Below are 71,675 nucleotides of genomic sequence, written 5' to 3'. Positions count from 1 at the left end.
AAATAGTGAACAACATGTTCTAGATATGGTTTTGTTATTATTCTGCCTCTTGTCCTTACCAACCTAATTCTGAGGTATGTTGCAGGGGGACACACCAAAGGCTACCTTGACAATAAGCAGTGGGTCACATGCCAAGGTCAGGGTTTACTCACAGTCTGCCTCATCAGATCTGTCGGGGCAATCGAGGTGACGATCGCAGACTTGCTCCGTTGTAATGCATTTGCTGTTATCCTCACAAGCTCGAAGAGGTGGCACACACATCACCGCTTCAACGCATATGGTGCTGCGTTGTAGGTTATATCCACTCGTGCACCTACAGCTCCTGCCTCCCGGAATCGGTAAGCAGATTTGGCTGCATCTGCCATTCTTTTCCGAACAGCCGTTGCTACCTGCAAGCAAATGGAAGAAATGCTACCTGCTTCAGATCCATCACCATTTCTCAAACTGGCAGGGAAATGGAAACGTATGCCTACTTGACTGCCTGAGCCGTGCTTCAGAATCACTGCTACAGCAAATCTAAAGAGATGTCCAGAATTTCCAAAGCCTGCTCAAACTGGACAGTGTTGGCAAGGCTCAAAGGGTCCCCTCAAAGGGTGCAGTCACCAGCAAGGCTGGCGCCAACATACCCTGAGGTGTGGCAACTGCCAGGGCCTGGGGTTTCAGATGAGGCTGAGAGCCCCCCAACCACATGTTCCCAGGAAAGGACCTGTAGGTGATGTGAAATAGCAGCACTTCTGGCAGGCACAGTGGTGGTTTTTCCCATGGCTTTTTTTGTAGCAGGACCTCCTTTGCATATTAGGCCACATAACACAGATGTAGCCAATCCTTTTGGAGCTTACAGTAGGCCCTGTAAGCTCCAGGAGGATTGGCTACATCGGGGATTTACCCTAATATGCAAAGGAGGTCCTGCTACAAAAAAAAGCCTTGGGTTTTCCTTTCTGCATATGCCACCCACCACATTGGAGAAAGGATATACAATTGGAAAGAAGGAACACAAACAAGGAGAAGGAAGGTATAAGTGGAGGGTGGGGCTAGTGGTGGCCAGAGGACAAGAAAGGGCTCCTTGGCACTCTGCCCAGGGGCCCCCAAAACCTGGAAATGGTCCTAGGCACCAACACAAACCTGCCAGGCACTCAAGTCCTCGGCTAATATAACCCTGGCCTTCCTATGTCAAGATTACAACACAAGGCCTTTACCTTGTTGGCTCAAGTGGCTGTAAATCTTCACGTCCACAAGGCTCTGCTCTAGTTGAAACCACTGTAGCTCTGTATTCTGTTCCAGTTTGCTGTACCATATCCTGGCAGAGTCTAGGAGGGAAAGATTAGTCGCAATGAAGGAGCCCTGACAATGTGTATACCCATCTATACATACAGCACTTCCACCATTTTACATCTGGATTTCTTTTTTGCCGTCAAGCCGCAGATGACTTATAGCAGGGGTGACCAAACTATGGCTCAGGAGCCACATGTGGCTTTTCCATCTAGCATATTGTGTGGCTCTTAGAGCCTCCACCACACTGTTGGCTGGCTTGGAGAAGGCAATGTCTCTTTAAATCACTTCTCCAAGCCAAGCCAGCTGGCAGCTTGGAGAATGCATTTAAAGTTACTTTCTTTCCACCTCATCTCCCCCATCTATTTGCTGTCCTTCCTTGCGGTTCTCAAACATCTGGCATTTATTCCATGTGGCTCTTACTTTAAGCAAGTTTGGCCACCCCTGACTTATAGTGACTCCACAGGGTTTTCACAGCAAGAGGCGTTGACAGGTGGTTTGCCATTGCCTACCTCTGTGCAGCAACCCCAGACTTCCTTGATGGTCTCCCATCCAAATGCTAACCAGGGCCAACCCTGCTTAATTTCCAAGGACTGACAAGGGAGTCTATGGTGCCCTGACGTGGATTGCCCAGGCTAGCCTGATCTCAGCTCCTCTGGAATAGCTTGAACCGAGGCAGTCCAGGAACTATGATAGCTTAAGCATCACAGAGGCACTCAACTAAACGTCACTTAAACCTTCCCATAAAGGTGACCCTTAAAGATGAGTTCTTTGAGATATCAAATTAAAATCTTTCCTAGACTATCTGGCTCCCCTGTTCTTTCATCATGACATGTAGAGAATGGTGTCGAGAAACAGGCAGCTAAGGAGCAGAGGTCCATCAGTGGCTATTAGCCATAGCGTATTGTTGGAAGTATGTGTCTGGGGCAGTGATGCTCTGTATTCTTGGTGATTAGGAGGCTTCTAGTGTCCTGGCCCCACTGATGGACCTTTTGAAGGCACAAGGGTTTTTTTTGGCCACTGTGTGACACAGAGTGTTGGACTGGATGAGCCGTTGGCCTGATCCAGCATGGCTTATGTTCTTAGGACCCCTCTTCTACTCTCCAACATCTAGTTGTGTATTTGTCCAGATCTACAGGCCTAGACTTGGGGAAGTTTGCCTCCTAGTCCCTTCCGCATAACCCTGAGGGTAAGCAATGCAACATTATCAGTATAGGCCAGGGGTGGGGAACATCTGTCCTGAGGGCCCTCAAGACCACTTGGTCTGGCCCTCAGGGATTGCTGGGCTGACCTGAACCACATGGTGGCCTCCCTGAGGCCCAGCTTGTCAGTGAGGATTGTGAGGCACAGCCGCACTGTGCAGCGGCTCCCCAAGGGCCAGCTGGCCAGGATTGCTGTGGAGCCTGGAAAAGTCACTGTCACAGTTCAGGTAAGTTTTCCCTCCATTTCTTTATTTCCCTTTATTCTCCTTTCTTCCCCCCTTTCTTTATTTCCCTTTATTCTCTTTTCTTCCCCCCTTTCTTTATTTTCATTTTTCATTTATTATATTTTCATTTATTACCCAGCTACCACCAGTTCAATTTACACCTGCTTATTCAAGATGGAGTAGCCTAATATGCAAATGAATGTATGACCTAATATGCTAATATTGGGGGATGTGGTCTAATATGACGTGGACTATTGCACCCTTCTTAAATCTTCGTTCGCGAAGCCAAGCCGAGAGAGCGAGAGAGAGGTCTAATATGCTAATAAGTTCCTGCCAGGCTTTTTCAACCAAAAAAGCCCTGGGCCTAGGCATTTGCCTAGGACTGTGGGTCAGGTGTGTGTGCCAAATTAGGCTCTCCCCACATGACTTCAAATAGAAAAACAATTATTTGCATTAATTTTGCTGGCCTGAATCATTCTCCCTCGACAGAGCACTGTTTTTTAAGCTGATAATTTTGTATGGCCAGCAAATGATGTTATAAATATCCAAATGGACCTTGGAGGAAAAAAGGTTCCTCACCCCTGGTATAGGCCTTCTTATCACTTGCTGTACATTTATTTTGAAACCAATCGACAAAGTTGATGTTTAGAGCCTGCTTACTGTTTCGTGGTTCTGTTGTCCAGATCATCATTCCCCCTCCAGCTGCAAAGAGCTTAATGCCACGCGGACTTCCCCGAACTACTCGGAACCGAGTGCCGTCCAGCCGTATCCGTTCCACAACGTCTTTGGCTGCAGCAAAGACAATTTGAGTCTTGATGTGCATAGTTTACTGCATGAGAACCATCCCCTCCCTTCTTAGAAAGCAGTTAAGTCACCCGTTAAATTTCAGCATGTTTTAGTGAGATAAAGGCCTTAAATTTGCACAATCCTTGGGCCTCTGAATGAAGTGTACATTGGGAGCTTGGCTGGAGGGTTAACGCTTCCCTGGAGAAGAAGCAGGGTGGATCCTACCTCTGTCCTACCACTCGACTGAGCAAAGTTCACGTAACTACACCTAACCTATTATTTTGGCTCAAGTGTGAAACCTTCTGCCAACCTGAGAGTCTCTTCCTGCCCCACACCAGCAGGAACTAGGAATAACCTTCTACTGGCTGTCAACACTCTGGTATGGGTTAGTCGGGGCGGGGTGCAGAGCACCCATCCAACCCCTTTGTCATCCTTCTTTGCAAACCCTTTTATCTGTGACTGAAGAGTCATGAGGACCCAGGCAGTATAAACAACAATAAGTTTATTATATGCTCAAGAAGAAACAAGTGAGTTGTAAAAACTTTTAGGCAACAGTGAATATGGAAAAACAGTAAAGGCTGGCACAAAGAAATAAAAGCCCTGACACAAGTTCTATTTAGACTTCCCTTCTTCTAATACCAAGAGACTCACCACGCTTGAATGAGGGCACTCTCCTGCTGCAGCCTTTCCAGAGATAACACTCCTCCATCTGCAGCCTCTCCAGAGAGAACACTTCCCTGTCTCTAGCCAGGTCTATTTATTTTTTCTTCTTAGGTCCCACCCCCTGGGCAAGTTTTCCCTCCTAAATTTCTGCCACCCAATCAGAGGGGCAGCAGGAATCCTGGGGAATATAGGCCCACTAGCAACTTCAGGTAGGCTTCTCCCTCTAGGCCTAGGGAATGACACTTCCATTTGAAAAACAGCTTAATTTGGATGAAGGCTCTTTAAAGAAGGGTTGGATCCATCTCAGTCTGCCTCGACTTCCTAAATAGCAGCACTTTTTCAAGCACTTGCATGGCACAGCATGATTGATTAAAATGTGGAATTCATTGACAGAGGCTGAAGTGATGGCCACATGAATAGACAACTTTAAAGGGGGGTAGACAGATTCGTAGAGGATAGGTCTATGGAGGAGAGGCCTTGGTGACTGCGGGGAATTTCCATGTTCAGAGGCAATCTCCTTCCCTTTCTCTCCCCACAACAGACACCCTTGTGATGTAGATGGGTCTGAGAGAGCACTGAGAGAACTGCTCTTGAGAGTACAGCTCTGAGAGAACTGTGACTAACTCAGGGTCACCCAGTTGCTTGTAGGTGGAGGACTGGGGAATCACATCCAGTTCTCCAGATTAGAGTCAGCCACTCATAACCCTACACCATATTGGCTCTCTGGATGCTGGACTAGATGGACCACTGGTCAGACCCAGCATGGATCTTATGATGGGACAGTCCTGTTTTTGTATACCCCTTCCTTGCTACGCTGTTTTCCATACAGCTGGCTGAGTACTTTTTGCCCCAAACAGTACACCGTGAACGTTTGCTACTTACCCTGATCAGCCCAGTACAGCCAAGTGCCTGAGTCTACTATGGATAAACCAATAGGCGTGTGGGCTCTCCTCCAGAGAACTCTCCTCCTGGTCCCATCCATGAAGGCACATTCTATTTTGGAATCCGACGAACGGCCCCCAGAATCCAAGTCAACGAAGCACATCATTGCACTCGGGGGATGCAGTGCCAGAAAAGCTGGGAGACGAAGGTCCTCACCAATCACCACCAGCGGATATCGGCTGTCTGACGTTGCTACATTAATGGAAGGGCGTCTATCAATCCAATAGATGTTGCCGCTCAGCCAGTCCAGAGCTAGGGAGATCACAGCACCTTCTACCGGTAGGATTTTCTCCAAGGAGGATCTTCCGGCATCTTTAATCATCAGCGTCTTGATGAATCTGCCCTCCCGTTCAGCAAAATAAAGAGCTGAGCGGTGTACAGAGTAGTCTGTGACCGTCAGGGGGGCCGTGTTGATCAGGGGGATACTCGTGTGATCAGGAAGAGCCACCTGTCCTGCTCGGGAGGGGAACTTCCTCAAATAGATCTAGGAGGAGACACTTCATCAGGACCGAGTTTCTAAGTTCCAAACTTCTAACATCACATAGCCCATTGTTTAAGTCTGACAGGCTCACACACCAGCTCAAGATCAAGATGGGTGGCCATGGGAGTCTGTCCGCAGCAGAAGAAAAGAGTAAGAGTGTGGTAGCACTTTCAAATCTAACAAAATTTGTCGCAGGGTAGCAGCTTTCATGAGTTACTGCCAGGGCTAGGGTTTTATAAGTTGAGGGGCTTTTCTAAAAGTCAGGGGGGTGCTGCTTCTCAGAGACTTTCTGAGGTAAGGGCAAAAGCTGGAGGCTCTGAAAGTGGCCAAGTCGAGGCAGCCAACCCTAAAACGTTGGAATCATGAAGGGACTGCCCTTTGTGTGCGGGCAGGAGGGGTTTCCTTCCACCTCCCTCTCCCCCACTCTGGCACTTTGCAGCCAACAGCTCCATCTGTCCCCCCCATCCCCGGCCTATTCCACACAGTCTCTTCCACCTCCTGCTTTTGCTGCTGCAGTGCCCTGTGCAGCTCTCCTGGCTCTAGCTGCCACTGATGACAGTCTGACAGCTCAGTCATAGCAAAAAAAGAGAAATAGACTGCTCCTCCCCACTGGGGGGTCCCCTGGAAATTGGGGAGCCTGCCTGGAAGTCAGGGACAGTGCCCCACAACTCCCCCCCGGGTGGCTACAGGCCTGGTCACTGCTCTCTATCACAGATTTTGTTAGTCTTGAAGGTGCTACTGGACTCTTTTCTAAAGCAACACAAGACACTGTTATCCAAAGCAGCATCACCTCAGATCACAACTCAAGGTACAAGACCCAATGAAGATGATGGACAACAGATTCAGGACAGGCAAAGGGAAATCCTTCTTTACACAGAGGATGATTGGGATGTGGAAATGGTCGCTGGAGGATATAGTGACGGCCAAAGGATTAAACAGCTTTAAAGAGGGATTAGATAGATGCAAGGAGAATAGGTCTGTACCATGGTGACTGAGGGGAACCATTGTGTTCAGAGGCAATCAGCCTCTGAATCCCAGTGGCACAAAGCAACATCATCAGGGTAAGGCCTCAGCTGGCCACACAGTGTCAACACAGGATGTTGGACTAATGGACCACTGGTCTGACCCAGCAGGGCTCTTCCTGTGTTCTTAAAGTATTTCAAAAGGTGCAAACTTATGTATTAACTTCATTTATTACCTGCCTTGCTTGCTGAAACTCAAGGCAAATTACAGAATTTTTAACACAACACACGAAGCTGCCTTACACTGAATCAGTCTATTGGTCCATCAAGGTCAGTATTGTCCACTCAGACTGACAGTGGATCTCTAGGGCAGGGGTGGCCAAATTTTGGCATGAGAGCCACATTTGGCTCCTTCACACATATTGTGTGGCTCTCAAAGCCCCCATCACCCATCAGCCAGCTTGGAGAAGCCATTTCTCTATAAATCACTTCTTCAGGCCAAGCCAGATGGCAGCTTGGAGAATACATTTAAAGCTGAAGTTGCTTTCTTTCCCCCTCTCCCCTCCCCTATCTTCCTTCCTTCTGGCTCTCAAACATCTGATGCTATGTCTTGCAGCTCTCAAACATCTGATGTTTAATTCTATGTGGCTCTTACATTACATAAGAGAAGCCATGTTGGATCAGGCCAATGGCCCATCCAGTCCAACACTGTGTCACACAGTGGCCAATTTTTTTTTTAATATATATATACACACACACACACACACACAGTGGCTAATATCCACTGATGGACCTCTGCTCCATATATTTATCTAACCCCCTCTTGAAGCTGTCTATGCTTGTAGCCGCCACCACCTCTTGTGGCAGTGAATTCCACATGTTAATCACCCTTTGAGTGAAGAAGTACTTCCTTTTATCCGTTTTAACCTGACTGCTCAGCAATTTCATTGAGTGCCCACGAGTTCTTGCATTGTGAGAAAGGGAGAAAAGTACTTCTTTCTCTACTTTCTCCATCCCATGCATTATCTTGTAAACCTCTATCATGTCACCCCGCAGTCAACGTTTCTCCAAGCTAAAGAGCCCCAAGCGCTTTAACCTTTCTTCATAGGGAAAGTGTTCCAAACCTTTAATCATTCTAGTTGCCCTTTTCTGGACTTTTTCCAATGCTATAATATCCTTTTTGAGGTGCAGTGACCAGAATTGTACACAGTATTTCAAATGAGACCACACCATCGATTTATACAGGGGCATTATGATACTGGCTGATTTGTTTTCAGTTCCCTTCCTAATAATTCCCAGCATGGCGTTAGCCTTTTTTATTGCAATCGCATACTGTCTTGACATTTTCAGTGAGTTATCTACCACGACCCCAAGATCTCTCTCTTGGTTAGTCTCTGCCAGTTCACACCCCATCAACTTGTATTTGTAGCTGGGATTCTTGGCCCCAATGTGCATTACTTTGCACTTGGTCACATTAAACCTTATCTGCCACGTTGACACCCACTCACCCAGCCTTAACAGATCCCTTTGGAGTTCCTCACAATCCTCTCTGGTTCTCACCACCCTGAACAATTTAGTGTCATCCGCAAACTTGGCCACTTCACTGCTCACTCCCAACTCCAAATCATTTATGATTAATCAATTAGTAAGTCTGGCCACCCCTGCTCTAGTGTGTCCAGGCAGAAGTCTTTCACACGACCTACTGCCTGGTCCTTTGAAGCAGCCTGAGATTAAACCTGGAACCATCTACATGCAATGCAGATTCTCTGGCACTGATCTATAGCCCCTGCTGGAGCACAGTACATTGAAGAGGAGTATGACACAAGCAATATGGTAAAACTGGATAGAATTTTTTGAGGAATTAAAACACAATGGGCGTTTTCGCACTCACGTTCAGCCGGCGCGACCCCCCTCTTCACCGCGCAGGATCTGCGCGGATTTCACATTAAATGCCGTGGAGCAGCCGGAAGAGCCAGAAACTCCCGTCGCAAAAGCCGCGCAAATGGAAACTGCTTTTTGGCGGTTTACGTTTGAGCGGCTTTTGCGCCGGGAGTTTCCGGCGCAAAATCCGCGCAGATCCTGCGTGGTGAAGAGGGGGGTCGCGCCGGCTGAAGGTGAGTGCGAAAACGCCCAATGTAACTGACAACGCAGTAAAAGTGAGGAGAAAGAAAGCTTCTGTTCTTAAGCTTCTTAAAAAGAAGTCAGGGCAGACAAATATATTGTTGTTTAAAACAGTGGCAATGTTATAACTGTGATGAAAGCTTTCATGCAAGTACAAGCATCCTTTACTGCAATCAAGATGAATCTGGGGGTCTGAAATGTAGAAAATGTCAGCCATGAAGTGAAGCAGCTTTGAACAACAACAAAAACAACCCGGCAATGCTTACGTAGGACTGGGGAGGGGGGCAACCTAGGAGCCCAGATGGAGGTCTAGATCTGGACAAGTCGAATCCAAGCTCACTCCCTTCTTAGCCAAGTCTATGTAGGAACCCATTTAAACCAGTACCTGTGTAATCACTGTGGGTGAAACCAGAAACAAGAACGCCGACTGCTCTAGAGGGATGCATGTTCTCATGTCATCAGAAAGCACGAGGTCACGTGGGCAAAAACAGCTTCCTCTTCCATAGGATTTTAACAGGCACAGATGCGAACAGCCTCTTGATTCGCAGGGGTTAGGTGCCCTTGGCTGGAGATTTTGATGCATTACCTGTGGGGTCATAAACAGTTTGCTGGTTTTAATGTTTTCTTTTACTTGGGAGTTGATTGTAAATTACGGAGCTCTCTAGTACTCTGGATAGACAAGCCCTACGGTAATGCCAATGTTCATGTTGTGCTAAAGCAAAGGGAACTCAGTGTAAGATAAGAAACAAGAGAAATTCACCAAGAAATGTATTAAAGTTGATGGTGAGACAACCAACCACAATTAGAGTTCATCTTTATGCTATGAACTCCATGTCTGAATGTAATGTCTTTGAAACTGGGTTCCAACTGGATACAGAAAACAGACTGAAGACAACGCACTGAAATGCCTTTGGAATTTATGTAGAATGGGCATTTGAGGCTGAAGGAATTTGTCAAGTATCCCTCTATCTCATCTTTTGAGAATATACAGGACTTTCTATTTATGGGCCAAATTCATAGAGGGCAACTGGAAAAGCATTTTACTTTTGTACTCAAGTTTCTGTTAATGTGTTTATGAGCATAATTGTGTACATGGACAGAGTTTGATTTGCAATTGTGATTGGTTGTCTCACCACCAACTTTAATACATTTCTTGGTATAAAGTATGAAATGAAATAGAAACTGCTATATGTAATTTTAGTGATTTAGTGGATTTCTCTTGTGCCCAATTTTCATGTTGTGGCATGGGGAAAATTCTTCACTAACTAGTTAGTTCTCTATACAGCTATCAAACCCACAACTCCAGGGTAACTTTTGCTTCCATAAATTAGGCATTTTGAAAAAGAAGAACTTGAAGAATATTTTAAGAAGGCATTCTTAATGGAATTCTATTCATAAAGGATCTTGAAGAGGGAGATCATAGGATGGGACTTCATGTTAGGCTACATATCTTAATAGAAACAGCTCTTCGGCTGCCCTGAATGGTATTTTTTATTATTCTAAGCCAAGTTTTTATTTAGCCAACCTTGAATTTTAGGAAAATTGGAGGTTTGTTCTGTACCAGGCATTGATCTGAAAGAACTTGCATTTATTCTTCAATCTCACTGCTATGCTAAGAGGATATGCCCTTTTGTTCCAAAGACTACCCCCTTTACACTGTAAGGACAGTTGAAATGTTGACCATACCTTAAGCCCATATGGCTGCCCATGGCGTTTAATGAGGACTTCTCTGTTCTTGCCCGTCTTTTTGTGTACCTTTTGCACAGTCCTCGTTTTCATCTCGGACCAAAAGACGTAATCCTCAAAGACCGCCACAGAGAAGGGACTATGAATTTGATCCAGCTGGAATACCTAAGAGAGAAAGAGAGAAAATGTGTGAAGAGGTCCCAAGTCAATCAGGCAGTGAGGAATTTTAGAAACCAGCAGTGATTTGAGGTGCATCACTTCAGTGATGGATGGGCTGAGGTCCCTTTGTGTCAGTTACCAGTTCCCTGCATGCCTGTTATCATGTGTTAACAATGTCTATCAAGACATTAATACAGCAGTTAATGTCTTGCTAAGACTCCCAAGAAGGCTGAAGGAGCCAGATGGGGAGGGAGGGGGAAAGATAAGAAAAAATCTGCTACGTTGTCAACTCAGCCTGTGCCTTCAGACAGATAGTAAAGTTCTTGTCTCAGAGCCTGGTTTTGGCCAAAGAAAGTCCTTGTCTCAGGAGAGTGTGTTGCCTCAGAGCCTGGTTTTTGGCGAAAACAGACAGATACCAGTGAATACTTTGAAGAGGAGCTATTGTCGCAAAAGCTCAGTCAGTCAGTCAGTACCTGTATTGGCACAATTAGGCTAGTTTCCGTGGAAGAAACTGGAATTTGTAGAGGCAGCTCACACTTATGAAATTTAAGGTTGGTGAAAGGCTAAAGGTGTACCACAAGAATAAAAGCTTGGTTCACAACTGTTTTCTGCACCCAGTTACTGCAATGAAACCGTAACTGTACGAGCCCAGCAAATGCTGTGTGTTGACACTTGTATATAGTATCAAGCCTCTATATCCTTTCCTTGTGTTAGTTTCCTTGACCAAGGGTCTCAAGCTCAACATAAAACAAGACAAAGTTACACAGCAGAATACAGAAATAATTTGAAATCAAAGTAGATTAACTAAAGAGAAAAAAAGCCAGTAATCATGATCACAAGACAATAACCCCCAAAATAGCTAATGTTAATACAAAATCTCATAAATCCCATTAACAGTATAAATCAGATTTTAAAATCTAACAGCACGACAGATAGAGGCGTTTTAGAGCAAGCCTCTGCATGTATATAGCTGTACATAGTTTTAAGCCTCAATCTTTTTTCATCCAAGAAAACTAACGAAGGTGGGACTTTCCCCTCTGTTTCACACCTCATCTGAAACACCTGCATTTAGAAGCCACTATGACTCAGACTGTCAGGTGGAAGTTAGGATACAGCCCACACTAGTCAAACATCACATCATGTTACCAGCATGGCGTAGTGGTTAAAAGCATCAGACTCTAATCTGGAAAGCCGGGTTTGATTCCCTGCTCCTCCTCCACATAAGCCTGCTGGGTGTGACCTTAGGCCAGTCACAGTTCTCTCAGAACTCTCACAACCCCACCTACCTTACAAGGTGCCTGTTGTGGAGAGAGGAAGGGAAGGAGATTGTTAGCCGCTTTGAAACTCCTTCTGGTAGAGCAAAGTAAGGCATAAAAACCTACTCTTCTATTCAAGTGTTGTTAGCCTGACAGCCCAGCCTAGCTTGATGTCATCAGGGTTTGGAAGCTCTGCAGGGATGACCATGAAAGACTGGAGTTGCTAGTAAGAGGAAGGCAATGACAAGCCATCTCCACTAACCTCTTTTCTATTAAAACTCATTGGTCCTGGGGCCACAGTGAGTCAGTTACTATTATTTTTATATTCTAATGCCATTTTAAGAGCCTGACCTGCAGAGGTGTAGACCAGAGGTGTCAAATATGTGGCCTAGGGGCCAAATCAAGCCCCCAGAGGGCTCCTATTGGCTGCTGCCTGCTTCCTTCTGCATCACAGCTTGCTTTGCCAGACTTGCTCAATCACACAGGAGCTACAGAGCAAAGCCTCTATTTTCTCCACTGGTTGAGGCTCCTCCCTTGGGGAGGGAGAGCTTGCTTGACCAGGCTTTCTCAACCACACAGCAGAGCTACTGAGTCAAGCCTCTCTTCCTTCTATTGGCTGAGGCTCCTCCCCCTCCTGGTCCCCTGGGGAAGGAAGGAAAGAGCTAGAGCTTCCTTTGCCCAGTTCCCTGGATCTCATGGGAGAGATACAAAGAAAGCACCATTAAGACCAACAGGAGCTAAAGTTTTCAGCATGTTTTAAGTTTTTAAAAAAATCTTTAATAGGTGTTTGTCTGTGTCCTTTTTAAAGTTTATATCTCTGCTACCTGGCATTACTTTTTATGACACACATGGCCCAGCCTGACAAGGCCTCATTTACGTCAGATCCAGCCCTCATAACAAATGAGTTCAACACCCCTGACATAGACTCCTTTGCTGCCCATCTTCAACAGAATTGTTTTAAAACCAAACCCTGCCAAGTCTTTCAACAACCCAGTAAACTGTTCAAACTATGCACCATAAGCAAGATTCCTGGTTTCATCTATTTTCCACCAAAGCTTGGAGATATGCAAGTTCATCAGAGTGCTGTACCTTCACGTCTGAACCATCCAAGTCGGCTGAGCCAAAGCAGTGAAGTTTGTCATCCACCCAGAAGATTCTCCAGCCCAAGAGGTCAATGGTTATGCTGGTGGGCCAACCGAGTCCTGTGTTAATCAGTACTCTTCTACTGCTTCCATCCATGCTGGCTTGCTCTATTTGGGGCTCACTCCCAATTTCGGACCAATACATCAGTCTAGGGGATGCAATGATGTAAGCACACTGCTGTGAGAGCAAATTCGGTCATTAATAGCTTGCATCATCTCTAGGAGAATTCACTGTATGAATCCTGAGCATTTTGCATGCTTCCTATCCAGTCTACAGCTATACAAGAATCCTGGAACTACAGACAGAAAGAAGCCCAGAGTTTGAGATACACAAGTCAAGGTGCAGAATGCTATTACTAGCTTTCCCCAAAAAGATTCCTGGACATTTGCGTGCAAGGGTCATGACCAGTGAAGTACAGACCAAGCTTGGGGAGATACTATAGACTTGAGATGATGGATAACTTCAAGAGTAACTCCATGATATGGCCAATACATGTTGGGTCACAGGTATGCAACCATATGGTCAGAGGTAAACTGGAGAAACTGTCCTTTAAAAGTGCTCATTTACTTAGTGTTGTGAAAAGGAGAAAAGCTTTTAGTTGCCCTCCAACCCTACTTTTGCCAATGGAAAGTTTATAGGGATTGTCTCCAAGGAAGCAAATAGCTTTTATTCTCTAGGAAGGAAACTAGGAAGGCATGTACAGCTTTGGAGGACATTAGATTCTCATAAGCTATTCCAGCAACACGCACAGGTGTTTTTAAAAGCAACAGCTGCAGGTCCTGGCATCAAAACCTTACCCATCCAGAGGATGGAGAGCCAGTGACCGAGGCTGATCCAGGTCTTCGTCAAGAACCACGGCATATCCTGGCTTTTCTCTCCAAGTACCATTCAGCTGCGTTGCCAAGATTTGCCCTGCTGTCCCATCAGTCCAGTACAGATTTCTTCCTATCCAGTCTACAGCTATACAATCAGATTTTATTCCTGAAACAAAAGTGAAATGTCAAGGGTTTATGCATTATTGTTCAAAAGTTTATGCATTTTTATTTATTTATAATCTACCTTTCTCACTGGGACTCGAGGCAGATTACACAGAATAAATCAGTACAATCAACGGAGTGGGACATCTAAAATACAATACAATAGATAGGAATTTACTTGTAGAGATCTGGAAACCCAACAGAGGTGAAGCACGGTACACTTTACATTAAGCAAAAGCAAAAATTACATAGCGGCTACCTACTTACAGCAACAGATGCGACAAACTATACACCATGACAAAGTCTATAGTCCCTAATCCTTTACCTCAAGCTTCTTTCTGAACTGTATTGTTACACTGAAGCCCTGTTTCCTGTGCAAAACATGAGTAAACCATGTGCTCACTGCAGTTATTTTCATTGTGTTCTAGGACATGTGAAGATTTTAGTGCTTTTGGCTGCTAGGATATTGCACCAGCTATTAGAGCACTCTTTTTGAAGTTCTGCCATTGCATGCAAATTTTGTAGGCCTCCTGTATTGGCAGTTAAATGCTACTTTTTAATCTCATGACAGGAAGTCTGGCTTCCCAAATTCAGACCAAATAAAACATGAAGGCAAGCTTTAGACCACTTTAGTTGCCTTTTTTACAGGATGCAGGGATTATTTTCAGCCGGTATTATGCAGGAATGTCCATTTTATTTGTTTATTATTACTGTATTTGATTTAATTTCTATCCTGCCTTTCCCACAAGTGGGCTCAGGCAGGTCATATGGAAAAACTAACAACAAAATTTATTTAATTTAATTTTTAGATTTATATTCTGCCCTATCCCGCAAGCGGGCTCAGGGTGGCTTACAACACCAACTATAAAATTATAAAAGATCATTAACCCCAAAAACCAAGATGGCATTCTAGAAAATCATTTCACAGTGGCCCAGCACAATATAGCTGAAGAGAAAAAAAGAGGCCAGAGCCCATAACAACTTTCCAGATGCTAAAATTCACTGCTTATCAGATAGACCAGAGCAGATTACAGCAGCAGTATAGTGGCTAGCATTTCCATAGCATCAACCATTTTGAGCCTGTGGGTACCTTTTGGATTCTGAAACATGATGGTGGGCACAACTACAAAATGGCTACTGCAGGAGACAAAGCCTGTCACAAAATGGCTGCCATAGCATACATTTCAGTCATGCAGTGAAGATCCTTGTGCCAGCTTTTGCCAAAGCAATGGTTTTAAAATGCACTGTTAATCAAGCCTCCAATGGCCAATCAGAAGCCTTGCTGTGCAAAAGCCCAACCAGGCTACACGCATTGTCTAACTACACTTGACATGCATAAACATGCCCACGGGCACCATGTTGGAGAACACTGGTCTAAAGCACCTGATAGGCTTGGATACTCAGCTTCAACACCTCTCAGGAAAAGCACTTAAATAGCAAAAGAAGTTCAACATGTTTATGCCCATCTTGAAACTGTATTTGCTTGCTAGCTACCTCTTAGTCTTAAGGTATTAGAGGAAATATGTTTGGCTTCTAGGGAGACCTTTTTTTTTGTAGCATCTCCTAAACTGATGTACAGTTCTCTTACTCTGTCTTCTCAACCATCTTCTAAAATTCACGTGGCCAGTTGCATGTCAGTGCTTTCAGCCTAGCCTAGGAAACATCATACTCTAGGAAACAGAAACTAGATGGCCATCTGACAGCAAGGCTGATTCTGTGAACTTAAGCAGATCTTGAGAAGGAAGGCTGGAAGGGCTGCAGCAGTGCTTTGTTCTCATGGCCCTTTCTTACACACCCAGGTGAATGCCGATTGTCACTTTGGGCTCAAGAATTTTTCTCCAGGCCAGTATGCCCAGGGATCCTGGAGGGTTTTTGCCATTTTCTGGGCATGGACAGGGCCGATGCATGGGAATAGGCAAAATAGGCAGTCCCCTAGGGTACCACCTGGCCTAGGTGGCGCCCCCTTCCTAACGCATGACTCTGGCTCCTGAGCACTGTCCCCTTGTCCTCTCCCATCACCAAGCCACCCCCCTTTCCCCCATGTGTGACTTGGCCTCCCACCTCATCCTGTCCTGCCACCCTCCTTCCTGACATGGCCAGCAAGCACATATTCTCACAATTTTTTTTAACATCATTTTTTTAAAAAAAAATTAAAATTAAAAATCAGTAAATTAAAAATGTGAAAAGGTTCAAGTTTGGCGCTCTTCAATTTCCCTATATTTTTTAATAATGGGGGGGGGGCGCTAGTGGGTGATTTGCCTAGGGCACCAGAAAGCCTACCATCGGCCCTGGGCATGGAGGAGCGGGTCACTGGTTGTGTGGGGGGGCAGGTATTTGTAAATTTCTTGCATCGTGCAGGGGGCTGGACTAAATGACCCTGGAGGTACCTTCCAACTCTGATTCTATGATTCTAAGTAGCAATTTAGAGTCAGATTAAGTTCCAATCTATATGGATTTGATGGGCTTTTATCAAGTCTGCAGTCAAACGTGCTGTCTTAACATTAAAAAAAAAAGACCCACCTTTTATTAAACTCCCCTTTTCATTGGTTTGTGTGTTCATCCACTTAATACTTTCTGCATTAAGATCCATCCAGAATATTTTTGGGTCCAGAAAGTCATAGTCAATGGAAAAAATGATGAAGTCTTTCTCAGTAGTCAAGATAACAGTCTCCTCCATGCTCCTCAGTCCATAGAGGATCAAGGTAGACTGGACTGCAACTAGCAGCATTGGTTCAAAGCCTACAGCACAGACAAAAATAGATTTTGAGTTTGCACTGGCATTCTTTGCTCCTTTCCATCACCAGTTTAATACCTCCACATACCTGTAAGTCACCTGAGTAGGCTTTGTTGGATCTCTACCTTCAGATTACAGTAAATATTCTGCAATCTTCATCCTTTAGCCAGTTGCTAGAACAAGAAATAGCTTACTACAGGTATAATTTCCCTATTCAAATACATTCTGTAGTTCTATATTGTTGGCATCATAATTAACACAGCAATGGTGCACAACCTGATTAAAGAGTAAATAAAGATAATTAATCTTTATTTATTCTTTAATCAGATTATGTACCGTTGTGTTAATTACTCTGCCAACAACGGAAGTAACATACTTGATAGGAAAGAGGAGAGAAAGATATAGGTTTTAAACTACATCTCTAGCTGAAAGAGAGGGGAAGACTTGAGTATGGCACTTCTGAGGAAGTGGGAAATTGTCCTAAGAGTAGCAATCTGGAGACAGACAAGGAATGACAACAGGAGAAAGGGTGCTGACCTCACTATCCTGTCTAATTGTCTTCTTGTTGCCCCCTGGAGGGTCTTCTTTTTGTACACCCGACATTGCCTTTTCCAACATAAATTTAGAGTAATATCCAGACTAACACTTTTGTAGGTTGGGGTGCCAATTCTGGCTTGGGGATGGTGCCTGGACAGGTGGCACAGTAAAAGAGCTCAATAGGGATATAATGTCATACTCTGTCCTATGAAGTCACCATTTCCTCCAAGGCAATGGATTTGTTGTCTGGAGATCAGTTGTAATTCCAGGAAAACTCCAGAGCCCTCCTTGAAGTTGATAACTATTTGTAGACAAGCCTTATCATTAGGGCTTTTTTTGCAGAAAAAGCCCAGCAGGGACACGTTTGCACATTAGGCCACACCCCTTGACACTAAGCCAGCCAGAACTGTGTTCCTGTGCATTCCTGCTCAAAAAACCCCATGCTTATCGTAATACAGATTCAAGAGATTAACATGCCTTTATTCTGTATGTCATTTATGGCCAAATAGTTCATAGTGATCCTCAGCAAATGCTGGATTTTTCCCATTTGTCAGTACTGGGAACTCTAGTGGTAAAGGATACTTTTAAGGGCAGACAACTCCAGGGATGCAGGGCAGAAGTTATGGGCCAATTAACAGCTTTCAGGCTGCTCAGTGCAACTTCCCGCTACCAGTTCAACCAACATTCAGCTAGCAAATTAGAGGCAGTTCTTGCATTTCTAGGACTTCCTTCCCAGACACCTATGGTTGCATGCAACTCAAGCGAATCAGCAATCAGAGCCAGGAACATCAAAGCATTTTGTTTCACCTTCCTAATTCCAAATGGCCTTGGTCTATATTTTAAGCCATGGCAGAAGAGCCAAACTATGCTGATGAGACTCTTACCGGCTGCTTTGCATGTCTGGCCATCTGGTTCCAGGAAGTACCCAGGATGGCAAGTGCAACTGTAGGCACCATTTTTATTGACACATGTCTGGCTGCATTTCTCCTCATATTTCAGATCTTTGCATTCGTTTATATCTCTGCAAGAGTGTCCATCGCTGCTTAGCCGGAACCCCGCATTACAAGCACATTTCTGAAAGCAAGAACACACGTCAAAAGCTTCAAGTTTTACTAACATCCGCTGAAGCTCTAGCAGAAGTCTTACACCGCAGCCATAATAAGATGCTGGAACCTTCATTCTCAACAGCATCACAGTTAGGAAAGGCAGCAACAACAGTACAGTAAGTTTTACCCATTTGAAGAATCTAACTAGAACAAGAAGGTATAGTGTGCCCTAGGCACAGAGGCAGAAAGCTAAGGAACCTAAGAACTGGAAGCCTCTATCAGAAGACTCCTGCTGGTGGAGCTCTTAGCATCCCAATGTGCCATCTTCTGCGCCGTATGCATGAAGTGCCACCAATTCACAACCAACATGGTGGACCTGCACGGTTTTCAAGGCAAGAGATGAACAGAAGTAGCTTGCCATTGCCTGTCTCTGCAAAGCAACCCTGGTATTCCTTGGTGGTCTCCCATCCAGGTATTAACCAGGGCTGACTCTGCTTAGCTTCCAAGATCTGATGAGATCAGGCTAGCCTAGGCCAGCCAGATCAGGGAATCTTCTGTGCTACAGAGGTCCAAAGAAGCCCTGCCTTCCTCCTACATCTATTCATCCCAAGCAAGTGAAAGAGTGAATGCTCTTAAGATAAAACCCTCCTTTCTAGTGGATGGTCTACACTTTCCATTTAAAGTTATTTTAAATATTCAATGCCATTAAACTTACAGGTCCAGCAGGTGTCCTGTAACAAAATTGGGAACAAGATCTCTGACATGGCAGGACACACAGCCAACCTTCATCTGATCCATCCGCACAGTCGTGGATGTCATTGCAGACATGAGTGAAATTGATACAGGTTGGGCCACACCGGAATTCGTACGCTCTGCATGCCCTGGACCCACCTATGGTGGAAGGAGACATTTAACAAGAAGACTGTTGTGCAGGAATGATTTGGCATGCCCCTCCAAATTCTTCACGCTTGAACTCTGCCTCTTACAGCACTGAAGCAGATTTGCATTTAAAGACCTGATTTGGATCACGTCACGGTTGCAGGGATGTTTTTGGATAAGCAATAGTCCTCCATACTTTATTTCAAAGGATGCACAAAGCAAAAGGGTTAGGAAGACATTCTTAGAGGGACTTGAACTGCAGTACAATGGAAGGGCTCAGGAGGTTGCTTTTATAAGGCAATAAGAGCATAGTCTGCTGCAGCGTTCCCCAACCTTTTTGGAACCAAGACAAATTTTTGGAAGACAATTTTTCCAGGGGCCGGGGTGGGGGGAGGACATGTTTCTGGGATGATACAATTGTGCACTTTTATTTCTGTTAGTATGACATAGTGGTTAAGTGTGCAGACTCTTATCTGGGAGAATTGGGTTTGATTCTCCACCCTTCCACTTGCAGCTGCTGGAATGGCCTTGGGTCAGCCATAGCTCTCACAGAGTTGTCCTTGAAAGGGCAGCTTCTGGGGTGTCTGTTGTGGGAGAGGAAGGTAAAGGAGATTGTGAGCCACTATGAGACTCTGAAATTCAGAGTGGAGGGCAGGTATAAATCCAATGTCGTCGTCTTATTATTATTACTACATTGTAATATATAATGAAATAATTATACAACTCACGACCTGGTTGCTAACAGGCCACGGAGCAGTACTGGTCCACAGCCCAGGGGTTGGGGACCCCTGGTCTACTGCTATGTTTATTTTTTTATTTGTATTGTCTTCCATCTCTTAAAACCCAATTTCTGCATTATAATTTGCTATGCCTTAGGCTAGTATCTTGTAAATTTATATTGCTTTCCAATTCCATAATCCTAGTCCTGCTACAAACCTTATGCTGTCTCAATGTTTTTATATTTTGTAGTCCTCCTTGAATTGTTTACATTTTGTAATCTGCCTTGAGCTTCCATGAGGAAAGTAGGCAGGGTTGCCAACAACCAGGTGAGGGCTGGAGATCCTCCAGAACTACAAATTATCCCCAGACTGTATCAATAGCTATTTATTTAGGTAAACCATTTATTCTGCTATTCTGGGACAAAGTGGCTGTTTTGGATGGTGGACTGTATGGCATTATACCCTACTGAGGTCCCTCCCCTCTGAGACTCCACCCTCAAATCTCCAAGTATTTCTGAATCCAAAGTTAGATGGCAGCCCTAGCTATAAGAAATAAAAGAAAATTCTTATTCAGAGTTTCTAAAAGTCAGTGGGCAGCAGAAATACCTGAGGCAATCAATAATGGCAAAAATAGAGAGGAGTTTACCAGCACAGACTATAAGTCTGCAGGAATAACAGAACAAAAGAGAAGCCATGTTGAATCAGGCCATTGGCCCATCCAGTCCAACACTCTGTGTCACGCAGTGGCCAAAAGCCAGGTGCCATCAGGAGGTCCACCAGAAGGGCCAGAACTCCAGAAGCCCTCCCACTGTTGCCCCTCAAGTACCAAGAATACAGAGCATCAGAGCATCACTGCCCCAGAGAGTTCCATCTATACCTTGTGGCTAATAGCCACTGATGGACCTCTGCTCCATATGTTTACTCAATCCCCTCTTGAAACCATCTATGCTTGTAGCCTCCACCACTTCCTGCAGCAGTGAATGTCATGTGTTAAGTACTCTTTGGATGAAGAAGCACTTCCTTTTGTGTTCTAAGTCTACTGCTCACTAGAGTACCCACGTACTCTCATATTGTAAGAAAGGGAGAAAAGCACTTGTTTCTCTACCTTCTCTATCCCATGCATAATTTTGTGGACATCTGCTGTAGCCTGCTGTGTTCAATTTGAGGACATTTGCCTTTTGTTTTTTGTATTGTGTACGCACCTACTGGGGCTTGAATATTCAGAGAGGTGGCTTGCTATTGCTTGCCTCTGCATCCCAGCCCTGGTATTCCTTGGAGGTTTACCATTCATGTACTTGCCAGGATCAGCTCTGCTTAGTTTCCAAGAGACATGTGCCTTTAATTTCCCTTCATTACAGGTTTTGCTTGGATTCCAAGAAGTTTCCCCCTTTTATGGTTGAAAAGGGTCAAGTGCAGCTCAGAAGCAATTGCTGGGCACCTGCCAGAGACCCTGCCATGAAGAAGGGTGGCTGGGGGATGGATGTACTCACATGCCATCTCATCACTTCCATCTCTGCAGTCTTTTTCCCCATCACACAACCAAAGGTAAGGAATGCATTCCCTGCTGTGGCACTGCCACTGCTTGTCGGAACAGTTCTGTCCTCCAGATACACAGTCCTGCAAGGAAACAACATTCAGCAGGAGACAGGCTTACGCTTGAATAGTACAGGAAAAGGAGGGAGAGGTTGCTATTCTGACTACCTACAGCAGCGCCCTGGTAACCTTAGCTCTCATTTAAGCAAGTCTCTCGCAATCATGGCTGGACAGATATGCTTTGAGAAGGTAGGCAGTGTGCTTCATCTCAGAAGGTCAACTTTAGTAAACAAGAAACCCTAGTATCTTGTGATTCATCTTGTTGCCAATCTTGACCAGAGTTGGTGAAATGCCAGTTAGTGAATGAAAAACTGGAAATTATATACTGAATTACAAATCCTCACAGAGGTCCCACTAGAAAGAAATTAAATACAAAACAAATTCTTAGTCGACTCCTTGTTTGGGATACTTTTTTGAGGGGGTCTTGGTACCCTAAAGAGTGAAGACTAAAGTTTACTGGACATTGGGATTTCTTCCTCTTTGGGTGGCATCTGTGTTTATACTGGAATAGAGACTTTTGGAGCATATTGGCTTCTGCTGTAACTTTGTAAGACATACAATTCACATATATAGAAAGTCTAGATAAGTAGTGTATTGAGGCTAATAATAACAGTTTTTGCAGTTTGGATATTTCGTTATTTGGGGCTATGATACTAATGGCATTGCTCCTGTGCTCTCTTGCATAGCCCTCTCCCTCGTGCTTGCATCCTTAGACAGCAAAATTATATGGAGAGAGCAACATTCGAACCCACTAGCACCTCATAGAACAGGTGAACCAGGTGCCTGAGGGCAACACCTTTTCTGGCAACTGCCAAGTGTTTTTAAAAAGCAGATGGGGCCAAAATGGGCTTTTTGCCTAGGAAGGTTTCTGATTGACTGTTCTGATTTTTAAAATGTTGCTTTGGCATCTTCTTGGCATTACTGAAGTTAAGCTGTGGCAGCCATTTTGTGGCTGGCTCCACCTCTTGCAGCAGTCATTTTGTGGCAGCCATTTTTGTTGCTGTGTATTCAGGCTTAAAAGAGTTGAGGACCTGTTACAGACCAACAGCTTATACTGTGGAGATCTTGTTGGCCTTTATGAGATTTTAGGAGATGCAAATCTTGCTCTTCTACTTGCAGAGGAATGCAGCTATCCAGCTGAAATTGTATACAGCCACTGGCATAACCCTGAACGGAGTACACAGTCTGTGACTGGAAACATAGCAGTGTATGCCCTTGTAAAGTGCCTTCAGTGGGTTCTCTGGAGGAGCAGCACAGCAGCCTCCTAAATACTAGCAGCTTCCTAAATACTAGCATGTCCTTCAAAAATCCAAAGCAACGCTTCCCCCAGTTTTGCATTTAAATCTTACAGCTTCACACCTCTAGACTCAGTGCTATGAGATGCTACCACTCTTATGTTCAGTTGAGCCTAATCACCTCAAAATGTGTACCTGTACAATGTGTATCTTTTTCTGCTGGCAGGAAACATTGCCAAGGAAGCATTACTAAGACCTACCCCACCCTTAGTCTCGGTGAGAAAAGTTCAGTTTTATAGTATGTTCATTGGACTTGCTCTCTTGCTTTCACTAAATGGTTTCCTACTTCTGCAATTCCATGTTCTGCTTTGTTTGACATCCTCATGTCCAACAGATTTACTGCACTGTTTTGCTTTGTTTCTTGTTCTGTAATTGCAGTCCTGACGACATTGCTTATTAGATGTCCTGATGCTTAAAAACCATTGCTTCAGAAAAGGAATACAGCTTCCTATCACCCTGTCTCTAACATTCCCTTTCTGGGTAAAATAAATTGGGAGGGTTGGTGGCAGGCCAACCCCCAGCTGTTTTGAATAACTCATTCTAATGCAGTAGAAAAAAGCAGCAGTAACACCTTAAAAACTAACAAAATTTGTGGCAGGGTAGGAGCTTTTGTGAGTCACTGCTTTTTTGTGAGGTACTGCTCACTTCTTCAGATATCTGAAGCTACATGAGTGCATGACTGGCTCAAAGTCCCCCGGTGCACTTCTAACACTAACTGCACTAGAGATACCTGCTCATCAGATCCATCGCTGCAGTCTACGTCCCCGTCACACCTCCAGGCCTCTAGGATGCATTCCGTGGTTCTAAGGCACCTGAGTTCATCTGAACGGCACTGGTGGAAAGGAGGGATGATGCAACCTTTTTCATCTGAGTGGTCCTTGCAGTCATAGTCGCCATCGCAGCGGAAGGTGGAAGATATGCATTGCCTGTTTTCACACTGGAATTGCAGTTCGGTGCACTTCTCCCAAACTGAAACCAAACACAATGTTTAGCCCTCCATTACTTCCTGGGAAAGGACTGGGATAGGTCTTATTGGAGGTCTTTTGACTCTCAAATACCAGATCAACATACGGTATGTGGTTAGACAAAGGCAGACAAGACAGGAGCTTAGGTTATTAGGAGGATGGGATATAAACTATACAGGAGTTATATGGGGCCTGTAGGACTCTCCCCAGCGTTAATCACTCCAATATCATGAACCTTCCTACGTTGTTCAAAAATACTGACAAAATAGTGAACATATTTTAACTTCTGCTTACCTCCGGGACTGCCTTTCCCCACCTGTGCCCCAGAAAGCACTGCATTCAGGAACTCAGAATCTGTTAATGATCCTCAGGCTGAAGGAAGACCAATTAACTACATCCAGGACCAGGGCTTTCTCTGAAACAGCTCCCACATGGTGGAACGCCCTCCCTGAGAACATCAAAGCCCTGCAGGACCTACCACAGTTCCACAGGGCTTGCAAGAAAACTTTTTTGTATGGCATTTAACAACTAAAAGGGAAACAGATGCAAAGCCTAAGGACTTATAATATCAGCTGACACCACTGCACCAGAATTATGAGTGCCACGACCACCGAAGAGTTGTTCAGATTTGTAATTTATTGATTTTATTGAATATTATTGTTTTAATATTTTATATCTTGTTTTTATTGGTTGTTAGCTGCCCTGTGCCTGTAATGGGGAGGGCGGGATATAAATCAAACCAGTCAACAAGTAAATATTTCCTTTTGCCAGCTGCAATCAGTATTTAAGCAGTTCTGATGCTCTTTAAGAGTTCACTACAATGATTAAGTATTGCCAAGTCTCAGCCAATCCATTGCAGCCCCTCCAAGGGGTTTGCAAGCAAGGCAGAAGATAAGCAGAGGTAGTTTGCCATTGCTTTCCTCTGCATAGCTACCCCCTTCTTCCTTGGTGACCTCCCATCCAAGTACTAACCATGGCCAACCCTGCTTTGCTCCAGAATTTGGACTAGCCTGAGCTACTCAGGCTGCTAAGAGTTCACTACATTAAATTTTCCTTAGTTGCTTTCACTGGAGTTCAACTGTAATTGCTTTCAAGGAAATGACAGTAGAAAGAGGTTGCAATACCATGCACTGACCCCTTTAATCTAGAAGCAAGGAGAAGGGCTGCCTTACCTTTGCATGCAAGCATTTTGGAGGTGAAAAGCATGGCCCTAGTTAAGCTGCTTCTCCACTCCTCCAGCTTGGAGAGCATGACCCTAACCCAGCAATTCCCTGCTGCAAAGGCGTGACTCCCTTTCCCATCCCAATCCATGCTCTGAATGCTGCTTAAATGCAAAGTCATGCTAACTAGTTCAGGTAATGCAATCCAGCTTCTGTAGCTAGGAACAGGTTCCCTGTGCAGGCTCAGGTACAAAACTACAGCAACAAGACTGTTAAATCAAGACAGGATAGGAAGCCAGCCTCATCAGGACACACAGGCATCATTAAGGGAAAGCTACAGTTTGCCCAAACTATAATTTGTAAAGATGGCCAAGCCTTCTATATGAATGTGGCAAGCTACCCAGAAACAGTTTACCCTTGGGCCCAGCATCAAGACTCACCTGGGTAAAGCAGGGTAGACAAGAAAATAGAGCTGCGCCAGTCACAGGAGATAAAAATAGTATCAGGGCTGATGGGGCAAAACTGAATAAAAATATACTTTACTACTAAATTAAATTCCCAAAAAATCCCAAAGCATTTCACCAACGGGCTTTGTCGTGGACTCCGTTCATCTTGCAGTAGTGGTAAAGCTGCAGTACTGCGGTCAGAGCTTTCTGCTCATGACCTGAGTTCAGGTAGCCGGCTCAAGGTTGACTCAGCCTTCCATCCTTACGAGGTCGGTAAAATGAGTACCCAGCTTGCTGGGGGGGAAAGTGTAGATGACTGGGGAAGGCAATGGCAAACCACCCCGTTAAAAGTCTGCCATGAAAACGTGAAAGCAACGTCACCCCAGAGTTGGAAACGACTGGTGCTTGCACAGGGGACTACCTTTACCTTTAAGATGAACAGGTTCCCCTGATGAAACCTGCTGGCAAAACGCGTAGGGAATTTTTTGAAATTGAGTGATAAAGTACATTTGCACCTGTTCTTGCACCATCGGCCTTGGTCCTATTTTTATCTTCTAGTGCAGGGTGGAACCAAGGGTAGAAAGGTGCAGTAGCCTCAGCCACAGGGCAGCTGTTGCAATCTGGCCCAGAGATGCTCTCATCATGGGGAGAGCAGCAGCTCTCTGGGCCCAGGTGTTTTGAGGCAGCGCAGGGAACAGAGAAGAAGAAGGCAGAGTTTAGCTCAAGAAGACACTGAAGAAGACGACACTGGATTTATATCCACCCTCCACTCAAGAGTCAGAATGGCTCACAATCTCCTTTATCTTCTCCCCCCACAACAGACACATTGTGAGGTAGGTGGGGCTTAGAGAGCTCTCACAGCAGCTGCCCTTTCAAGGACAGCCTCTGCCAGAGCTATGGCTGACCCAAGACCATTTCAGCAGGTGCAGGTGGAGGAGTGGGGAATCAAACCCAGTTCTCCCAGATAAGAGTTCCTGCACTTAACCACTACACCAAAATGGCTCTCTCAAGGGGCAGGTGTGATGCTGGGGCTATAAAAAGGGAGGAATGGGAAATGAGAGGAGAAAATGGCAGAAGTAGGAGGAAGGCTGCAGTGTCATGGCTCTCCTCCAAAGAAAAACAGTGTAACCCTGGGGTGGGAAGAATGAACAGCATCTTCTGGGGTCTGGGCTGATAAAGGAACCTGCAGAAGGAAACTGACTTGGCTTGTGATCTCAAGACCCCCATGGAATCCAGGCATGATGTTATCCTGCCTCCAGAGGGCTCTAGAATGAGCTATGCACCAGATGTTCCCATTTAGGGACCCACACGCCAGCTAGAGGCAAATACCCCAAGGTCTCCTTACCACAGTTCTGTTCATCAGTTTTATCACCACAGTCCGGAGTTCCATCACACAGCCAGCTCTCAGGCACGCAGCGTGAAGCATTGTCACAACGCAAGGCACACTCCACTGTCGGCACCCAGCAGTTGGACTCATCGGACCCATCCGGACAGTGGGGAAAGCCGTCGCAATGGTACCGCTCTTCGATGCATTTGTCGCCGCTCTCGCACTCAAACATTTCTTTAAGAGACCAAGTATTAAATGTATTAAGGCTTCCCGGGTTAAAAAAAAAAAGAGATAGGAGAGTAACTACTGAAAAGAACTACTGCTCTGTGGAAAAGAGCAAGAGTCCAGTAGCACCATAAAGGCTAATAAAATTTGTGGTAGGGGATGAGCTTTTGAGAGTCACTGGTCCCTTCTTCAACTCATACCCTACCCACAAATTTTGTTAGTCCTTAAGGCGCTACTGGACTCTTACTCTTTTCTACTGCTACAAACAGACTAACATGGTTACCCATCTTGATTTAACTCAGGGGAGGCCAAACTGCAGCTCAGGAGTCACATGTGGTTCTTTCATCCATATTGTGCGGCTCTCAAAGCCCCCACAACCCTATCAGCTGGCTTGGAGAAGACATTTCTCTCTTTAAGTTACTTCTCAAGCCAGCTGGCGGCATAGACAATGCATTTAAAGTTGCTTTCTTTGTACCTCTACCTCTCCCATCTATTTGTTTTCCTTCGTTGTCGCTCTCAAACAGCTGACATTAATGTCTTGCAGCTCTCAAACATCTGAAGTTTATTCTATGTGGCTCTTACATTAAAAGCAAGTTTGGCCACCCCTGATCTATCTAATGGGTTGCCAGATAAAAGGGAAGAAATAGCCTAACATTGATGCTACAGGTAGCTTTTGCATGGCCAGGGTGCCGGTAAGGGGAATCTTAGGGTAGGGGACAGAGGAGGAATGAAACAGGCATGACAAAAGTCCAGCACCCTCACTGACATTACTTTGAGCAACACTTTAAATCCTTCCATTACAAAATACAAATGTATTGCATTAGATGATGTTCTGGAAAAGTCTTCAAGACTATGGTTTTTGCAAGTCTTATTTATTCAAACCAAGCTATTATGGTATTTATTGGGCAAATCTAAATAGAATGCCGCTTTTCAGTTAGAACAGCATTGCTATTTTAGTCTGGTTGGCCACTTGTTTCAATGAAAAGCAACCCCACCTGACCTGTTCTCTTTCCCCTAGTTCATGCCCCAGCATAAAAGGATTTCATGATCTTGACCGAGTGCTGACTTTGGAACACAATCAGTTTTGTTTTAACTCTTGTTCTGTCAGTTGCTTTCATCATCAGGGTTTATGTAAATAACTATTTAACCAAAAAAACCCTTTATTTGCATAACAATAACTTAAAGTTATGTAAATAACTGCTATATTACTGTCTATATTATTGTGTAGCTTTAATTCAGGGCAGGGATTTTTTTTTAGCAGGAATACACAGGAACGCAGTTCCGGCTGGCTTGGCATCAGGGGGTGTGGCCTACAAAAAGCCCTGTGCAAAACAATGGTGACATCAGGGGTGTGGCCTAATATGCAAAGGAATTCCTGCTTGGCTTTTTCTACCAAAAAAGCCCTGATTATGGGGGTTTTTTCATGAAAAACTTTGTAGTATTTTATCTATGCTGGTCTTTGACCATATAATAAATTAAACTAACTCTTGTTCTTCTTTCAATATGAGTGAGACCCTTTTACAAAATGGAGTCGCCCTGTGTTAGCTGAAGCATTTAGTCAGCTCTACACATGCCTCTCTGAGGAACCTAGATCCCTGAGGTTAGCAGTTGAGCCAGGTTCCCTGTTTCACTGGGGAAAGAAGTCCTCCTTTGGTTCAAGGAGGCCAGATTCTCTACATCCCTGGAGAAAGAAGTCCTCTGGTTCAAATGCACCGTACAGGTCCAGGCATGATGGAACCTGGCCAGGAAATCCCTTCCTCTGAACTTAACTAACTTCAGCTGACCAAAAACAGTGAAGGAGGTGAGATGCCAGCATCAGGCCAGGGCTTGGTACCTTGGTCGTTACAGAACTGGGAACAGTTCTCTTCATCAGACCCATCTGCACAGTCATTCTCTCCATCACAGATGTATTCATGCCGGACGCATTCTGCCCCATTCCGGCAAAGAAATTCAAAAAGTCGACACCGCAGAGGAGCTGGGGTCGTAGCCTGCGTTGTCGTTGTTGTCTTTGGGACAGTCGCTGGTAGGACCGCTGCTTTGGTATTACTTGTAGTGGTAGTAGTGGTGCTAGCTGTAGCGGTAGTAGTGGTGCTAGCTGTAGTGGTAGTAGTGGTGCTCGCTGTTGTAGTGCTAGCCATTGTTGTAGTAGTGCTAGCTGTTGTCATCACCAATGCACCTGCACAAGAAGATCCTGCAACAGCAGCATCTCTTGCTGCAAGGAGAAAAATGTGAATGTTAGCTGGAGTTTTGATCTCTTGCTTTATGTAGTATTGTCTGCAATTTATGTTAAGCTACTGGGCTGTATCCTGGCTAGCTTCTCCACTGGCACAGCTCCTGAACCTTTCTGAGGGTTCCCCCTCCTCTTCCCCACCTACCTTGTCCACTGAATAGTAGGTGCAGCTGCTTAACAATCCCTGGATTAGGAGAGCAGGCAGCCAGCCAGCCATCAGGGGCTTTGCCACATCCCCAGCAATTCTCATGAACCCCTGGAGAAGCCCGCACCACCCTTTCTCTATTTCTTATGTGATTTTAGGTAGCAAGTGGCTTGCTGGCCTTTTGACTGGGGTGGTGGTGCCAAGGAGAGCAGGTGAGTGAGGCCTGCTTGGGATGGCTGGATCTCTAGCCAGCCTGGGCAGGCTTCACTCGCCTGGGGCTCTCCTGTCTTGCATTGGGTTGCTTTTGGCTGGGGGGGCAGCATATGCTAATGAGTTATGCTAATGAGCTCCACCACCTATTTTTCTGCAAAACGACCCCTGTATATGCGTACTGACAAAAGCCAAATGGGATGGGAAAACCAGGAAAGTACCCAGCCCATTTATCCCCTGCCTTTCCCAATAATTTTTTATCAGAATGCCATCTTTATTATTGTTGGTTGTGATTTTAATTGACGTTTTAGAAAATGCCATCTTTATTACTGTTCATTTTGATTTTAATTGACATTTTTAGCAGTCTAATGTGAACATTGTTATAACTTTTGTGTTGTAACCCACCCTGAGCCCGTTAGAGGGGAGGGCGGGATAGAAATCAAATAAATAATCCATGGTGGCTGAAGGTAAGTGAGCCCCTCTACCCGGGCCATCCATACACCAAAGAGAAAAACTGGCTGATTACAAAGAAACAGTATGTTGGTGAAGGCCAAGTCGGGGCCTGGCTCTCCCAGGCTAGCTTGATCTCAGAAGCTAAACAGGGTATGACCTGGAAAGAATTTGGATGGGAGATCTCCAAGGATCTCCACTGCACTGCAGTTTCGCAGGGCCTGTAAAACAGAGATGTTTCATCAGGCCTATCGCGGAGGCAGCAGAGTTCTTAAGTTTAAGTTTATTTCAATTTATATCCCGCCCTTCCCACCGAAGTGGCTCAGGGCGGCTCACAGCACATAAAATCTAACATAAAATTATTGAATTTAAAACATTTTACACAGTTAAAACAGTAAAAAACATTTAACAGTGGTCTATTAAAACTACACAGTTTCCAATGCCAGTTAGTTATAAGCCAGCCGGAAGAGGGCTGTCTTACAGGCCCTGCGGAACTGGGCAAGGTCCCGCAGGGCCCTCACCTCTTCCGGCAGCTGGTTCCACCAGAAAGGGGCCATTACAGAGAAAGCCCTGTCCCTGGTAGATTTCAGGCGGGCTTCAGTTCTATTGGTACCAGCCTCCCCTAGCCCACCTCCCAAAACATTGCTCACCATTTTCTGTGTACGCATGCAGAGTGAACGCAGGAGTTGCTGTATTAATCAGCACCATAAATGTTAAAATTTTAACAATTTTTAATTGTTTAATTGTTGATATTATGGCTTGATTATTTTATTATAGTTTATTGTATTGTTAAAACCCGCCCTGAGCTCTGCTATGCAGGGAAGGGTGGGCTAGAAATTTAATAAACAAATAAATACCAGGATTGTGACTCAGAGACAGGCAACGGGAAGCCACCTCTGAGCATCTCTAGCCTTGGAAACACCACCAGGGTGCGCTGTAAGTCAGCTGTGGCTTGACAGCAAAAACAACATCGGGTTACAGTGAAGTAATCACACCCTATTTGCTCCCTTCAGTATAGCGCCTCTAGTCATAGGAGTAGGCCTTTTTTTGGTAGCAGGAACTCCTTAGCATATTAGACCACACACACCCTGATGCAGCCAATCCTCCAAAAGCTTACAGTAGGCCCTGTTAGCTCTTGAAGAAAAGCCCTGTTAGCTCTTGGAGGATTGGCTACATCAGGGGGGTTGTGGCCTAATATACTAAGGAGTTCCTGCTACCAAAAAAAGCCCTGCATGCAAGATTCCATTAAACATTGCATCCATCGACAGGACACCCTTCCCATCAAGGTGCACATTTTAGAGCCAACTAAATGTAGCCCCTCCCCCCCATCACTGTACTGTGTGGCAATTTCTTAACTTCAACTTAACAAAAACAGAGATGGCGAGGATCTGGAAACTAGCAGCTTCCCAGGATTAGGACAGCCTACAGAAAAAAGGTGGTCTTCCCCAGCCAAACAGCTGAGTCATAGCAAATAAAAGCAGAGCACCACAGTTTTAAGAATTCCACCCCAGATGAGCAGAGGTGGTCCGCCATTGCCTTCCTCTGCACAGTAATTCCTGGTGGTCTCCCATCCAAGTGCTAACCACAGGTGAACCTGCTTAGCTTCTGAGTTCTAAGAAACGCAGGCTGGTATGAACTACAGCTCTCAAAAGGGAAGCACTATAGGTGCTCAGAAGCCTACCACACAGAGACAAATATCTGCACAGATTCAGCTTACCAGCTTCCAGGTCTGTGTTAAAGACAAACACAGCCTTCCGTAGATCAGCTACTTGCACAGCAGAGGACTCCATGGATTTTTTATCCCAAACCACAAGTGCCGTTTTGTTCAGCAACACCAGGAAAGGCCCATAGGCAGCTGCTATTCCACCTGTCCACCTCTCTTGTAGATTGTATTCCCTGCGATTGAGGAGACTCCACCCCTTAAGTACTGCAGACAAAAAGGTCATCCTTACATTTATATGTGGCTTCACAGCAATCTGTTTTAAGCTACTACGTTCCCAGTCTACTTTTTAAATTAATGAACGTTGTAACCCAACTTTGGATACTAGAAGAGGTATTTTAAGGTTTTCAAAAAAGATGTACTAGATGATACTAACTAGATGATAAAACTGTATTGTTCAAGAGGGACTTTCTATGCAAACAATAGACTTGCATTGTACTGAACAATTCACCAAGTTACTTAGAAAAATTATTAGGGACTGTGGTCTATACTACCGAGCATAGCTTGTTGAAACTAGAATCCTGCTACGGAATTTTTGCATCATTTAATGTGTCACGTTAATGCTTATTTTGCTTCAATTTTCTTGTCTTGACTTCCAGTTTATTCTACAATCCTAATACTGCTGCATGCTTTATGGGAAGTCCCATCTGTTGCTTTTATTGACTCGCTCTGTGTAATCCACCGTGAGTCCAAGTAAGGAGGAGAGCTATAAATAATGTAAATAAATAATAAAATAAATAAAACTAAGGCCATAAACATAAAAATGAAGTAATAAACATAAGGCCAAGTCAATTAATAAGTGATATTCTCCTATCAACTCTCCAGTATGCATCTTTATGTACCTCACAAGCAGTGTTCCCTCTAACCTGAGTTAGTGTGAGCTAGCTCACAGATGTTTAGCCTCCAGCTCACACATTTTTGTCTTAGCTCAGGAAGGATGACCCTAGAGCACAATAATTTATGCAGTAGCTTACAACTTTAATGCCTGTAGCTCATAGAGCAGAATTTTTCCTCACAAAACTCTGCAGTTTAGAGGGAACACTATGCAAGTGGTAATTGCTAAACTAAAACAGTTTAGTTTAGCAATTACTTACCTATTTGGTCTGCTGCATGTAGTATATTAGTAAGAATGGGTTTCCCCTCTCCTCACCCTGGAAGTTAAGTTCCACTGAATGGACTTGAGCACAATCCTAAGCAGGTCTACTTGGAAGCCTTTCTAAGCTACCCACAAAAGACTGCAGCCATAATCAATAAGTATATTAATATGGCTCTAATGAACTGTAGACAAGCCATCCCTGAACCTGCCCATATCAAAACTCCATTTATAAACAAACATTCCAAAAACTGTTTTGGATTTGAGCCATAATTAAACCTCTGAGTGGTTTTCTTCACATCTTTTCAAAAGTAGAAACATCAACAATGCACTATTACTGACACAATAGGCAACTTCTACCAGCTGAATAAATCTGAACATTACTTGGGTTGCCAGATATCCTCTTTTTAGAGGACATGTCCTTTTGGGGTCCATTCTCTTTTGGGCTCTTATTAAAAAACCTGATGAAAATGTCCTCTTTTAAATTGGAAGGTTAGGAATATTCCCACTTAGTAGCAATTATCACAGCTTAAATAGTAGAGCTATTTAAAATTAGATTTGTCACAATAATCACTCGTTTGAAATAGTCAGGAAAAATGTCCTCTTTTTTGCTTTTCAATATATGACAACCCTACCGGAAGGAAAAAAAATTTGTTTCCCAAATGTCAAGCACCTACAAAGCAACTTTCAGAATAAGAATAAGTTTGTAGTCGATTGTGATCAATTGTTTCCAGTAGTGCCAGTAAAATCTGGGCTACACAAGAATACCTTTATTTAACACTCATTCTATAAACAGAACCAGCTTCACAGCCAAATTACAACTCAAATTGTTTTCGGTCACCCACCTAGCAAATTATTCTAAGACAATTATTTCCATTTTCAAGCTAATCTGGGAACTGGCCAGATTTTACATCAAAGTCTAGATTTTACAGTAGTAGCTTTCCAGCTCTATGATTCTATACTGGGAACAGAGAATAGGACATAAGAGAAGCCATGTTGGATCAGGCCAATGGCCCATCCAGTCCAACACTCTGTCACACAGTGACAAAAAAATTTATATCTATCCACACACACACAGTGGCTAATAGCCACTGATGGACCTCTGCTCCATATTTTTATCTAACCCCCTCTTGAAGCTGGCTATGCTTGTAACCGCCACCACCTCCTGTGGCAGTGAATTCCACATGTTAATCACCCTTTGAGTGAAATACTTCCTTTTATCCATTTTAACCCGACTGCTCAGCAATTTCATCGAATGCCCACAAGTTATTGTATTGTGAGAAAGGGAGAAAAGTACTTCTTTCTCTACTTTCTCCATCCCATGCATAATCTTGTAAACCTCTATCATGTCACCCCGCAGTCGACATTTCTCCAAGCTAAAGAGCCCCAAGCATTTTAATCTTTCTTCATAGGGAAAGTGTTCCAACCCTTTAATCATTCTAGTTGCCCTTTTCTGGACTTTTTCCAATGCTATAATATCCTTTTTGAGGTGCGGTGACCAGAATTGTACACAGTATTCCAAATGAGACCGCACCATCGATTTATACAGGGGCATTATGATACTGGCTGATTTGTTTTCCGTTCCCTTCCTAATAATTCCCAGCATGGCGTTGGCCTTTTTTATTGCAATCGCACACTGTCTTGACATTTTCAGTGAGTTATCTACCATGACCCCAAGATCTCTCTTGGTCAGTCTCTGCCAGTTCACACCCCATCAACTTGTATTTGTAGCTGGGATTTTTGGCCCCAACGTGCATTACTTTGCACTTGGCCACATTGAACCTCATCTGCCATGTTGACACCCACTCACCCAGCCTCAACAGATCCCTTTGGAGTGCCTCACAATCCTCTCTGGTTCTCACCACCCTGAACAATTCAGTGTCATCCGCAAACTTGGCCACTTCACTGCTTACTCTCAACTCCAAATCATTTATGAACAAGTTAAAGAGCATGGGACCCTGTACTGAGCCCTGCAGCACCCCACTGCTTACTGTCCTCCACTGTGAAGACTGCCCATTTATACTCACTCTCTGCTTCCTATTAATTAGCCAGTTTTTGATCCACAAGAGGACCTGTCCTTTTTCTCCATGACTCTTGAGCTTAATAAGGAGCCTTTGATGAGGAACTTTATCAAAAGCTTTCTGGAAGTCAAGGTAAACAACATCTATTGGGTGTCCTTTGTCCACATGTTTGTTCACCCCCTCAAAGAAATGTAACAGGTTAGTGAAGCAAGATCTTCCCTTACAGAACCCATGCTGAGTCTTCCTCAATAACTTGCGTTCATCAATGTGCCTACTCATTCTGTCCTTGATAATGGTTTCTACCAGCTTTCCCGATATTGAACGGGCCTGTAATTTCCTGGATCTCCTCTGGAACCCTTTTTAAAGATGGGGGTGACATTTGCTACCTTCCAATCCTCAGGAACGGAGGCAGATTTCAATTAAAGATTACATATTTTTGTCAGAAGATCCACAAGTTCAACTTTGAGTTGCGGACTTGACCTTTCTAGTGCACTCCCATTCTAAAGTTCAAAGAAACTGCGCAAGACAGCCCAAAGCAGCTGAGCTGTTTTGCCAGTTTGGAGGGGAACAAAAAGCAGGAGTTTCTACTCTATCCATGAATTGCTGTGAAAGTTCGTGATGGTAGACCAGTCACAAACTTCAGTTTGTGAACCACAAACGGCAAAATTCGTGATGACTTTTGCTACATGGTTCAGTTCATGTCCAACCCTAGTGAAATCAGCTACCTAGGGAGGTGGCAAACTCCCACTCACTGGCAGTCTTCCAGCAGCAGCTTGTCAAAGATGCTTTAGGCTGATCCTGCACAGAGCAGGGGGTTCAACCACATGGCCAGTTCTGATTCTATGCAATAACAATTACAACCTAGCATCTGGCACTGTGTGGGGATATTCTACTATTACCCATATCTTTGGAACTCCAGAGAAAGCTGAGTGAGCTGATGTCAAAGGCTATCGGGGCGTTCTCTGTCCAGGTGTTATTCCAGACTTCTTTGATATTGCCACCATCAAGATCCATCTTCTGAGCAGGTTTTCCACTTTCAAGCCAGTAAAGAGATGCCCTCTGCCAATCTAGGAATAGGCGCCAAATTTTGTTCTGAGTGTGATAGAGGACCTGTGTCATCAGGCCAGCAAATCTAGTAACTTTAATTTCAGTTCTGTCACAGTTCAGCCAATAGACGTCTCCGGAAGATATGTCAACATTTGCTGCACAGACTAGGAGAAGAGAAAATAAAGTCAGTTTAAAGATCAGTTTCTTTCTCATACCTTGATTAGCAAGTGAACACTTTGGCTTATGTTTCTTGAATTGCTACCATCCACATTCATTTTGTTTTATCAATCTGGGCTGAAAGTTGTTCATTCATAGTTTTGGACATTCTTCTCCTTTTACTTCAAGGAGTGAGACCCCTCCTAGATCTAGAGTTTTATTAAGTCCGGTGTAGAGAGTCAGGACCTGTGAGCCTTTCTCTAACTCTTTGCCCAACTTTATGTCACAACTGCCTGCTGCCACCAAGTGGTCAAGTAAACTCTTCTCCCTCCACATCTGTTCATAACAGAAGGTAAATCTCAGGCTTCCAGGCATACTGAAGAAAGTTTGAGGGCTGCTACTACCAATAGAAGCATGCAAGCAGGGGACCTAGAGAACATCTCCTTTCCTCCTCTCCCACTATTTACTCTTTTCCTTCCCCGAAAATCCTTATAGGTTCTTGCCTTCCCCTGCTTCCTACACTCCTTCCCAGCCTACCTTTTATCTGTCTCTAGAGTTCAGCTAGTTTATTTCATTTATACCCTGTGTTTCACCACAATAGCAAGAATCCAAAGCAGCTTACATCATTCTCCTTCCATTCATTTTACCCTCACAACAACCCTGTGAAATAGGTTAGGTCAAAAATCCAAGGTGACTCAGTGAGCATCATAGCAAAATGGAGCTTTGAACCAGGGTCTCTAAGATACTAGTCTGACACTCTAACCACTACACCATGTAGGTTTCATGGGGCAGCTCATGAAGAATAGTAGCAAACATCTAATCCTGAGTTACGCAAGTCATGTGGTAGCAAGTCACCTGGTGGTTGCTGCCAGATCTGGCCTCAGGAAACTTCCCCAAAAGGCTAAAAAGCACTGGAAAAGTCCCTGCCCCCTCTCCTTGCCTTTTTACTGGCAGAAACCAAGACTGAAAGGCTTGGCAATACCGTTAAGGTTGCCTAGCAACAGCCACTGAGGGCATTTGTTTCTTAAAGCTATAGACACTGCTTCTGTTATTTCAGGAGTTTTTAATTTCCCAGTTTTTTCCAGATTTTTCCCAAAAACCTGGGGCTTTTCTCAGGTTTTTAGAAAGATCTGCCTTGTATGTCCATAGCTCTAGTGTCTGGATTTAAGCATCCACAGATGGGGCCACATTGAGAATTAGATACACAGAACATATTAACAGTACAACCCTATGCAGAGCTAGATTTCACACAGCACAGAATTACACCACTACCCCTAGTCCTATCTTTTCCAACTAACAGCAGCTTTCTAAAATTGGAAGGACTGCCTAGTTACTAAACACTCTTAACTGGATTGGTTAAAAATTGAACTTGGGATCTGCCACACATTTGGCTACTGGGCTAAAGACCCCTGTAGCAATACATGGCCCAATCTGAGCCGGAAAAGACAAGACATTGGTTTATTTCCCCCTGCAACTTATGTATTCAAAACAGCTGATTTTATTTAGGGCTTTGATTCAACATCTTTAGGATGTTGTGAGTGAGGCCCAACAAGCCTCTTTTTTGGTTGCTTTTCAGCAACCCTAAGATGTAACCAAATATTTCTAGGCAAGCAACTGACCACTAATCGTGGATAAGGAATTATTTGCTGTTGCATCTGAGCCATACTGTACCAGATACTGGACTAGTCCTGGGCAGTTGGGCTAAGAAACTACACTTAACCAATTTCATGATAATTAACATAACAGTGCCTAATGCATCTCTGGACAAGGATGAAGAAATGTCAAATGAAGCTTCAGCCACAGAAAGCCAAAGCAGAGCAGAACCACTGAACAGTCAGGACTCTCCAGTTGACTTACCCCACCAACACCTTCTGCCAAAAAATGTTGCTGGGGAAAATTTATGCTTTCTTACTCGTACAGCAACCCTAACTCAACTCGTACAGCACAACACATAGTCACCTGGTGAGTCAGCAGGGATCATTAGGTCTGTGTTGATCTTTATATGGAAACGCAGCAGCCTTCCTCGGCTATCCGTCCAATAGACTAAGCCCCTGCTCCAGTCCATGTCCTGCAAGTAGACGTCTTCGTCTATGGGCCATGCATGCACCAGCTTACACTGCCGCACCAATCCCTTTGGGCCAACTTGGAGCATGTAGATCTTGTTATTTGTCGCATACAATACTTCCAGTGCTGTAGGAAAGATCAGATGCATCTGTAGTGTCACCTGGTCACACTATCTAATGGAAGATCAATTTAAAGAGCTAAATATTTCAATGAATGGCTGTCCATCATAGCTTTGTATTAACTGGCACACTGTGGGACAGTCAATAATGATGGGGAAAGTTGAAGGCAGCACGAAAAGAGGAAAACCCAACACAAGATAGAATGACTCAATAAAGGAAGCAAGACCTGAATAAGGCTGTTGATAAATACGTTTTGGAGGACATTAATTCATAGGATCGAAGTGACTTAATGGCACCTAACACACAGGAAAGAGTAGCATGCTTCTGCCTACGCTAGTCCAGAGACAGATTCCTTTGCAATCACATAGCAGCATGAGCAGTAAATAACTTCACCACAATTCTCTATTCCCCAAGTCACACAGTTCTAAACCAAACTTATTTGGCATTTTTATTAATTCATATAAAATATAAAAGTAGAAACTGGGGGTAAAACAACCTCAACCAATCCAGATAAAACACTTCATTCTCCTTCCAAAAATCCATCATTCAGTTACTAACTATTCCTTTCCACTCCGACATAATGCTGAGCAGATGTAGCAATTAACCACATGTTCAGCATTAACCTTATCTATGGAAAGAGAGAGAGTCCCAAGGAGTGTAAATACTGGTGGTATATAAAACACTAATTGCCTCCATAACTCTTAAACTCCAGGAACTAATGGGGAACTTACAGGTAAAATAAATATTAAATAGGTAAAATAGCAAAAAACATTCTGCAGAGGGCGGACAAAACACAACCTGGGAAATCTCCTCGTCTTTCCCTTCCTTCCATGTCTTGATAAAAACCCAGTTAAAATAAGAGACTAGGAAGATAAGCTGCCAGCAAAGAAAGCCAGAAAAGAAAAAAAATTAGAGATAATAAATAAAAGGCAGAGTGCAGCAGCTATTAAAGCACTGGGAAAAGTGCATAAAAGGGCAACTAGAATGATTAAAGGGTTGGAACACTTTCCCTATGAAGAAAAGTTAAAATGCTTGGGGCTCTTTAGCTTGGAGAAACGTCGACTGCAGGGTGACATGATAGAGGTTTACAAGATTATGCATGGGATAGAGAAGGTAGAGAAAGTAGTACTTTTCTCCCTTTCTCACAATGCAAGAACTCGTGGGCATTCAATGAAATTGCTGAGCAGTCAGGTTAGAACTGATAAAAGGAAGTCCTCCACCCAAAGGGTGATTAATATGTGGAATTTACTGCCACAGAAGGTGGGGGCAGTTACAAGCATAGACAGCTTCAAGAGGGGAATGGATAAGCATATGGAGCAGAGGTCCATCAGTGGCTATTAGCCACAGCTTATTGTTGGAACTCTCTGTCTGGGGCAGTGATGCTCTGTATTCTTATGCTGAGGGGGGCACAGTGGAAGGGCTTCTAGCCCCACTGGTGGACCTCTTGATGGTACTTGGGTTTTTTGGCCACTGTGTGACACAGAGTGTTGGACTGGATGGGCCATTGGCCTGATCCAACATGGCTTCTCTAAAGTTCTTATGTAAGCCAGAACCAGTAGCCATGAAGTCTGATTCCTTTGCAATCATAAGCCAAGGAGAGCATTTAGATACAATGAGAAGCCAAGGAGAACGTAGCATTTATGCCTTTTTGCAAGAATCTTGGTACATAATGCTGTCAGTTTATTTAAAAGAAATTTGTTCAAGCATTACTCCCACAGTGAGTCCTTAACCCCCAATTCGTAAAAGCAAGCCTACCTGCACATTTTCCAGAAGGAAGGAGGAAACTGCCATCTGGACAGGCACATCTGTAGCCCTTAGGATGGACTGGCGACGAGAGGCAGAGGTGGCTGCACAACCCAGGAACGCATGCAGTTGTGCTACCTAGTGACGAAGAAAGATTAGCAGTTAAGGTGGATTTCACCACTTCCCTAATCTATGCTAACAATTCAATGGAAGCTTCAAACTACAGGGGGGATAAATCTGCTGTACAAATGCAAAAACTGCTGGAACGATCAAGGTCCAGCATTCCAGGAACCTAAAACAATGGTTCAGTGAGTCGCAGGAACCTTAAAGCTATATTTCTGCAGTCATGACACACATGAGAAATGCCTGGCTTTAGAGACTGGAGGATTTCTAGTTAGAGGGCAGGGTTTTGGTGCTCTATTATCCTGTTCCTTGTATTTTGTGACTAGCAGAATTATGCTAAGAACACAAATTTACAATGCAATTTAGTTTTTGGTGCAGTCAGGTAAGTCTCAGCAACAGGGCAGTCTGGTCCAGGAAAGCTCAAAGGGTGTGGAGGCAGTGAGCAATAGCTTGGGTGGGAGAACAGTGGCTCTCTAAGCCCAGGTGCTTTGAGACTGGGCAGGGACTAGATAAGAGGGCGGAGCTTAGCCCAAGGGCCAAGTGTGAAGCTGGGGCTATAAAACAGAGGAAGGGGAAACAGGAGGAGGTTGGCAGGAGAAGAGAGAAGTAGGTTGTAATGACATGGGTTTTCCTCTATGTAATGCAGCGTGTAACCATGAGGTGCGTGAAGTAAACCATATCTTCAGGCGCCTGGATTAGTAAATAAAAAAACCTGCCTAAGGAAACAGTGACTTGGCTCGTGATTTCAAGATCCCAAGGACTCCAGGTATGATGTTCCCCGGCCTCTAGAGGGCACTACAATGCAGCAGCATCCTCTTGCCTGTGCTCCTAGGCAGTGCCTTTCTAACCAAAGCACAAAAGTGCTGCTTAGGGATGCTCAAGGCTTTTTTAGCAGCAGGAACTCCTTTGCATATTAAGCCACAGCCTCCTGATGTAGCCAACTCTCCTGGAGCTTACAGTAGGCCCTGTAAAAAGAGCTCTGCAAGCTCTTGGAGGATTGGCTACATCAGGGGTGCGTGGTCTAATATGCAAAGGAGTTCCTGCTACAAAAAAAGCTCTGGGGATGCATGTCATCCAGGTAGTGACCTCCTGTACCAGCAACCAAGGTTTCAACCTGGCTTGCTCTTGCGCAGTATTGAAGACAGCAGCATCCATCCAGGGCATCTAGTACAAGAGGTCACTGCCTGCGTGACGTGCATCCGTTAGCAGCTCTGTTGCGCTTTGGATGCTGCTTTGGCAGGGACTTATTCCCACTATCTCTGGGCAACTTGAGCCTGCTGAGAAAGGCTTTACTTACTTGGAGGCTGCAGTACCTCATGGAGCACCGTGAAGGAAGAGATTGTAGAGTTCAGAAGCACACGGGAGCCTCGCAAAGTACGGGATGCAGAGAGGAGATGCTCATTGTCCGCCCAGAAGAAAGAGTTCTCGAAGACAGCAAGGCCATGAGGGTTCTGATCATGGGGTAGCATGTCAGGGAAGGTGTGTCTACCAGACCCATCCACTTTTATAGTATCTATGGACTGCAAAGAAACAATGAAGAGTCATCCTTTTAAAGCTAGAACGTCACCAGTTAACCCAAACATCTCAGGTAGCAACTTGGGCTGGCTAGTTTTTCAGCTGCGTTTCTGCAGCATGTGTTTTCTATCCCAAGTTACACTGTAAGTGCTAGAATAGCATGCTGTGCACAAGGAATCATAAGAGAACATAAGAGAAGCCATGTTGCATCAGGCCAATGGCCCATCCGGTCCAACACTCTGTGTCACACAGTGGCCAAAAAACCCCCAAAACCCCACCCCTCTAAGCCATATTGTTTTACAATCCTACAACAATTGACAATTAATGCCTCCCATATCAGCCCACCCACTGTTTGTAGTCTTAACCCTGCTTAGAATTCCCAGAGTATAGGAAACAAGGCATAATTTCATTTACCCAACTAAACTCGATAACTCATGGGTACATGCAGAGGTTGGTAAGTACTTCATGCCATAAGCTGATTTCAAAACATGGTATCACATCCTAGCTTAGGGCCTGCTCTCAACCATGATTGTTTAGTGACAGACTTCTTTAACAAGTGATCTGGACTGCTGAAAGGATGAAAAAGCATCAGTAATCCCTTCCAAGTTTTTTAAGAAACGTCTCCTCCTGCACAAGGTTTCCCTCCTTGTCATCAAGCTTACGTATCTCAGGTCCTCCTGGCCCACAATGAAGTGCTCTCGTAGAATAACATTTTCTAGGATTGTTCACTGGCAGACCCCCTCAAATTGCACGTGCAAACAAACTATGGCCACAAAACAGATGATTCCAGACTTGGGTTAGGTTTATGATGCTATTCTCACAAACCAATGGCCGTTACAGCTGCTACTCTTCAACAATCTCAATGGTTGGGTGAATTTCATACCTCTTTATACTCACTGATCCAGTACAGCCTGCCAGTTGTGTGGTCAACAGTCAATCCTATGGGTTGTTCTTTGGTTAGAACAGCAAGCATATGTCTGTCTGAACCATCCATCCCTGCACCTTCTATTACAGTCCTGCCTCTTCTACCACGGTTCACCCAATACATATACCTGGAGGAATAAGGTGAGTCAGAATGCCGCAATATACCACAGCGTTACCACAAGCCAGTTGTGTTCCAAATAGACACAGGCTAGTGACCTGGACAAGAACGATTAAATCTGTAATTGTACAGTCACTCGGCTGAAGTATCCTTAAAACCAGGAGTTGTAGCCATGTGTACTCAGGGATAGGGCAGTCTATAAATTTAAATTATAAATAAGAAATACTCAGGTTATCAGAATGTTGATCTCAAGTCAGATAAACCACGTAAGCACATCACAGCCATAAGGTGGCAGACCAGGAAAACATGACCAGTGTTGCCATGTATATCAGTTCTGACCTTTTTTTGGCACTATGGTATCAGCCATTTTATTTTCAATTTAAAAATTGCTTATGTTAGTATAGCTTAGTACATGACATCAAAACAGGACAAGAAAAACAGTGGACAAGAAAAATGATTAAACAATAGGAACAACAAGGAACGTGCTAGATTAAGCCAGAAACAATAGGAAAAAAGAAAATCTAACGGGAGCCACACAAAAGCCTCAAGTTATAATTTTATTTTATTCTATTTTTAGCCCACCCTTCCCGTAGAAAAGGCTCAGGGCGGGTTACATCATAAAAACAAACAGTTAAAAAAAACCAATTAAAAATATATAAAATCTAAAATTACAGAGACTAGGTACTAAAATGGCAAATTCTGCCTCACAGACATGGCCTATTGTCCAGGTCCTGCACGTCTTATAGCACTGGGATGGAATGAAGCGGGGAGGCTGGTGACATCCACTGCCTCAGCTGAAAGCCTGGCAAAAGAGCTCTTTTTTTTTACAGGCCCTGCGGAATTGAAGCAGATCCTGTAGGGCCCAGATCTCCAGGAGGAGCTCATTCCACCAGGTGAGATACGGGACCAACTGTCTGACCCGCCTCAGACGGAAAAGGGCGATCTGGCAGTGGTGGTAACCAGGGCCTCCATAGTCAGAGAAGCATCCAGGAATACCCCCAAGCTCTTCACCCTTGATGTGGGCTTCAATGAAGCCTTACCTCAACAAGGCCACATGGACACCTCTGGGGCCGGGTATCACCAGATGTTGTTGGGTTGCTAATCATAAAGACCTACAGGGCTCATACAGGGAGAGGCAGTCCTGAAGGTATGCTGGCCCCAGCCATATAAGGTTTTAAATGCAAGTACCAACACCTTGAACCGGATCTGGTACTCAATGGGTAGCCAGTGCAGTTCACGCAGCACAGGATGGATCCGTGCCCATACAGGCAGTGATGTCAGCATCCGTGCAGCAGCGTTCTGCAACAGCTGGAGTTTCCGGAGGAGGGTCAAGGGCAGACCCATATAGAGAGAGTTACAATAATCGAGCTTGGAAGTGACTGTTGCATGGGTCACTGTGGCCAGGTTGTGGGGGGTGAGATATGGGACCAACTGTCTGACCCGCCTCAGATGGAAAAGGGCGATCTGGCAGTGGTGGTAACCAGGGCCTCCCTAGTCAGAGAAGCATCCAGGAATACCCCCAAGCTCTTCACCCTTGATGTGGGCTTCAATGAAGCCTCATCAAAGGATGGGAGCCTTACCTCTGATCCCAGCCCCCTGTAATCTAGGCACAGGATCTCTATCTTTGATGGATTCAATTTCAACCAGCTCTGTTGCAACCAACCAACCAGCCATGGCTTGCAATGCCCTACCCAGTTCCTTTCCAACCAGCCACGGCTTGCAATGCCCTACCCAAAAAAGCCTTGATAGTAGATCCCCTTTACAACTCAGATGACAGGCTCAACACCAAACCGATACAACGGTGTCATCTAGGCTGTAGTGGAGAGATGAGAGATCTTGTACATCCGCAAAAGGTTTTGCAGAACAGTCACAGCAACCCTGTAACACTTCCAAGCCTGGGCCTGAGGCAAATTCTCCTCTGTCAGATAGCACTGCAGACAAGCCATAGGGAGGAGAACAAGCCAGCCTGCTTTGTTACCATGCACACACCGTGCACTGTCAAACTGTGTTTTATCACATTTGGTTGGACTTCCTTCCAGCCGTCTGCCCAACCGAAACACGCTTCCTGAAGAGTCAAGGAATCCTACCTGTTTCCTGGAAACACGGTAAGCTGTTCCGGTGCCACATTCTTTTCTAGAACGTTCACATACCCTCTGCCATCACTCAAACCAGCAAAGATGGCACCAGGCAAGTCGCTAGCCCAGAACAGCTGCCCTGTATGCCAGTCTACAGAGATGCTGTTGACACCAATGACATCTAGAGACAAGAGTTAAATGGCTCTGTTACCCATCTTAGCATGGTATCGATAAAAACAAAACCAAGCTTTACAGACTATTTATGGTACTGGCTGCCACAAGAAGAGGCAAGGGTTACTCACCTGGATGGCTTTAAGAGTGGATTAAACCATTTTATGTACGATGGCCAATCAATAGCTGTTAGCCATTGTAACCAAATGGAAAGCTCTGTGCTCAAAGGCAATACATCTTTAATAAGCCAAACTGGTGAAGAGGACTGTTACCTGCATTCACGCTTATCAAGGGAATCCAGATGGCCACCAGGGAAGCCTAATACTGAATGAGAAGAGCCTATATGCACTTAACTCATCAGGGTTTTAAGAGACCTTTGATAAGATCTCTTACACTGCCATTTATTGAGCGACACAACGGACTATCTCAAGAAATTACAGCTCCTCTTAGCATGCGGAAGGTTTATTTATTTATTTTTCTTTTGCGGATTTATATTCTGCCCTTTCCTGTAGACGGGCTCAGGGCAGATCACCACAGAAGTTAAACAACAATTAAAACCTATAGATTAAAAGCCAAAAACAATACGATAAAACCAAGAAGCAGTAAATTAAATTACATCATAGGGGGCAAGGGCATATTTTACTGATTAAAAAGCAACTTTCGGCCTGAGAATGCAATAATCAGATGGTAATAAATTAGTCGTATCACAGCAAGGGCGGCCAAACGGGTGGAATAAGCAGATAAAGTGAGGACGCCCACAGCCTCAACTGAAGGCCCAGCAGAATAGCTCCGTCTTGCAAGCCCTTCAAAATGGCAATAAATCAGAAAGTTGTCTTGAAACTGTCTGTATTGCTTACTGTGTCATCTACCTATTTTACATAGGGACTATCAGTGCTGTTTGGATGAGGCAGAGCTTGCCATCCAAAGTGATGTATTATCAGTGATGTACTATTATCAGCCACACTACAAGACCTTTGTTGGAATCCAGTCAGGACTTCCTTGTGTGGGTGGCTTAGAACAGTGTTGGGGGAGATTTCAGGCCATAGCAATACAGAATTTTCAGCCGTTATGAAATACCCACGTCTCTATGCATGATGCGAGCCCGTATTCTATTGGGGGACTTCTTGCTTTCACAGTTCTAGTTCGTATTAAGCATTGAAAGAGTCCCCAAGTATTTTAATATCATATTGTCTGAGGTTCAATTCAGTTAGACAGCAAAAAACTTAAAATGCACTGGGACAAAGCTGTTGAACTCTTCTTATGAGGACTGGATCTGACAGAAATGGGACCTTCTCGGGCCGGGCCATGTGTGCCATAAAATATAATACCGGGTACCAGAGAGAGATAAACTTTATAAAGGACAAAGGCAAATCCAATTAACAAAATGCAAACATGCTTTAACGCTCTCACACAGTATTTCCTAAGAAAGTACCTCCCTGATGCCTACACAGGGCTTTTTTTGTAGCAGGAACTCCTTTGCATATTAGGCCACATCCCTGATGTAGCCAATCCTCCAAGAGCTTACAGGACTCTTAATCCAGGGCCTACTGTAAACTCCTGGAGGATTGGCTACATCAGCGGTGTGTAGCCTAATATGCAAAAGAGTTCTTGCTACAAAAAAAGTCCTGTCCACCACCCATTACGCATTAGCACTGGGACAGTACATGAGGACAATGCCCAGCCTCTGTAATGATACGTTGCTCATGGGCTGTGTAAGAGCCCTGTATGAGCCATACGTTTGACACCCCTTGTATTTGGTTTTATCCTACCCTTCTGAAGAACTCAGAAATAGCATGTCCTATTATTCTTCCAACTTGGCTCTGCACTGTAAATTTTGCTTTGCCTTTGAGTCTTCATTAGTAATCCACATATATTTACAGAAGTAGATAACTAGCCCTTGCCAAAAACCCACTTCTGAACTACGGAGGTAGGAAAAGGAGTGCTGCTAAAGGAGAGGAACATGAGTCCAGCAGCATCTTAAAAGACAAAATAAACATTTCCAGGCTATAAACTTTTATAAACAAGGCTCATTTCATATACAAAGGGGAGGCTCGTATTCAGTTCGGGAGCGGTCACTCCAGCTAAATTATGAATAAGTTTACCTGGGTAGAGAAGACTGTCATTTCCTCCCATTACAAAGATGTGCAATTTCTTCCCTTCATCAGTCCAATAATAAGCCTTCCTTGACAAGTCATAGGCAATGGAGCTAGGTGTTGTCTTTGTCTCCACAACTACCTTATAGTCATGAGATCTTGGATCCAGGAGAACAAGATCATGCTTTATAGCCAGAAGAATTCTGGGAGCTTTTCCTGGAAAGAGAAATTAATAAAAATATGCATCGGATAGACCTCTTTTTGAACTCAATCTGGGCCAACATATCTGAGACCACCTATTCTGGTATGTCCCCCAAAGGGCACTTTGCTCAACTAATAACAACTTGCTGGTGATCCCCGGCCTAAAAGGCTGTCTGACCATCTTCGACCAGGGCCTTCTCGGCCCTGGCCCCAACCTGGTGGAATGCTCTGTCCAATGAGACCTGGGCCCTGTGAGATTTGAGACAATTTCACAGGGCCTGTAAGATGGGGGTTGTTCCACCAAGCACATGGTTGGGGATGAGTGGCAGCTCCTGACCATGGATCAATTCCAGATCTGCCCAATTATGCATTCTAATGTGGATCTGTCAATGCTGGGATTGTTATTTTTAAATGCATTTATTGTATACTGATTTTTAAATGTTGTGACCTGCCCTGAACCTTACAGCATGGGGGGGGGGGGGAGGCTATAAGTCTAATGAAGAACTATAAAAAAAAACTATAACAGTAATCCAAGACCTTCTGCATGCAACACGCAACTGAGCCATAGCCCCTTCCAAAGGTGATGCCCAAATAACACACAATGGTGACAAATAATGATACTCACTGCTTTTTGTGGCTACATAAGAGCTAAAAAGATTTCCTTCCCTGCCAGACCTCCAGCTTTATTCTAATTTGTGACAGTTAGATGTTCTTCAGAATTGATGCTCTAGTAGTATAGGAACATAAATGGAGGAATCCAATTTGCCAGCATGGAGGGTCAAGACAAAGATGCTATGTCACTCAAAGTACCACTTAGAACAGATGGCCATTGCTTCTGCAGAAGTGCCCTGTGGGTACTAATATGGACCTAGGAAAGAACTCTGGTTTCCCTTCTGCATTCAAAATTGTCAGAGACTTACCGACAGCCCGACAAAGAGTTTCATTGTAAAGTTGGTATCCTGGGACACAAGAACAGGTAAAAGATCCTACTGTGTTCTTGCACAACTGGCTGCAAGGACCGTATGCCATTGCACACTCATCAACATCTGCAATAAAAAAACAAGTAGGATCTACTAAGTACAGATGGGTTAGCAATAAGTCTGGTGGCTCAATCTCTAGACTTGGCATTGTAGTGTCTCCCTAGGACATAGGTATTAAATCATTTTGATACTAAGTTATTAGAGCAGGATACTGGTATTATCTGTGACCTAGAATAGTAAGCATATCCTCTTTCATACAATATTCCCCCCATGTGTACTTTTATAGGAGTTGTGCTCAATAACCCTTGAAGGAGAAGACACTGGACCATGTGGAATACAATGTCATTATATCCAATCATGGAATACTATGCTGAACCAGCATTACTCTTCTTCCAGTAGAAGGCATTTAGATCTAGCTGGAAAGTTAACTGTTCTGATCCAAATTTTACTAGAACACTGTCTTTGTAAATTAAATAAATTGTATCATCTGTTGAGTGAAGAAAAGATTTTTCTAGCTGAGGGGTGGCCAAACTTGCTTAATGTAAGAGCCACATGGAATAAACATCAGATGTTTGAGAGCCACAAGACATGAATTGCAGATATTGGAGGGAGGAATGGAGGCAAATAGAAAGAGGTAGAACGAAAGCAACTTTAACTTAAAATGCATTCTCCAAGCTGCTGGCTGGTATAACTTGGAGAAGTGATTTAAAGAGAGAAATGCCTTCTCCAAGCTGACTGACAGGGCATTGGGAGCTTCGAGAGCCACACGATATGTGTGAGAGAGCCACCTGTGGCTCCTGAGCCACAGTTTGGCCACCCCTGTTCTAGCTTCTTGAAATGTTATGGTGTAAGACTGATAAAGGGTGAAACTCTATGAAGTTCAGGGGCCACTCCTACTTTCTTGTGTTAGAAGGGCTTTTTTTCTGCCGGAGCCCACAGGAGTGGAGCTCCACCTGGGCTGGCCAGGGCTCCAAAGTGGTCCGACCTGCCATGTGGCAGCCATGTTCTCCCAGGCCAGGCAGTGTGGCCTTATATGCAAATGAGCTCCTGCTGGGCTTTTTCTACAAAAAAAACCACTGTTAGTGCATTGCATAATCCAAGGACAAAGACTCAGCGCTGCCATACTAGTAGCTAAACTACAAGTCCAGAAGGCTTTATGCAACACCAGAACTCATAGGGATGTATTTAATTGCCTTGATATATCCGTATCCAAGTCAGGAAATGCAACATTCTTTGCTAATCCATAGAGACTTGATGAGATGTCTTTTTGCCCCAAAATGATTAATGGCTTCAGTAACGTATGCATGTTAGTTACAAGTTGTAGAATATAGGCAATTTGATATCCAGCTATTAGTGTTTGGGGAACTAGCACCAGTAATATAACTAGGTATAGATTTTCTTTCAACCATACCTGTGCAATTCAGATCATTGGCATGGAGCTCCCAACCAGGACTACATGAACACTTCACCCCCCAGTATGTCTCAGTACATGTATCCGTGCAGTCTCCATTGTTCATGGAACAATTCCTGCCTAGAGACAGAGATGTAAACATAGCTGTTTTACAGGCTGTAGTTGTGTAGAACAATGTGATAAGACCTGAATTCAAGTGTGTAACGTTACCACAGGTATTGGGTTCATCTGTGCCATCGCGACAGTCTTCAGCTCCATTGCACATGGCCGATTCTAGAATACATTGCTCCTTGTCACATTTTCTCATTCCTTCTGGGCAGTGAACTGCATTCAAAGGTCAAGTTGGTCAAAATAATAGACTATTAAGCTTACAAACTGTCTTGTACCAGCATCCTCCCACCCAAGATTAGGTAACCCGAAGTATATACTCCTGTCTCCTTCAGCAAGCATCTAAAAGCAGTCCACTCATTATGGAGACTATCTGAACAGCATTACATAGCCACTATGATGCTGCATCCAAAGAATGTCATTATATCCAATCAAAGGGTTGGACTTAGATGGCCTCTATAGCCCTTTCCAACTCTTGATTCTATGAACTCTATTTGCCAGTGTTCTAGCAGAAACACTTGGAGAATTGGATACACACACCATTTTGTAAACCAACTACAAGAGATGTTCCCTACTAGGTGGGTTTTTCAATTCCCAGCACTGAAATTGATCAAGCCAAATATTCCAGAATTGAGTAGATTTGGGGCACTAAATCCAATGATGAAGAGTCATCTAACAGGCCAATCAACTGGCAAAAACCCCCAAATCACTGCTACTTTATCAGCACATTACAACATGTTAGCATCTGCATGGATAATAAGGTTTGAAGAGCAGCATTCTTCCCAGATGTGCTACTGTCTTGTACATTACACCTTCTGGGCCAGTTTCAGTGTGGCACTTGGTGTATGTGAGCATTTTGGAAGAACTAGGTTGCTGTACCAATGAGTAAGTAAGTTCTCAACAGCTTGCTTAAATTTTATGTTTTTCAGGATCATCCTGATTAATTTTGTAAGCCACCTTGTGCTGGACTCTGGGAAGGCACCGTATACATTTTCTAAGCAAGTGTACAGGACTTGTGGTCCTGGGTTCATAGTGAAGTTGGCCGCAAAGAACAGTGCATCGCTAATTTAACATTCTTGGCAAAACAGGGAAAGGCAGTCTGGTTTGTGTGAAGGAGAATCAGCTCCAAAACAGCATATACTACCTTCCATTTTTGTTACAACCAGTCTTTGGACGACTGCTGGCCAGGGGAGCATAATTTCAGCCCGGGTTCTTTTTTTTGTAGCAGGAATAGGACACACACCCCTGATGTAGCCAATCCTCCTGGAGCTTACAGTATGTCCTGTACAAACAACCCTGTAAGCTCTGGGAGGATTGGCTACATCAGGGGTGTGTGGCCTAATATGCAAAGGAGTTCCTGCTACAAAAAAAGCCAACCCAGCAATTAAGCATTTTAATTTGAATCTACCTTTAGCAAGATTTCAGAGCAAGCCATTCCAGGAGTCCACTCGATGCTTCTCTGTTGCTATTTTTTCCAATCAAGTTATAACTGACTTATGGGGACCCCATAGGGTTTTCAAGACAAGAGAAGTTCAGAAGTGTTTTACCATTACCTGGTACTCCTTAGCCACCTCCCATCCACATACTAGCCAAGACCATCCCTTCTTAGTCTCTGAGGCCAGACAGGACTGGGCTAGCTTGGGCTATCCGAGTCAAGGAATATTTTAGGACAGTTTTATACACATTTTCACATCCATGCACCAACCAACATAGATATATTCAGTTTAAAGTGGATCAGATTGCTTACCGCAGTTTTCATCTGAGAGGTCCCCACAGTTGTCAATACCATCACACTTCCAGTCTTCCATGATGCACACTCTGTTCCTACACTGCCATTGACCCGTCAGGCACTTATCCAGGAGACAGTTTTTTTCATCTGAGCCATCCTCACAGTCGATGTGCTGATCGCAGACTTCCCACGGATCAATGCACTGATTAGTTCCTTGGCACGGGACTTTCTTCTCCCCACACACTGCAACAAGAGCATCAGAACCAACAGGTCACTATAACGTGTAATTATACACTGTAATTCTTAGCAAGCAATTTCTTGTTTAGTATGGTGTTGGATCAATGCTACCCTGTTTTTTCATCAAGAGGAAAAGCCTGAAATGCAATCTGTGGTTTCACACAAAAAGAGAAGGGGCCTGTAGCTCAGTGGTTTTGCTTACAAACAAGGCCTTTCACCCCGTGTCTTCAGTACATGGCTTATCAGACAGCAAGGAGGAAGAAGAAGATGATATTGGATTTGTATCCCGCCCTCCACTCCAAAGGGTCTCAGAGCGGCTCACAATCTCCTTTACCTTCCTCCCACACAACAGACACCCTGTGAGGTGGGTGGGACTGAGAGGGCTCTCACAGCAGCTGCCCTTTCAAGGACAACCTCTGCCAGAGCTATGGCTGACCCAAGGCCATGCCAGCAGGTGCAAGTGGAGGAGTGGGGAATCAAACCCGGTTCTCCCAGATAAGAGTCCGCACACTTAACCACTACACCAACCTGGATCAGAGCACACTCTGAAAGACCTTTCCCAGAAGCCTTGGCTAGGCATTCAGGATTAATTGGTTGGTGATCCCAACATCTATGAGAAAGGAAAGCAGTGTTTCTTAATGGGCACCTGTTGTTGGATTCTCTGGACTTGGGTACCATAAAAACACAGCAGTGTGCTCAAAGTTTTAACACAGCAAAGGTGAGGATAGGCATGGTGGCAGACTGACAAAGTTACAGAGTCAGCAACCAGATCTAAAACTAATTCTGCTCTGGTTAGACCACACCTAGAGTACTGACTTCAGTTTTGGACACCACAATTTTAGACATAGACAAGCTGGAATATGTCCAGAGGAGGTGAAGATGGTAAGGGATCTGGAGACCAAGTCCTATGAGGAAAGGCTGAAGGAGCTGAGTATGTTCAATTTGGAGAGGAGACGTTCGAGAGGTGATATGATCACCATCCTCAAGCACTTGTAGAGGAAGATATACTGTACAGAGGATGGTGCAGAATTCTTTTCTGTTGCCCCAGAAGGTCAAACCAGAACTAAATCAGAAGAGTTTTCAGCTCAATATTAGGAAGAACTTCCTGACAGAGAAGTTCCTCAGTGGAAGAGGCTTCCCCAGAAGGTGGTGGGCTCTCCTCCTGTTTTTAACAGAGGCTAGATGGCCATCTGACAGCAGTGCTGATTCTGTGAATTAGGCAGATCACAAGAAGGAAGTCAGGAAGGGTGTGTGTAGAGGAGATATTTGTGAAATTCCTGCATTGTGCAAGGGGTTGGACTAGATGACCCTGGAGATACCTTCAAACTCTTATTCTAATAAGTAACTTTTATTAAAGGAAATGCATACTGGAGAGTGCAGGTAAAAGACAGGTATAGATTATCTATTCTAGCTAACTAGATGGTGTTGCATGCTGGACTCATGTCCGGCCTCCATGGTGCAAGATGGAGAGATTATGCACCTTCCTCTGTGTTGCATGTGAGAGAGAAGTGTGAAAGAGTAGAATCATTTAAGATTACTTTCCAATCAGAGAAATCCTGCTCATCACCTGAAGTGAGCAAAAGAGGAAGTCAAACGTTGTGCATCTTTACTCTGTACTCCCAAATTCAGCGGAGTTTACTCCTAGGTGTGTTGCTCTCATGTCAAGAGATGGCTGGCACTTGAAACAAAGGTATCTCTGCTAATCTTTATATGGAGGCTAATAAGAGCAGAAAAGCAAAGGAATGCATTGATCCAAGTTAAAATATTTTCTCTGTGGGTGAGTGCACAAAAAACTGTTTGAGAATTTTGTTGAGTAGATGTGTGAGACATGGAAGTAGGGGTTGTAGAAATGTAAAGATGTTTGTATAAGGTGTATATGTTTTATGTTAAAATAGCTCCATGAAGCAGTTTGTGGAGAGAACAGGCTGATGAAGGGAAGGATCGAAACCGTGATATAACCTAGCAGTACGGCCCGTTCTCTCTCCAGTGGAAGTTTTGGATTCCTTTGTGGCAGCACGGAAGATAAGAAGGCATTAATTGCACACAAGAGATCACAGCTCTACATACATGATTAGATGGACTTTTAAACCCTCAGACTCTTTCCGTGATTCCATATGTTACCAGCTACTATTTTGGGAGCATAATTGTATATTTACATGTAGTATCACTGTCAGCAATATATATGTTTGTACACGCTGAGTGTGAATGTGTTTTTCTGGTGTTCCGATCTTTACATGGAGGCTCATATGGTTAGGGATGCCAACTGGCACGGAAGAGAGTGTCCTGTGACTTCAACAGAGCCTTAATGTGTAGAAATGGGCAGCTGAAGCTTTTTCATGGCATGGAGGTAATTTAACATCACCAGGTAAACATCAGTCAGGCTTCTATTAAAGGGGCAGGACATTTTTCCTCAGGTAGCAGTATATGAATAGAAATTACCTTCTTGCATGGATTCTATAGATGCTAAGACCACCATACAGATTCATGAACTTTTCTCTATTTGAAATTCTGTTGAGATTGGATCCCGCTTAAAAGCCAATATAATTTGGATAAAGATCCAATTAAAGCACGATACAATACCTGGAAATGTGTCATCTTTTGGAACTTTGCATAAACAACTTTCTACTCCTTAAGGAACTTTGGAAGTATAAATACTGATTGAAGAGGAGATCATTTTTGCAAGAGTAAAAACAACATACTTCTGAATTTCAGATTCTTTAGACTTTAGATTTTGATATTTGGGACTTTTGTATGCATGCAGTTTTGTTTCACTTTGGATATATAAGAATATTGTATATCGCATATTGGTTTTGGGCTACAAACCATTTGATATGAACTAAAAAAAGGAGATTGAACATAAACTGATTGTCGAGAAAGATTTCATTGTGTGAATCTGTATAGTGGTCTTAACAGCGGTTCTATTTTTTCCTGTTGACCTATACGCTCTCCCACCTTTTTGTTTTTGCTGGATTCTACAGATGGCAAAGTGGAAGGCAGCCAGCGTTCAGTATCAACAGCTTTACTGTTGAAGCTGATACCCGCATGGAAAGGCCTGCCTCCTTGGCTATTAAAGGAGTCTTTTGGTACATACCACAATTCTTCTCATCTGAGCCATCCATGCAGTCAATGGTACCATCACAAAACCAGGTAGAAGGAACACAGCACCCATCACTGCATTGCCGTGCGAGTGGGTCACCATGACATGCTTCTTCTGGAGAGGAAAAAAGGAGCATTTGGATTGTTTTAATAGCTTCTCATTTAGCTGGGAGAAAAGTCTAGTGACTTAATTTTACAGTGGGGCCATCTTACTGACAAATTACACCTCCATTGGCTTAGGAAACTATTTAGCAGTTGCAGCAGGTAAGAGCTCAAGAGAGTCCAGTGACCTGATACAGTAAATCATATAGGAAGCATAAATGACATCATGCCTAAAGACATTACAGAAACAAACTGATTAGAACACTTCAGCAGTAACCAACTTCTCTAATGTACCAGAGGTAACATTTAGAATAGTGATGGGCATGAACTCACATTTTTGTGGTTCAGTTCATGGCTGAACCATGAACTGAGAGGCCAGTTTATGAACCAAAACAGTTCATATCAGTTTGTGAGCCATTTAAAGTTTAAAACCCTGCTTTCTGCTCACTGCTGCTTCTGGGTGGGGAGCAGAAAGCAGGGGTGTAAATGGCTCCAAGCCATTTCACTCACTGCTTTCTGTTCCCCACAAAAAGCTGCAGAGAGCAGAAAGCAGGGAGTGAAATGCCTTTGAACCATTTAAACCTTTGCTTTCTGTTCCCCCCCAAAAGTGATAGGGAGCAGAAAGCTGCGGTTTAAGTGGCCCAGAGCCATGCAAACCCCTGCCTTCTGCTCTTCACAAACCACATCAAATTTGTTGAAGATTGTGGTGACTCTTCAGTTTGCAAACATCACTTTGAGAACCATGAACCAGTCAAAATTCATGATGAACTTTAGTCCATGAGCTGTTCATGCGCACCCCCAATTTAGAGTACCCAGACAGTGTGGGCTGCAGCATATATATACCTCTCAATGGTCTCTGGGTGATATACGCCTACAAGGAGTTAGTCCAGTCAAGTGCATTGAAATCAGTGGACCCAGACATTGGACGGCGCTGTTTGACATCTACTCTGCTGAGCTGGGAAACATAGCCTCATGGGGGAAGATAACTAGTTCCCAACTGGGTGTACCTGTCAGCCTAGGCCTTTAGGCTCCTAAAGAGTTCAGCCAGGAATGCCATGCCAAGAGCAGAACCTCTTACTTAGGATTCTGAAAACACTTTAAGCTTTCAAGCCCCAGATGTTTGAACCACACACAGATTGGGTCAACATGAAAAACCAAAGTAACTGGTTATGCACTCCTTAACTTCTGAACTACTGATGTTCACTTAGTTTTACCTTTGTATTGCTTCACAAGTTAAGAAGTTCTCTTCTGTAAGACTGAGATATGAGCCAAACTGGTGTTACCACGGTAGTTTATAAGGTGGTTTATTGAGTTTTTAAAACTACATAACGATGTGGGGAAAGATCTGCTTGCATTTCTCAAGCAAATGTTTGTTCTGGACTGCAGGAAACACATCTGTTTTGTGTCAGCAGCTGTCCTAGCACAGGCCAACATGTACTGACAACTGCTCAATTTGTCTTTCTGTGGACTCTGTACTTGTAGTTTTTGCCACTGAAAAGTTACATGCTTATGCAAGATTAAGGCACGTAAAGGTCATTTATCTCTGAAGCCAGTTGATACTTAGTGTGTGAAAAGTAGTCTTGTCTTCCTTCTTCAGGACAGTGGAGAAAAAGGGACAAAGGCTACACCATACTGGGAGTGCTGGTCTACTGCATCTGGAAGTGGACATTTCTTAGATGACTTACTTTTTTAAAAAATCAGATGACATATTCCTGCATTTCCCCCTGCCCAGTATGTTTAAGGAAGGAGGCAAAGTTTTCAGGACCAATAGGTTTTTGCAAGTTTGTATAAAACTACCCAGCTAATTTTACCATTAACCCATCTGAAGCTTGACTCTGGTAATTCAGCTCTTTTCAAAACAAGCTGACCTCCTTTGGGATCGAGGAGGAGTTTTCTTCCTAGCCCAAGGATCCTGAAGGTTTTCTTCCTTCCTCTGGACTTAGAGCAGGGATCACTGGGGGAGGGGAGGAAGCTGTACTTGTGAATTTCCTGCATTGCGCACTGGGTTGGAGCAGATGACCCTTGTCACTTCCAGCTCTGTTTCTTGAGTGAAGTCGATTTGCAAGCTGCTCTCAGCATTTTAAGTCTGAGGGACCCAAGTATATGAAACTGCTTTAATACATTGGTGTGCAACTATTATAGTAATGCTTGCCTAACTAAAACAAGCCCAGAAGGTCCTTCTGCGGTCTGTTACCAAAAACATCGACACTGGTATCTTCAGCAAGCAAAGCATTACTACTGGATTGTTGTTGGAAATATGTATCTGTTTTGTATGTCCTTTGCAATGTTCTAAAGTTCCAGTCATTATAGGGTTAACACTGTGTCTGATTCCCTATTTTCTGCATGACCTGGGAAGAAGATACTGACTGCTGTCAATTAGGTCTAGAAGCGGGAAATCTGTTTGGTCTGTTTGGTCAGTTAGTCAGGTGACTTCCTTTGTTCAGGCAGAGAGTTCAAGGAGGAGGAGGAAGTGGTCTTCCATTAAGCACATGATCTTCTAGTGTAAGCATGTAGTTCTATAGTGTTTGTTATATTCACCTCCCAGTACCCTTTCCCTGTAGAAATAAATATGTTTTTGCTTTTTCATGTTAAATGCCTCTCAATGATTATTCGATCTAGTGATTCATCGCACTGTTTGAGATAAACAGAATTTCAAACAGAATTCCCTAACAAAATTGGTAGCAGGAAGCATGGTTTTTGCCATCAAGATGGTAGCTTATAGCATGGACTGTTTTTTGAACTCTAAATGATTTTTTTAATCTGGATAGCCTTTGAGAGCATTTAGAAAGCAATAGAAAGCAAGCTGCAATGCTGTGCAGTCAAGCCGCAATTTTAAATTGTCGTCTTTTTTCCTTGCCATTACTGAGAGCATTCTGACTTAAATGAGCTTTGAATTCAGATTGTCTCAATCTGGAAACACTGCTACTTTTGTCTAAAAGCCTCAGATGTGCTGGAAAGAGAATTTTTGGAGCTTTTAAACTCTTTCTGTGGATTACGTCGGAGACCTTGGAAGAGCCTTGCTGCAACCACGCGTGCACATTCAGCCACCTTTTCTCTCTAGTGAGGAAGGAAGAATCTTTAACCCTGCCCTGCCTGATTGCTGTGAAAAATGTCAAACCCAGAGAGAGGATCCACTGGATCTTCTGTTTATACATCTTCAGGAACAGCCACTGCAAATCTTGGTTTTGGTACCGTGAGTAACCTACCAGTGATAGGATTTAGTACCCTGAAGAATAATTTCTCATTCTGACTCTTGCTCCTAATGCAAAGACTTGAGATTTATGGAGCTGAACGAGTTTTGTCTGAAAATCCCCCTGAGAATGAGCAAGAAAAATCAAATTTTAAATGGCTAGATGGTTTTGCAAAAACTCTCATTTTAGAATCTCTTGAGGCATATGAAATTCCTGAATTGCACACTCTTAAAACTGCAAAACAAATGCTTGAATGCCTTAAAAATAAATATAACAAAACTCCCATAAGCACTATTCATGATTTAAAGGGCAAAATATTTGGTTTTCGAGTGCAAGAAGGGGAGAATGTGACTAAATGTCTGAAGGAATTTATGTGCATGCAATCCAGACTACATGAGCTTCGTGAGGCTACTGCAGAAAGAGACTTAATCTCAACTATATTGAAAGCTTTACCCAGTACTTACAAGCCAATTAAGATGATTTTGAGACTGCAAAAGGATTTGAGTCTGAAAGGCCTGTTAAATGCTATCGAGGAGGAAGCAGCCTCCAGATCTGGGGACAAGGACACTGAACTGTCTGATTCTATGTCTGCTTTAAGCCTGAAACCACGATATAGGAATGAGTCAAGAAGAGATATAATATGCCATAGATGTAAGCAAAAAGGCCCTATCGCAAGATATTGTAATAATTGTGATGCTGCTACTGAACAAAGGAATAGCAATGTTAAAGCACACGTTTCAAATGAGGGAACACGGGCGCCATCTCATGGCCACAGAAATAGCAGCCAGAAATTTTTAAACTAGAAATTTTCCAAGCCACATGGCCCAGGTGGGAACAAAGAAAAGAACAGAGAAAGTACCATGCATGTTAATAATGTGAATTTTATTGGTGAAAGAGGAAGATTTTTGATTGATAGTGGATATTATATGCATATTTGTCGATATAAAGGCATGTTTTCAGAGTTGGATGAAAGTCAGAGATCTGAAATGATAGGTGCCAACCAGAAATCTTTACAAGTTTATGGTGTGGGTGAAATAAAAATGAAATTGCTTACCACGGATGGAGATTTAATGCCAGTAAGACTGAAAAATGTAGCTTATGCACCTGAATCAACTGAGAATTTACTTTCAAGCCAAGTGCTTATAAGAAATAATTATGCTGTATATCTTGATAAAGAAGATGAAGGTGGAGTTATTCAGAAGAATTCTGGAATTAGTTTTAAATTGGATGAAAGAAATGGAGCTTATTATATTATGGACTTAAGTGAAAGGTCAGACGCTGCTGATGTTGTGGGAAAGACTGTTTGCCAGACTGAAGGCAGAAAGTGTGACCATAGGAGATGTGTTTATGCTTGGCATGTAAAGTTAGCACACAGAAGAATGCAGGGTGTTGAGAAGTTTCTAAAGGATTGTGGACTTGATGTTGTGCATTGTGATAAATCCAAGGAAAGATGTTTGTCTGAGAGCAGTGGAAAACGCAGTGTGCATATTGAGAGGTTTTTGGAGACAATATTCAGTGATGTTTTGAAGCCTATAAAAGCTTTGATAAATTTCTCAGTATTCACAGACGCAAAGACAAAATATAGCACTGTCTATATGCTCAAATCAAAAGATGAGACTCTTGATAAATTTAAAGAATACGTTGTCATGGTTAAAAACAGATTTGGGCATGCGCCTCAAAGTTTGCTGACAGATGGAGGTGGTGAATATTGCAATACTGAGTTTAAGAAGTTTCTGAAAGCAGAAGGGATTGAACATAAAGTGACTGCCCCATACACTCCACTGCAGAATGGGAGTGCAGAAATCGTGTGTTACAGGAAATGACCAGAGCAATTCTCATGCATTCTGGATTACCTAAAGGCTTGTGGGCTGAAGCTGTAAATACAGCAGTGTATATTCACAATAGAATACCTTCAAAAGTAACAGGAATTACTCCGTTCCAGGCTTGGTTTGGCAAGAAGCCAGGACTTAAGCATATTAAAACTTTTGGAGCAAAAGCCTATGCATATGTTCCTAGAAAAAATAGAGGGAAGCTTGATGCAAGGACTGAGATTGGGCTCATAGCAGGATATCCCTCAGTGGGAAAAGGCTACAGAGTCTATGATCAAAAGCTGAATAAGACCAAACATTGTAACGTTGTGTTTGTGGATAACAGTGATTTGCCTAAAGCACCCTGTGTACCTGAATCTGATCCTGAGGTTACTGAAGATGCTTCTGAAGATTGGTATAGTTGCTTATCTGTAGTGACCACTGGTGAACCTGCAAGTCTACCTTCTGAAGACTCTACTGAACCAGACTAGTTGGATACATGGATGCCAACTATGCAGAAGAATCGTGCAATTACAGTTCGACCAGTGGAAACTTGTTCTTCTACGGAAATGGACTTGTAGAATGGACTAGCAGAAAACAGACTATAGTGGCACAATCTACAGCAGAAGCTGAGTGTGTGTCGGCAGCCAGTGCCTGCAGTGAACTTGAATGGATTTTTCATCTGCTGAAAGACTTCAAGATAAAAGAACCTGTACCTATTGTAATGTTTGAAGATAATCAAGCTTGTATCGCTATATGTTGAGAAAGTAGAACAGACAGAAGTAGATCTATTGGTATTAAATGAGAGTTAGTGAAAGATCTACATCAGAAGGGGCTGATTAAGATAGAATATTGTTGTACAGAAGCTATGGTAGCTGATATACTTACTAAACCATTACCCTGTGCTAGATTTGAATGTTTACGTGAAATGATGAATCTAGTTGATGTGAATATTACAGTGAATAATGAGTAATGACTATTGAATGTATAATGACTTGCACATTAGGCACTTAGAAGGGGTGTTGGAAATATTTAGTTCTATAGTGTTTGTTATTTTCACTTCCCAGTACCCTTTCCCTGTAGAAATAAATATGTTTTTGATTTTTCATGTTAAATGCCTCTCAATGATTATTTGATCCAGTGATCCATCGCACTGTTTGAGATAAAGAAATAGAATTTCAAACAGAATTACCTAACAATTGTGACCCCTGCAAACATACTGGATGGGGGATACATTTCTGGGTAGCAGTGAGTGTGATCTGGGGGTACAGGTGGACCATGAGTTAAATACGTGTAGCCAGTGTGATGCAGCGACAAAAAAGGTAAATGCCATCATAGGGTGTATCAACACAGTCATAACTTCCAAGATGTCATAGTTCCGCTATATTTTAACTCTTAACTGTTTTATTGTGTGATTTTAACGGTTTTATTGTGTTGTAATCCACCCTTAACCCATCTTGGGACTATAAATTCACAAAATAAAAATAAATAAATATATGCTGCATTGGTCAGGCTACACCTGGAGTACTGTGTGCAGTTCTGGAGGCCTTACTTCAAGAAGGATGTGGGCAGAATGGAGTGGGTGCAGAGAAGAGTTACGAGGATGATTAAGGGCCTGGAGACCAAGCCCTATGAGGAAAGGCTAAGGGATTAGGGAATGTTCAGTCTGAAGAAAATGGGGGACATGATTGCTCTCTTGAAGTATTTGAAAGGCTGTCACTTAGAAAAGGGCAGGGAGCTGTTCCCATTGACAACAGAGGAGAAGACTCGTAATAATAGGCTTAAATTAAGGGAGGGAAGGTAGCAATTGAATATTAGGAAAAACATTTTTTTCAGTTGTTCAGCAGTGGAATCAGCTACCTAGGGAGGTGGTGAGCCCCCCTCACTCACAATCTTTGAGTAGCAGCAAGACAAACACTTGTCAGGGATGTTGTGGCTGATCTTGCATTGAGCAGGGGTTGGACTAGATGGCCTACGTGGCCCCATCCAACTCCATGATTCTATGACCCCAGCAGGATAAAAAGCTGATAGAAGCTTTGGGGATTGACCGATGTTAGCTTAAGTCTGTTTAGTTGTGGCAAAGCTACAATACATGCAACATTACAGCCACGCACAGCTAAGGAAGCAGTATGCTATTCTCTAGGCTTTTAGAGAGCTAATGGCTTCCTCAGGGGGTATCTTCGATGATTAGACAATGTTAAACTAAATTATTAATGGATGGGAGCTAATAAGTCCTGGACACCTATGCTGCCTTGCATAGAGAAAGACCATCTGCTACCAACATTCAGACTGCTAAAGGAAAAGCAGGCTTCACCACTCCAAAGGAGTATCTTTATGCGGTGTGTGTATGGGAAAGAGAAGATCCCTGTTGCATATCCAGGTACTTACCGGTTCCCACATGCTGAATTCTTAAATATTACAAAATACATTGCCAGGCCCAACTCCTTGTGAGAAAACCAGCCCTGTAGAACAGGGCTCCCTAACCTGTGAGCACATCTGGCATTTCAATAACAGGAAGCAAGCACCACCACAAAATGGCTGCCACGGGCGATCACAAGGTATTAGTAGTTCTAAGCCAAGTGTCCTACGATGGGGCAGCCATTTCTGAATGGAGACACAAAGACGATGCCTCCAGAGAGCTTCCAAAGCATCTTTTAACTCCAGCGAGGTGGAAGCAAAACAGCAGTAGCTCTGGGAAAAGGGAACCCCAGACAGGCAGCCACATTAGGAACCACTACCAGAGAAGCTGTCTCTGGACCAATCAAGTCAGTGAGGTTGGGTGGCATCTCTTCAACAGGCAAGCCTGTAACACAGTTGATAAAGGTCGGTCAGACTTACCACAGCGTTCATCTGACCCATCAGGGCATTCTTGTTCACCGTTACAAAGCCATGTTAAAGGGATACATTTATCTCCACACACAGCTTGCCCAGAGGCATTACAAGAGCGTCTGTCTGCAGGGGAAACAACAACAAAAGGCTTTCTTTCCAAGCACACTGACAACTCAGGCAGACCCATACAGCATTAGAAGTGAATTACCAACCTTCAGGTGGGGCCTAGAGAGCCCACAGAAACCAGTTCCACAGAGAATATGGCTGTTTTAGAGAACAGATTCTATGGCCTTATACCCTGCGGGGGTCCCGCCCCTTCACAAAGCTCCCCCTACACACGCTTCACCTGCAAATCTCCAGGAATTTCCCAACCCAGAGCTGACAACCCTAAACCTAATCCACAGAATCTGGTGCTGAGATAGTGTCTTGGGTCCCTTTTATTTCCATGGCAAAGTGGGCTCGAGTGTACAACAAAGAAAAAAAACTATTACACTAAACTACAGTCCAGTTAGCTTTTCAGGACCCCATAAAACTCCTATTTGCTGGGGGGGGGGACTTTTTCCTTTTAAACAGACTTCCAGTTTTAAAAAAACCACCCTAAAAAATAAAAGCCCCATGGGACCTCAAAGATTCAATAAACAAACAGTGGTAGTCTTTAGGAGGCCACTACCTTTTGGCTTTATTGAACCAGGACAGCTTAATAGGCTACTCTGTTTACAATTCCCAATGGCACTAAAAGCCTCCACAGCCATCAGTAGGGGCTGCCAACCTCCAGGTGACAGTCAGAGAGACCAGTTCCCCTAGAGAAAATGGCTGCTTTGGAAGGTGGACTTTATAGTAGCCTGATAGGATGCCAGCCTCCAGGTGGGACCTGGACATAACCCTGAAATTACAGCTTATCTCCAGGCTACAGTGCCTCTGGAGAAAATGGATGCGTTGGAGGATGGAGTCTGTGACGCTGTGTCCCACTGAAGTTCCTGCCCTCCTAAGGCTTCACCCCCAAATCTCCAGGCATTATCCAACCTGGAGCTGGCAACCCACCTGCTGAGGTCCGACCCCCAAACCTCGCCCTCTTCAGGCTCCACCCCCAGGTATCCTGGTGTTTCCCAACGTGGAGCCGGCCCTTCTAGCCATTAGCCAAAAATGCTCCCTTGCCCCACCCAATCACCTCCAGAGCGCAACAAACAGGTCTCAAAGGCACCCCCACGTGACCCCAGAGAGCCCCCTCCTGCCTTCCCCTCACCTTTGGCAAGGAGGAGACTCCCCCAAACGCGCGCCACAGCCAAGAGCAGCAACAGCGCCAAAGCCTGGAGCTCAGAACGCTCCATCGGGGAGGGGAAGCGGAGCGAGCTGGACCAGCAGCCGCACACCGAAGAAACTACAGACACAGAGAGGAGCCATCCCAGCCCAGACCCCGGACCGCGTTTTTATCTCTCCCGCGCCCGCGTTCTATTGGGTAAGGGGCGGCGCGCGCCAATCAGCCCTTCGGGGCCAGCCCCAGCTGTGCGCTTTAGCCAATCCCTCGGCGCTGTGCGCCGCCTTGGGGAGCAGCCAGCCTGAGCACCCGTGGCGGAAAAGCGATCTAGTTGCGATCCTCACAGCTGGTTTTCTCGGAAGCCACCGCGATATGGGTTTCTAGCCTGCTCTTAGAATACCAATTCCTTGGAAGCAACCTACTCTTTACTCCCGACTTGGAGAAGGCAGCAGAGTAGCGAATTTTTATTTATTTCATTTGTGCCCCGCCTTTCTCGCCAATGGGGACCCAAGACGATTTACATCTTTCTCTCCAACATTTTATTCTCATAACGACCCTGTGAGGCAGGTTAGGCTGAAGCATGTGAGTGGGCCAAGGTCACCCAGCTAGCTTCCATGGCAAGAGTGGGGAAATTCGAACTCGGGTCCCCCACGTAATAGTCTGACGCTCTTAACCAGTACACCGCAGAGAGACCAGGGGTCCACGATTTCAAATCAGGATTACGTGTGTGTAATTCGGACCAATTTAAAAGCATCGACCTAGTGGATGGGCGCTCCGATGCTTGTAATGAACTGACGCCCCCAAATTTCTGTTGGAACAGAGACTGTTACTCTCCAAAGTGCGGCTGAGCTCCACTTTCCGTTGAGCTCAAGGATATTTACTCCCGAGAAAACATTCAGAGGCTCTCTGGCTGTGATCCTGCCCCCACCGCAGTCTGATTTGGGAGCAAACTCGGCAGAATATACTTTTAAGGAAAGATGTCCGGCGGCAGACTGCAATCCTGCCCTCATTTAGTTGGGAATCAGAGCCAACTGGATTCTGAAGAAACCTGCGGAGGATCGGATTGCTCCGGCTCTGTTCTTACTCGGAAGTAAATTCCACTAAACTCAACGAGCCTTGCTCACAAGTAAGTGTGTGTAGATTGCTGCCTTAGAAGTGAAATGTTTCCAGCCCAGCCTTGGAGGAGAACTCTGATAGCAGAGTGAAGATAAGGGAGATTCCCTTTGAATTCTGCTCCCAGTCCTGAGACTAGTTGAGTGAAAAAAGAGCCATTGGTTCGTTTGCTGTTTGGGATACAGCTCCCAATGGATGCAGCTGCTTTTCTGAGTGTGGTGACACCTGCAGTTGTGCTGAGCTCATGATTGGATAGTGTTAATTGCTTTAATAGTAATTAAAAAACAAGTGTGGGCATTTTTGTATGTTATCACCCACTCACACACATGCATATATATATAATCATTCCTAGGCAAAGACAGACTTAAGTACATTTTGTTTTATGAAATCATTCAGGCAATTCAATGCAGTTGTGTGTTATGTGCCTATAGTTATGCTTGTTTACCTACCTAATGTGTTAAATTAATTAGTTGGCTAAATGATGATATGGAACACTTCTGTTCCTCTTTATCTCCTTAGTCACAAAGTATCTAACAAGCTGTAACAGAACAAATATGAGTCCAGGGGCACTTTTAAGCTTCAGCAAGAGTTTGCAGGCAAAAGGTAAGCTTTTATTGCATTGGTGACGCCCTATCAATAATGATCCCTAGCTTGACTTTGATATCCCGGGCTGGTATCCCAGGCCAATTCACACATTACAAAGCCCTCCCATCTACTCCAAAGACTTTCAATCAGACATGCATTGCTCAAAACCTAATTCCTAAATGTGCACAGGCCAAATTTGGCTTGGCATTCTGGTGTGTGTATAGATGGGGCTTATGCCTTCCTTCCTGTCTCATTTGCCCTGCTGGGGAGCCTTCCATGAACTTGTGGCTACATCTTAGCTTTCCTAGGAGGAAAAACTATTGCTTCCCAGGTCCCTTTCTGGTTAGGCAAATGGCATTTTTAGTAAAAGCATAGGGACATGCTGAGGTCCTGATGCAAATTGCACCTGGGCATTAAGTTCTGAGCAGTGTATGTCTGATGGAAATAAAGGCTTTGTGGCAGCCATGAGTAATGTGTTAATTGCTCCTGATTCAGCCAATGAGGACCAATCTGGGCCACATGGGGGGGGGGTTTGTAGCAGGAACTCCTTTGCATATTAGGCCATACACCCCTGATGTAGCATCCTCCAAGAGCTTACAGGACTCTTAGTACAGGGCCTAATGTAAACTCCAGGAGGACGGGCTACAACAGGGTACATGGCCTAGTAAAGGAGTTCCTGCTACAAAAAGCCCTGTGGGCCACCATTAATACCTGCTGAGCACTGGGTAACAATGAACAACCTTGGCCAGTTTTGTAGAAATCCTTATTGATCTCTTGCTCTATCCAAGAAGCTCTCCGAGATTTCATTTCGGGGATTTAGAGTGCAGTCTTATACAGAGTTTATTTCCTTCGAAGCCCATTGATTTTAATAGACTTAGAAGGATGTAATTCTGCCCTCATTGTTGGTTCCAGGGCTTTTTTTTGTAGAAAAAGGCCACAGGAACTCATTTGCATGGCCATACCCCCTGCCAAATTAGCTGGAACCGCATTCCTGCGTGTTCCTGTTCCCAAAAAAGCACTGATTGGTTCTATGGTGATGAATTTTTCATTGATTAAGCACCACTATCATGCCATCCAGGGGCTGGCTTCCTCCCTTTCCAAAGACAACTCTAGGACAGTGTGGGGTTCCAGGAACTGGCTCCTTGCTGGATGGGGGGGGTGGTGTTCTTTACCTGCTTCTACAACAGGAGCTCCTGGATTTTTGCTTCCTGCTTTAATAAAGATGTTCTCCACTAGATGGCGCCTGTGACACAAACAGCTGGGAAAGGCATGTCAGGTCATAACAGTAATGTAACTCTTAGAGCAGCAGTGCCCTGCCTTTCCCATACAGTGACCCACAAGTCCAGATTTTCTTGGTGTGGTGAGCCATCAAAGGCTGGCCCAAGGTGTTTTGGCATCCTTGGCAAACTGCAATCTTGGCACATGTCTAGTTCAACATTCCATTTTCTACAGTGGCCAACCAGATGTTTTGAGAAACCAACAAACATTGCACAAAGTGCAGAGGTGCCCACATTTAATAAACAAGGAAGTGGCATTCCAATATACACAGCCGTTGCATTTGGAGGTTACATCCCAGACTTCAACCACTCTCTCCTCCATTACTCCCTCTAACCACCCCTAAGAGTCTAAGAAACTCACACCATTAACCACCAGGACACAGACTTGATCATGCAGTGCAGAAAAAAATACCAACTGATGCATGACATGAAAGATACTGTTTTCAGGGTCACATCTTGGTTTCCGAAACACAAAAGAGCAGGGGCCACCATTAGGGAGGGCTGACCCACTTTCAGAGGCTTCCCAACTTGCTTTTAGATTGCAACCCACAGACTGGGAAACAATGTCAGAGATTTCTGAATGAACCTGTTGCTATCCTTTGTGTGCTAGCGCTTTGTTCTGATAGTGTTCTTGTTGCTGGGGGGGCAGCAGTCTATAAGAGAAGTTGTGATCGGTCAGCTGACATTGGGCAGGTTGGCCTGTTTGTTTTGCGCATCTCCCGAGACAGAGCAGATCAATGCAAATAACTTGGTGAGTTTCTGGATTAAGACTGATTTTCTGCCAGTTTCGGGGGTTTTGCTTCAAGGACAGCCCTCTCCATAAAACTCATCCAATATTAACGGAAGGAACAGGCTGTCTAACAGGCAGCCAAGTGCAGATTGTAAGACAGAGCAGACAAATCTTCTGTGGGGAATCTCCCTTTGCAAAAGTCCGAATCTGACTATTTTTGTGTAACTGCTCCTCGCTGGTCTGATTGTGTTTAACACTGATGAAAAAGTCAGCTCTTAAGTAGCTTGCAGTGAAATGGGGGTGATGTAACTGGATTCCTCATTTGGTTATGCAATGAGATTTCTGGAAGAGTCTAAGAAATTAAAGTATTTCGATGTGTGCCATAGGGTTCTGGGAAGCCGGCCCAGCGTCATTACTTCATGAGGGATAACTGAGGTCATGTAACAAGAGACTTCTGCATCACACATGCGACAAGAGCCGTATTTCAGATTCAAGCAGTCAGGAGCAAAGGAATTCCAAGGGTGAAGGGGGGGGGGCGTTCATATCCAGTTTTGAAGGCCCACATGCGGGATTAAATTGAAAAAGAGTGATTGTATTTTAAATCCAATATGAGTGTTTTCTTTTTTAAAAAGTGCCTTCTTTATACCTCAATACCAGAGACTTCCAGATATAGATGGTCTGAAACTAAGCTTGCAATGAAAAGACCATGTTCAAAAGTCTAACTGCAGTAGGACATAAAGGCTTTCCAAATATTTCCTCTCTGCTGGGAGCACCAGTGCTCCCTCTAAGATGAGATAGTGTGAGCTAGCTCACAGTTTTTTAGCCTCCAACTCACATGTTTTTGTCTTAGCTCAGGAAGGATGGTCCCAGAGCAAACTAATTTATGCAGTAGCTCACAACTTTAATGTCAGTAGCTCACAAACCAGAGTTTTTGCTCACAAGACTCCACAGTTCAGAGGAAGTATTGGTCAGCACCCAAACCGGGTACTTCTGCTGGACAAAATCGCAGCATCAGTTAGCACATTATACACAAATACTATCATTATACACAAATCATTACACATGAATACTATCAGCACTTTAGAGAAACATCTACCTACGCTTCACAAAAGGCAACATTAAGATAAAGTGTCAACTAGTTTTGCTGGTGGAGTGGAGCCATGGCTCAGTGATGAAACTATAGCAGTGGCTGCTTTCTGTGCAGAATGTCCCAGGTTCAACTCTGGCTTCAGCAGTAAAAAAGATCTCAAAGTAGGCAATGTAAAAGACCTTGAGGCCCTGGAGAGCCACGGCTGGCCAGGGTAGACAATATATTCTGAATATTTGAGTGCTGCTTCTTCAGAGTCCTGCTTAAGGCAGCTGTAGGGTTGCCAAGTCTTTCCTGGCTCCTAGCAGGGGATCCTCTTCATGTGCACTTTGCATACATGATGCATGACATCACCTGGAAGCAGGGGTGGAATTCTAGCAGAAGCTCTTTTGCATATGAGGCCACACATCCCTGATGCAGCCAGTCCTTCAAGAGCTTACAAGGCTCTTTTTTGTAAGCTCCAGGAGGATTGGCTACATCAGCAGGGTGTGGGCTAATATGCAAAGGAACTCCTGCTACAATTCCACCCCTGCCTGGAAGTGATGTTATCTCTCTGGGCATTTCATGGGGGTATGCTCTAGCACTCTGGAAAAAACTCTATGATTATGATAGTTTTTTTCTAAATGCTCGAGCACTCTCAGTGATGTGCACAGTGTGATAATGTCACTTCTGGGTGACATCATCGCACTGGGCACATTGTAGTGCACTGATGCTCTTCGGGGGCAGGGTTCCCCCTGCCAGCTAGTTCCATGGCAGTGGGTTGGAGGCCCTGAAATTGGGGGGAGGCTGGTAACCCTAGGTGGCTTACAATACAAACCACAATAAAACAACAGGAAAAAATCAGGCACTAGAGGTCTGCCAAAGCTTTCCCTTCTAGACTGGCTTAAAGAAGTTGTTTGCATACTTGCTTCTGTACCCATCTGTACCACTTACTGGCTAGGCAGTAAGCAAAGGGAGAGGAATAGTCAAATACTTGAAGACTACATTTGAGGAAACTGGCTGTTGGGTTATAGCAGTGGTCCCCAACCTTTTGGAGCCTGTGGGCAGCTTTGGAATTCTGCCAAAGTGTGGTGGACACCATCACAAAATGGCTGCCATGGGAGGTAGAGCCAATCACAAAATGGCTGCAGCAGCAAGTAGGGCTAACTACAAAATGTTAGGGATTGAGGTTATACACAACTCGAATAGTAATGCTTCAACATTTCAGGGATTAGCTCTGTTTACCAGGATTCCTTTTAATCTTCATAGCCAATCAGAAGCCCTGCTGGGGAAAAGCCTCATCTAGCCCCGCCCACTTTCTAAAAGTATTCAATGGGAACCAGAAATGGTGTCAACAGGCAACATGGTACCCTTGAGCACCACAATGGGGACCCCTGTGTTACACGATAACTATCTAGGGTTGCCAATCCCCAGTTGGGGGCAGGGGATCCCCCAGTTTGGCGGTCCTTTCCCACTTCAGGGTTATCAGAAAACAGGGTGAGGAATGTCTGCTGGGCACTCCATTATACTGTATTCCTGGAGATCAGTTCCCACAGGATAAATATGATCAGTGAATATCTGCGGTTCGGGGGGGGGGGGCTGTTTTTTGAGATATCAGCACCAAATTTTCAGCGTAGCATCTTGTACCTCTCCTAAAAAAAAGCCTGCCAAGTTTCAAAAAGATTGGACCAGGGGGTCCAGTTCTATGAGCCCCAAAAGATGGTGCTCCTATCCTCCAGTATTTCCAAATGGAGGGAAGGCATTTAAAAGGTGTGCAGTCCCTTAAAATGTGATGGCCAGAACTCCCTTTGGAGTTCAGTTGTGCTTGTCATCACCTTGCTCCTGGCTCCACCCCTAAAGTCCCCAGATATTTCTTGAGTTGGACCTGGCAACCCTATAACTACCATCAGGGCTTTTTGTGTAGAAAAAGGCCAGCAGGAGCTCATTTGCATATTAGGCCACACTCTGATGTCACTAGTGTTTTTGCACAGGGATTTTTTTGTAGAAAAAGCCCAGCAGGGACTCATTTGCACATTAGGCCACATCCCCTGACACCAAGCCAGCCGGAACTGCATTCCGGTGCGTTCCTGCTTTTAAAAAAAAGCCCTGACTGCCATATAAAGTGGTTTATTAGTACTTGGTTTGTACATAGAGCTGTGTGTATTCTAAGATGCCATACAAGAGGTGTGCACAGAATCACAGCATCCTGAGAACCTCAGCTTTTTATAATGCTTGTTTTTCTAAAGGACTGGACAGTAGGCTTCAAAATATGCAGAATGCTTGTGAAATGCCAGGAGTTAAAGGTGTGGCTGAATATTCTCTGTGTTGCAGGACACCTCTTCCATATCCAACATGTTTTCCTTCCTCCCAAAGACTAGACAATGAATAAAACATGGCAAGTTGAAATATGCAAATCTGCTCAATTTGCATAATTTATACAGGTTGTAGCATTCAAGTTTTGCTTGCTCAGAATACTGATCACCTCTTTTTTAAAACCCCAGGTTGCTTTCAGGCCTGTTTGTAAGGAAGGAAGTGGAGCAGGAAGCAGAGAGACCTTTTCAAACTTTGGACTGGTTTCTTTTTTAACATTTAAGTTTATCCTCAGGTGTGGTTTTAATAGTGTGCTATCTTGAGGAAGGCCGTAAAAAGTCTGCCGTGAAAACGTTGTGAAAGCAACATCACCCCAGAGTTGGAAACGACTGGTGCTTGCACAGGGGACTACCTTTACCTTTTTTTTAAATCTTGGGTTGGTCTTTGGGGGCACAGGGTAAAGTCAGAAAGGGGTGGTGATGGGCAGGGGAGGGGAATTTCACCCAACGAGACAGCTTGGAGGGAGAGGGACTGGCTTTGGATATAAAACATGAGAATGAGCATAAAGGTGCAGATAATAAGGCAGCGGTCTAGGCTAGCAGTCTGGTTGGGTCTCGGAAGCTAAGCTGGGTCAGCCGTGGTCAGTATTTGCATGGGAGACCACCAAGGAAATCCAGTGTTGCTATTTAGAGGCAAGCAACAGCAAACCACCTCTGTTGGTCTCTTGCCTTGAAAACCCTACGGGGTCACCATAAGTCAGCTGCAATTTGACAGCGCTTTCCACCCACTCGTTCCATGGCTTATGGAGAGCCACATAGATAATTGCTGTCAAC

At 44.2% G+C, this 71,675-nt stretch overlaps 2 protein-coding genes across 2 annotated transcripts in view; both read right to left on the bottom strand.

The window, feature by feature from the left end:
• Positions 1-19,098, bottom strand: part of LOC132570087 (low-density lipoprotein receptor-related protein 2-like) — a 25,694-nt gene extending 6,596 nt beyond the window's left edge. The window contains exons 1-11 of the mRNA XM_060236524.1: positions 18,904-19,098; positions 18,027-18,216; positions 16,392-16,610; positions 13,692-13,875; positions 12,841-13,042; positions 10,337-10,501; positions 9,036-9,236; positions 5,027-5,570; positions 3,356-3,484; positions 1,197-1,307; positions 153-389 (exon numbers count right to left, since the gene is read on the bottom strand). Of these exons, the coding sequence (XP_060092507.1) occupies positions 153-389; positions 1,197-1,307; positions 3,356-3,484; positions 5,027-5,570; positions 9,036-9,236; positions 10,337-10,501; positions 12,841-13,042; positions 13,692-13,875; positions 16,392-16,610; positions 18,027-18,216; positions 18,904-19,098 (2,377 nt within the window). The remainder of the gene's footprint in view (positions 1-152; positions 390-1,196; positions 1,308-3,355; positions 3,485-5,026; positions 5,571-9,035; positions 9,237-10,336; positions 10,502-12,840; positions 13,043-13,691; positions 13,876-16,391; positions 16,611-18,026; positions 18,217-18,903) is intronic.
• A 7,412-nt stretch (positions 19,099-26,510) lies between these two features.
• Positions 26,511-63,905, bottom strand: LOC132570086 (very low-density lipoprotein receptor-like). Its single transcript, XM_060236523.1, has 17 exons — positions 63,750-63,905; positions 62,516-62,629; positions 54,572-54,691; positions 51,262-51,486; positions 49,617-49,730; positions 49,407-49,526; positions 47,936-48,061; positions 46,824-47,030; positions 44,563-44,731; positions 42,317-42,485; positions 41,212-41,438; positions 39,808-39,929; positions 37,829-38,059; positions 35,566-35,877; positions 31,550-31,759; positions 28,632-29,009; positions 26,511-26,806 (listed from the first exon to the last, which is right to left on the bottom strand). The coding sequence occupies exons 1-17, from the start codon at positions 63,832-63,834 to the stop codon at positions 26,511-26,513; spliced, it is 3,225 nt and encodes a 1,074-aa protein (XP_060092506.1). The 5' UTR covers positions 63,835-63,905.
• Between the last annotated feature and the right edge of the window lie 7,770 nt (positions 63,906-71,675).

Source organism: Heteronotia binoei, chromosome 4, assembly GCF_032191835.1.
Source record: "Heteronotia binoei isolate CCM8104 ecotype False Entrance Well chromosome 4, APGP_CSIRO_Hbin_v1, whole genome shotgun sequence".
Lineage (NCBI taxonomy): Eukaryota > Metazoa > Chordata > Lepidosauria > Squamata > Gekkonidae > Heteronotia > Heteronotia binoei.
Note: the sequence above shows the minus strand (reverse complement) of the source record. Positions and strands in the feature narration are given on the sequence as shown.

Excerpts from the sequence above, each read along its gene's own strand:
- LOC132570086 (XM_060236523.1), bottom strand. The coding sequence starts at position 63,834 with ATGGAGCGTTCTGAGCTCCAGGCTTTGGCGCTGTTGCTGCTCTTGGCT. Across the intron at positions 41,439-42,316 it reads GGATCAGTGAGTATAAAGAG|TCCATAGATACTATAAAAGT; the intron begins GTATGAAATTCA and ends GTTTCTTTGCAG. Across the intron at positions 29,010-31,549 it reads TAACACAGACCTGGAAGCTG|CAAGAGATGCTGCTGTTGCA; the intron begins GTAAGCTGAATC and ends TTCTCCTTGCAG.